We start from the raw sequence: 72,089 nt of genomic DNA on the forward strand, positions 1-72,089 counted from the left end.
TGCCGTGAGTGAAAAAGTCCTGATATTCCGCGATGGCTTTCATATCGCTATCGACTCTACATATGTATTTTTTCGAAACACTGTTTCTGAATTTATAGATTTGTTTTTTTGTTGTCATGACATATATTAAGGGCACTATTTTTTTCGGTGAGCAGTTCAGCTTATCACTAATATCTGTATGCACAACATAGAAGTTGTTCGGGATATTAGTGAATAAACACATCAAGTGGAGAACTATACCAATCGTAATTCGGGTAAAGATTTTTATTACATTACTTAAACCACGTCCATTTACGGTAGACTGGAAGTCTCTCGGTACGTTTGTATATGCAAGCATGCATGCCATTAAACGGAACCAGCACGTTTACCCTGCATATTGCAGAAGAAATACCGATAGCCATTTGGACAGTATACACTTCAGATGCTGAAGTATACGACGTCTCTGTTAATACTGTCGGGGTAAAAGTTACGCCAAACGTTTCAAGTAGTGTTGCCATGTCATCTACTTTATCTGTCAAAGACCTTACGTTTAAAAAAGAAAAAAGCAAACGACATAGTGGGTATTTTCGTGTGTACTAATGTTTGGATTTCGGTCTTTTGAATTCCCATAATTTGGTTCTTGCTGGGAACGCACGGAATATGCGTTCCGTGCGTTCCAAACAACATGTGCGAGATTTTTAGAAACAAAACCGGAAAACGTCTTGTGTTTCGCAACCATGCGTGACTACAAAAAAGAATACTGCTGTGCAATAAATTCACTTATGCATCACCCCGGGCATAATCTACGTCAAAAATTCAAAACCCCAGTAACTACCCTAAATGGCACCGGTAAGTACTTCTACCTTTCACCTGTATTGGTGTGCGGTAACTGTTTTATTAATAGTCACACACAAGATGCGAAGGCCGAGTTTTCGACCTGTGCACCCGCCCGCACCAGGGAAAACGACCTTAGGATACGCACGCCGCGGTGCGGCGGAAAACGGCGAAACAGCCTCTTCGGAATTACGCTCTCTCCGGGCGATTGGAACGGCCGGAGCAACGGCGCACCGCCGGTAGCCGATCGCAGAGGCCACGAGTGAGCTAACTTTTTTACTGGCCGAGAGGATGGCGGTGCTTGTTGTCGTTCGGGAATATGCCGACATCCGGCCGCCAGCTGGGGCTGAGGAGTAGAAGAGTGCGGTGAAGGGGATAGTTTCGACATATGATGCCAAAAGAAATACCGACGAAAACACGAGCCACCCAGTATAAGCTTCGATTGAAAAAGCCGTATTGCCCTTATAATAGCGTCTACGGCACGGAGAAGCTCACCGCAACCACAGTCTCGATTGAACAATGTAGAATCACCTCACGTGTTTGTCGAACCCACTGCCGCGTTTTTGTCTATTGTCGGGTTTAACGCGCCGAGGCAACGCAGGCGATGAGGCGCGCCATAGTGGATGGCTCCAGAATAATTTTGACCACCTAGGTATCTTTAACATGCGCGGAAATCTCGTAGATACGGGCGTTCTTGCTTTGCGCCTCCATCAGAAACGGGACGGCCGCTTTCATTTCAGTTCAGGCTTATGCGGATGTCATTCCCACCCTCGATTATGGTGAAGCTCCATTTTCTGGTGTTACACTCAGCTTACTGCACGTGGTTCAAGTTATCCTTGGGAAAAACTTCCTCCATTCACCTTGCCCGAAAAGTACTTTTATCTTCCAACAACGGCAAGGACCTTATCTAGTTGTCTAGGATCGTCCGCTTCTTTCGGCCTAAACGCGCCGTGTGTATATTATGATCGATGCAGAGAGAAATTGACCAATCGGTGCATTTGCCATTGTCTTTTCTGTGGAACTGGTGAATTTCCTGTGTTTTTTTTTTCAGAAAAAAAACCACGCTGCAGAAAGGATAATTGTCGGGAACTATATTTGAAGTAATTCGGTGCAGTGTACATATACCTTGTTTAATAAGATTGTTTTTGTTTCCCTTTTCTGTGTGTGCGTTCCCAAGTAAGCCACGATTGACCCAACAGCTCGTTTCTGAAGCACGGTTTTGTTTTTAGGTTTTTATTCATTATTCATGCAGAAATTATAATTTTTTGGGAAGTATTAGCAAAACTGGGCATCAAAATCAAATCACGTGAGAACCTCCAACTTTAAAAATAGCTTATCTTCCTTTGTATAACCATTCTCCTCAATGTAGCTTGACTCAAACTTGCCGCCCTCTAAATAAACCTGTTCATTGCTGCCCTTTATCGGCTTAGCGTAATATTTGTTATTCGACACAGCTGCATACGGCTGATGACTAGCGCATTCTTCCTGTTGCGTTTCCGGGTGGATGAGGCACAGCTTCAACGTATTGGAAAATGGCCAATCAAGAAATTCATCATTTCTGCCTTTGCGCAGCTGAAACAACAAGTAAAGGTACACATGACCGTCCTCAGCTTCCATTAAAATTCCCCAAGATATTAAATAGTGCTGTAGATATGCTTTTTCGCCCATTTTCAACGTCCAACCTCCTTCTATTGCTTTTGCTTTGTATCTTGCGTATCCTGTTAGAGTCCACCGGTGTGTTGTCGGATTAATTGCCACCGTTGATAATACTGAGGATAACGTCGTCGTCATTGCTTCTGTTTTTTCATTCAAAAGGGCTTTCACCTCACGTGTCTTACTGTCCACAGATTTTAAAGTGCGCGCGGTGGCTGCTCTCAATTTTTCTTCGAGTGCATCGTTGAAAAGGTTGAGCTGATGGCCAACTTCTACGAGTTTGTTCTTCTGGGAATCAAGCTCCTCTATTAGCTTTGCAAGCTTTACGTCTAGTGCGTCAACCTGGCTTGTAACATTTCTTTCAAACTTTACCAGTTGTTCATTTTTCTTTTCGGCTGGCACGGGTGGTTTTTCTGGCACTGAATCCTCTACAGGCGCCGTACATTTGAGTGTACATTCGTCGCGACATACTACGGTTGCTAAGCATAGAAAGAATTTTGACGGGTGCCGTAGCGGAGAATAATTAGCGGCTTCTTCAGCTGGAAGGATTACTCGACAGCCGCTGGTTTCGTTCCGGCAGGGAATCTGCTGGATAAAAAGAACGCGACAAATGTTAGTATACAAAGAACGTACAGCTCCTGACTGGTTCAAGTACAGGCTGTTTGGCAGGCATTTCATAAATGCGTTTGTGGTCTCTTGGCAGTGCCGGGCAGCGAAAAATAAAAGTTTAATATGTTTCAACGCGAGCTGTTACAAAAAGGTTTTTGCATTATTTTTATGCTGCGGAGGTGGGGGCTGGAATGTTGCGGTGCTGGGATCAAGAAAAAATTTACTGCTTGCACTTTACCAAAGCTGAAGCTTCGTCAAGTTTGTAGAATCCAAAAAAGAAGCGGAAAACCCATGACGCACAAGACAGAACAAAACAAGTGCTCACTTGCAACTCAATTATTAAACCGAAGGCAACGCTTTTTATTCGCTACCAATTACCGATAAGCAAAGCAAAGAAAAGAAAGACCGAAGGGTGATTACAAAATAATTCAGAAGAAGAGCACGTGGGTGGCTTGTCCTTCAGAAATAAAAAAAACCACAAAACAAGGCATGGAAGAGTACACCGGATAATTGAGATAGCCCACAAAGCAAGAGAACACACTACGCATTTTACGTTAGTCGGCAGTGTCCAGGTGCCGGAAATGTGAGTCTTTTCCCTAATTTTCTATGTGCGAGGAACTTTACAGGGCCGCCTGAACCTGCTAGCTCGCTGGTAACCGCGTAACCAAACGGATCAAGGCATCATGATGTCACGAATTCGAACAGATAAACCCGTCAGCTCGTCTGGATAGAACGTCGGTGGCTCGGCTCTCGAAGCTAAATCCTATCTCATTGCACCGGAGAGGTACAGGGTGCGATTTCCACACTGTTGGGGGTGATCTTTTCACTGTAGGCATCCCTTGGAAATCCGCAAACAAGAAGAAAATTATAATAATCATGAATCCATCTTGAATAAACTCATAATTAGCCATTAGTATTGAAAACGCCCTCTATTGTTTTTTTGTTGGACTTCCCAGTGGCTGCGGCGTGACCTCTTGACTACTGTCAAATTCAACGCTAAACGGATACTGAAACTAATTAAGACAGGGCGCCACAGGTGCTCTAGAGAATCACTGCTCCACACTTGAGAGCTTTTACGTTGAGGTCAGTATTGTTCAGCTGCTTTTGATATGTCGGTGTAAAGGCTCCCTGATAGAAAATAAGCAATTGTCATGTGCGTACGTGGTGTGCGATTACCCGCACCGGTCATTGCAAGCGCGCACAGGGAACAAAATATCAATTTAGCACGCGTACAGGTATCTCGTGATTGCTGCAAAGTTTGATATGATTTAAGACAGATGTCGCGGCGAAAAGTTACGAGCCGCTGGGCAGAGCCAATGTGCAAAGGTACACGGACGGGAGGGGGCGCGAATCAGGAAGAGAGCAAAGGAAAAGAGATGCGGCAGGCGCTGCTAGGACATTATCTGTACCCGAAAATGTTTTCTTCCTGGCAGCAGTGAGCGCTTGACTCTGTCTTGCTCGGTGGTGGAGAACCTATCTAGAGTTAGCGTATCATGTCCAGGTCATGCTTATGGTTACATTTCTAAGTGTCTGCTACTTGTCGTCAGCCCATGAAGACCGTGCCCGGTAAGTCGTGAACGGTATGGTTCACTGTGTTTTAGCCCTTGTGTTTGTCTCGTCTTTGCTATGCCCCGTTCAGTGCACTACCCTCTACTGTGCAACATATGGTTAGGTTGTAGAGCTTCGCGTACAGCATTTTCCAACCCCTTTATTGTGTTTGAAATTTGTGTGCGTGCGACTGCGCGCTAGCCCCACCTCGAACGATTGTGTTACTTTTTGTCGCTCATCGCGTGTTAGCATCCCTGTAAATGACTATAGTAGCGTAAATCTTACGGTAAGTGTTCTCTGGCCTGCCTATGTGTTACATGGCTTATATTAACCCTTTTCTCTTAATCCAAATTTTGAGCATGCGTCAATTCTCTCTCACTCCAGTGACATCGGAACACCTGGTCTCACGTGGGCGGACCAACCTTGCAAAGTACCAAATAAGGCGTTGAGCGCCTCTTGTTTGTGTATGCGAGGTGCAGGATGTGACACTTTCATGTTAGAACTGGCCTCTAGCAAAGTATGTACACACTTTTAATGCGCAGCGCCTAAGCACTTGCTCCTGTAGTTTCACCGCGCGTCTTAAGTCGTTAGGGCCGAGCGAACGAAGGGGACACCGAAGACGAAGGAAATAGTACGAGCGCCAAAGCCAAAGGAGTAAAGAATGTCTATAGTTTGAGGGGGAGGGTGCTATGCCAACACCACGCGAGACATTCTCTCCGGCGGCGTCGCGCCACGAGAAACCGAGAGATCAAAGAGGCCACCGAAGATAGAGCGAACAGAAAAGCTGTGGATCAAAGCGTGGCGAAAGGCACGAGTAATTGCCCCGCCTTGGCGACGAGCTACGAGAGAACGGCAGAATACTGTTATGGTGCAGCCTTCCTTGGCGAAGTGGTGAAGCCGCTGCTATGAAGGGAAATCCCCCTGCAAGACATGAGGCCAATCGTGGAGGACGAGAAAGACGACAATCGGTGTGGCGCCCGGCAGGAGCTAAAATGGTACACAGCTGTGTCTCTGATTTTCCCCGTTTGCAAATACCGTAAATAGCTCTAATTCTAACCGCGTCTACACCGTCTCATCTTGGTGGAGGTGCTACAATGATTCCGTGAGGCGACGAAGCTTCGGAGCGGATGCCAGCTCTCTCAGGACACCACGCCTACCGGTTCTGGGCAGCACTATCAACCAGCCATGCCACCATCTAAGGTGTTTACATACCCCCGCGATACTGGATTTTTCTACGGCACCGGCGACGTCTACGTGGACGACTGGCTCACCATGTATGAGCGTGTAAGTCGCCATAACGACTGGGGTCCATGGATCATGCTGGCAAACGTCGTTCTATATCTCTAGGGGATGGCCGTCACGTGGTATAATACCTATGAACATGAGCTCACTAGCTGGGATATGTGCAAAGACAGGCTAAAGCGGGTGTTTGGGACGCCCCTCGGACGTCAGCTCACTGCCAAGCAAGAGCATTCCACACGTGCTCAGATTTCGAAGGAGCCGTATGTAGCATACATACGAGATGCCATTTTCCTTTGCGCCAAATTTGCGCCAAGGTCGACTCCACAATGTCTGAGTCCGAGAAGAGAGGCCATATATTGAAATGCATTGCCGACGACGCCTTTAAGTTGCTTGTTATCAAGAACTGCTCGACCATGGACGGAGTACTTGCTGAGTGCCGACGCTTCGAGGAGACGAAATGCCGCGGCATTGTATAGAACTTCACTAGGTTCCCCAACACAGCAGCCACGTCGTCCTGCGAGACCTGACCACCTCATCTGCGCGACACTTCTTCGCCCGAAAATGTGGTACGCATTGTGCGCCGGGAACTAGAAGCAATGGATCCGCCAACTTTCATTTCCCAACAAGACCACGTAACGCCCACGCTATCACTGATCCAGACCGTAGTACGCCAAGTACTTGATAATCACGGCCTCGGTTCGTTGTGCTCCCTAAGTTGCCCTTGCACCCGCGATCTTCCGCCCACCAGTGCTCTCCTTACCCAGAACACGCTCCTTCGATACCGCAACCCGGATGAATGGCGTACTCATGACGACAAACCAATGTGCTTCCCCTGTCACCACGTCGGTCATGTTTCTCGCTACTGTACAATCCGATGGCCACCACGACCTTCTTCCGGCTTTTATTGCTACCAAACCCCAATCACGACCCGACCTTTTGTCCCTCGCTAAACCCTGGACGCCGCGGATTCCCGCTCTCCTGTCGAACAACCTATTGGCCACCACAGTCGCTCACCGTCCCCTCGCCGTCGCCTATCGCCGTCGCCCCAGCCCCGCCGTGTCTCTTCTCCCCCCTAACCTCTACGCCCCATTCCGGAAAAATAGACGATGCAGCGCCTAGCGGTGATGCTGTATTGACGACCCGGCACGAAAATCCTCTTTTGACCTTTCTGCCCCGTCCTAACCTTCTAGAGATAACTGTCCATGGTGTATGTATTCAGGCGGTACTGGACACTGGTGCGAAAATTTCTGTAATAAGTTCTGACCTTTGCCGACGGCTCAAAAACGTTCGCACTCCTTCTTCGTCCTGTGTAGTGCGAGTGGCCCAGGGGGGCACGCCAGCCATTCCTGGCACGTGCACCGCTCGTATGACCACCGCAAATCACCAAATCCCTGTATTGTTTCATGTCCTACCACACTGCCCTCCCGATAGCATCCTTGTACTCGACTTCCTTACAGAAACTTCTGCGCTCATTGATTTCTCCACGGGTGAAGTTCGACTTGGACTGCCGATTTCTCATATCACTCATGAAATAGAATGTCGACTTCGGTCATAGACGTTTACCCATTTGCCACCAAAACTGTCACATACGTTAATCTTTTTTCTACTCCTGCCATGCCCGGTGGTTAGTATGTCCTTGCCCCGATCACTTACGTTCTGCTGTTACGTCAGGTGAGCCTTCCTTATTCCCTCGTTACAGTCACCAAATATCACGCCACCCTTCCGCTTTTGAATTTTGGTTCCCCACAAGTCATCTACGAATGAATTTACTTGGCGAGCTTGCGTTCTCTTGACCACTGCCACATTCTGACCTTAACGACTGATGGGCATTCCGATTTCCGGGATGATACGCCGAACCGCGAGGCCACATTTGATGAATTCATTAACATCATTAGCCCTGATCTAACACCACAGTAAAGTGACAACCTTTAAACCCTTTTGAGCTCCTTTTCAGATATTTTAAGTGCGAATGCACTTCTTAAGCGAGCCTGAAGCGTCCGCCGCCGTCCGCATAGCAACAGCTGCGGGTGCGCGCACTCCTCGTCTTCCTTGGCAACGGGGGCAATGGGCGCGCGCTGCCTGGCCGCTGACATGGCACATACCCACGTGGGGGATTGGGCAAGAATTTCCTCGTCTTCCTTGGCAACGGGGGGAGATGGGCGCGCGCTGCCTGGCCGCTGACATGGCACATACCCACGTGGGGGATTGGCCAGGAATCGGGCGTGAGAAGGGCTAATGCACCCGCTTAAAGGAGTACTGACACGAAATTTCAAAGCTGAGATCCGCTCTAGCAATCAAGTACAACGACAACACAAATAGGTGTCTGCGAATAAATGCATCTTTCTTTCTTTGTAGTTGTGTGTGTGTGTGATATCTCTTTCGCGAACATTACCGAACCGCGCAAATTCAACTCGTGCATTCGCACTTTCACATTCTTCCCCTCGGGGAAATGCGGGAAATCTTTTTTGACTTCAACTACCACCCTTTAGGCCAAACCAAGTTGGTGAAACAACGAATCAACACTAGCGACGCCAGCCCCCTTCATCGGGAGCCATGTCGTGTTTCCGCCACTGAACGCCAGGTCATTAAAAAGAAGGTCGATGAGATGCTTCAAAAAGACATCATCGAGCCTTTGTCCAGCCCTTGGTCTTCGCCGGTGGTCCTGGTCAAGAAGAAAGACAACATCTGGAGATTCTGTGTCGACAGTCGTCCCCACAACAACACTATTAAACACGATCACCCATTACCCCGAATATAGGATGCCCTGGACTGTCTCCACGGCGCTAAGTATTCCTCTTCTATTGACCTTCGCTCAGGCTACTGGCAAATCGCCGTCGACAACTTGGAAAGAGAAATTCCCCGCATTTCCCTGAGGGCAAGAATGTGAAAGTGCGAATGCACGAGTTGAATTTGCGCGCTTCGGTAATGTTCGCGAAAGAGAGATCACACACACACACACAACTACAAAGAAAGAAAGATGCATTTATTCACAGACACCTATTCGTGTTGTCGTTGTACTTGATTGCTAGAGCGGATCTCAGCTTTGAAATTTCGTGTCAGTACTCCTTTAAGCGGGTGCATTAGCCCTTCTCACGCCCGATTCCTGGCCAATCCCCCACGTGGGTATGTGCCATGTCAGCGGCCAGGCAGCGCGCGCCCATCTCCCCCGTTGCCAAGGAAGACGAGGAGATTCCTGGCCAATCCCCCACGTGGGTATGTGCCATGTCAGCGGCCAGGCAGCGCGCGCCCATCTCCCCCCCCGTTACCAAGGAAGACGAGGAGTTCGCGCACCCACTGCTGTTGCTATGCGGACGGCGGCGGACGCTTCAGGCTCGCTTAAGAAGTGCATTCGCACTTAAAAAAAACTGCTTTCATTACACCGGACGGACTTTATCAGTTTAAGGTCATGCCGTTCGGCATTTTCAATGCACCAGCGACATTCGAGCGCATGTTGAACTCACTCCTTCACAGCTTCAAGTGGTCCACATGCCTTTGTCACCTTGACAATGCGATCTTTTTCTCCCCTACTTTCCAGACTCATCTTTCTCGTCTAGCGGCCATCCTTGCCGTTTCCCGCAAAGCCGGTCTCCAGCGTAACTCCTCGAAGTGCCACTTGGGTCTCAAAGAAATATAACTACTGCGGGAAGCTGAAGATGATAGTCTGATAATGAATTGCACTGACGAGATGCTTGCCGTATGGTTATAATTGAATTGAATGAACTTAGCAGAGTTATGTTATGCAATTTCAAGAGCATTAATTATATCATCGTGTTAGGGGTCTGGCACTGGAGCAGCATACTGGAGTTTTGACCTGATTAGTGTTTTATAAAGCAAAAGTTTCAATGAGGTTGGGAAGTTCCAGAAGTTTGCGCAGATAACCCAGCATGCGGTTAGCTTTGCTGATGATATGTTCCTGGTGTAGCATTCAATTTAGGTTAGCTGAAATGTGGAAACAAACCCGCCGCGGTGGCTTAGTGGCTAAGGCATTGCACTGCTGAGCACGAGGTCGCGGGTTCAATTCCGGGCCGCGGCGGCCGCTTTTCTGATGGAGGCGAAAAGCAAAAACACCCGTGTGTACGAGATTTCGGCGCACGATAAAGATCCCCAGGTGGTCAAAATTAATCCGGAGCCCTCCACTACGGCGCGCCTCATCGCCTGCGTTTCGTCAGCGCGTTAAAACCCCACAATCAATCAATCAATCGAAATGTGGAAACAGAGGTATTTAAAAGAATGTAGAAGCTCTACGAAACTTTGTTCAAATAGTATAGAAGGGCGCTGTTATTATTCTTCGATATGCGCATAACTGTACGTTTCGAAACGTGTAGTTCTATGAGCCATTCATGACAACCGTTTGTTACCTTGTCAAGATTCGATTGAAGTAGGTTTCCGTCACTTTCAGTGTAATTACACGAAAAATAACACAATCATCAGCAAATAATTGGATGTTCGAAGATGCCAGAGACGAAAGGTTGTTAATATAGAAAAAAAACAGGAAAGGACCAAGAACCGATCTCTGGAGAACTCCAGAACAAACAGGGCACAGAGAAGTATTAAAGTTGTTCACAGTGAGGAATTGTGATTGTTTGAGAAGAAAATAGTTGATCGACTTAATCGCGGTAGGGTGAAGTTTCAGTCGGCTTAGCCCAAAAGTAACAGCCGGCAACATATCTTGTGAAACGCTATGAACCAATAGAAAAATGGATTACGGTTGAGAATATCGGTGTAAAATACCATCGTACTGGACAGTAGACGGTATAAATGACACTCAGACAAGAACGATTTTCGAAACCAATGTTGTGCTGAAGAAAAAATAGCTTAGATTAACGACAATTTTTAAGGTTCGTGAAAATTACGTGTTCCAACAATTTGCAACATGTACTTGTTAACGAAATGGAGCGGTAATTAAATGGGAAAGAACTTTTTCGGCATTTGTTCAGTGGAACCAATTTCCATTTTTTCCATTGAGCATGAAAAGTACATGTATTGAACGATTGCTCAAAGATCTTGGTCAGTATATCAGAATAAATGAAATTGTTTTTTAGAAACTTTCCATCAATACAGTCTTGTCCATTAGATAATTAGTGTTGAAATCTGTCTATCAACGAAGTGACGCCGAGTGCTTATACAAGCGCAGGTAGCATTGCGATGTGATGAAAGCAATCTGCAGCAGGGTACACAATATGAGGGCTAATACCGAATGATTTAACAAGTGAGTGACTTAACACAACTGCGGATTGATGGATTGCAATAGCACTGCCTGATGAATCTTCTAAGTCTATTTTCTCTACAGGGGCGGGGTAGCTATTGTAGAGATTTTTAAAACGTTAGTGTCCAGTGTGGATGGGAGGGTTGTTCGCTGAAATTAGCAGCTTTACAGCTGACACACAAACGTTGGAAACGGTCCTATAGGCAGCCCAACGAGAATTACTAGGGGTCCGTCATGCTGAAGAAAACAGGCTTTTCTTATTACGCACATTGTTCAAATCAGAATTATGCAAGGGTGCCAATGGCTCTAACAAAACAGCGCTAAGAACGGGACAAAGGGAAGACGAAGACTACACAAGCGCTGGGTAGTCTTCGTCTTCCTTTTGTCCCTTGCTTAGCGCTGTTTTGTTAAAGTTATGTACCAATTTGCCCAAATAAAACCCTGGTTTCAATGGATTAGCAGTGATGCCGTGTTGCAGAATATATTTATCCGTTAGTTCATTCACTTTAAAGGAAAGATATCCAAGTTTTCTAACGCAGCATCCGTCAAAATCTCCCAAGTAAGCGTCAAAGAAGGATGATAGCGTTAGGTTAATTGCTCCAAAATTCGGTTTCTTGTAGTCGTGTCCGGTTTTCACTTCTTTTGTAGTTCTACGCAACGAAATCACATTTGAAAAGCTGAGTATTGAGTTATCGCTGATTCCTGGCATGGACGTATTCGGCAAAGGAAAATGGGGATGTTTTGTCAGAATCAACTCAAGAGCGCCGGCACGACTAGGTGATATTCTGGTTGCAATAATTCGTAATTGAGAGAAGAAAAAGGTAGAGCGAAAGTTCCAAAATTCCTGAGCTGGTCCAGGAAAGGTTACAAAGAAACAGGTTTTGGAGTCCAAAGTATTTTGTGAAAATGAAAATCGCCCTGCAAAAATAAAGGATAAGAAAATAATGCTATGCAACAGTATTAACAACGTCGTGAAGTTCATTTACAAATAAGGGGGTTGAAGAATGAAACGTTATTTGCTAGGAAGCGGTCCAACATTGTAAGCAAAGCTAATAAAGACCCTGCGCCGCATCGCACACTAAATACGAATCAGAAGTAACTCTAAATAAGTGTAGCGCTACGCGAGAAACGCCGTGTCCATACCTGGCTAGGAATAAGGATGATGACCCAGGGTGACCTTGGTAGCATGGCTTAAATTCGAATACCTTGACAACCCCTTGGGGCATAGAACAGTTAATCCACTTGCTCCGACCGCCCGAGCAATGGCTAACTACATATTGTCGCAGTATAGAGGAGAGCTCGGTTTATTGGAGATCCTTATTGTTGTTTGCAGGATACAGACCAGAGGCAACTGCCACAGAACCACTTCTTCCTTACGCAAAAGAATATGCCACTAGCTTATGGAGTGGGCTTTATAATTGCCGGCGCATACCTCTGAGTGGTAACTGTCCTTTGTAGTGTAGCACTACCCATTCCCCCTCTACGAAAAGCATCGCCCCGAGGATATGAAGAAAAAAGAAGTAATTCCGACAAACAAAATACACCCTCTTCCCGAAGGGGAACCATGAGTAGTATGCGAAGCAGCCATAGGGTCGACTGAAGTTCCCATTAGTTTTCAGTTCGTCGTTTCCGTTGACGTTCAGCTTCGCGTGCCTTCGTTGTATCAGTAGCGTCTTGGCGTAGTTTGAATGAGTGAAGGATATAAGGGGCGTTCGTAGCACATGCTACCGTCTCGGTTTGAAGCGCAGTGGGAACAGCGCCACGTACCTCCCTTTGCGGCCAGGGAGTCGTGGGATCGAAACCGGGTGCCGCCTAACTATTTCTTTTGATAGTGGACTGCGCTGACGTCAGCCCAAACGCTGACGGGGCTCAAGAGACGCGCACGCGCAGCAAAGTGCGGACAACGGTAGACAAGGAAGGGAGGGACAAAGCCCCGAGCATGAGATGCTCCGCATCTAAAACAAAAAAAAAATCATATTTGTATACAATTCCCAGGCAGAACAGGGAGTGTACTTGCAGCTATCACTGGGGGAGTATATTGGCTTGCAGTAGGGGAGCTTGCGAGGAACGTCTGCGGCCAAAGTAAGTTCTATGACTAACGGAATATAAGTCACCACCATCACTAAAGCCGGATAGTAGGGCTTCATTGTAGCAACATAGACGACTTCGGTAGCAGCTCTTCGGCGAGATTTCACTTTTCTTTCTTAAAGAACCTGGTAGGTAACACTACTCAGTCAACGCACGACTTTGTAAGGACCAAAGTAACGCCGTAAATGTTTTCCTGAGCACCCGTAGAGACGTACAGGTTTTCAAACCCATACTTGGTCACCGGACTGGTATAACATTTCTCTGTAACGTTTGTTATACCGGTTTGCGGCGACAGACTGTTGGTGGCGCATTCGACATCGTGCAAGATGCCGAGCTGTTTCGGCACAGCGAACGAATTCTTTAGTGCCTGGATGGAGCGCATTCGTTTTATTGGGTAAAAGCATGGCATTATTAATAGTCGTGACTTCTACAACGTGAAGTAGACGGCAATGAGAGAAGCCTGTTGCTTCTTGGACCGCCGTGTTGTATGCGAATAAACGTAAACTAATACGTCGTCCTGTTGTGTTTGACGTTTACAAACATGGAAATCGTGTCCGCGTAGGTCGCGTCGAACGCCCCAATCAGCCCATTTGTTTGTGGATGGCAAGCAGTTGTTCTACGGTGGTCGGTGCAGGCAAAATTTATCAATTCTTCGGTAAAGGCCGAGGTACACGCTGCGCCCTGTCAGTGATTACGACGGCCGGGGCACCATGTGGCAGAACAGTTCTATGGATGCAAAATTTCGCAATCTCAACTGATATTCAACTGGCTTGTACGTTTGCTTCACCGTATCGTTTATGATAGTCGTGAGCGACCACAATCCACTTGCTGCCAGTAAATGAAAGAAGATATGGGCCCAGCAAATCCATGCCAACCGATTCTAACGGCAGGCGTGGTAGATCAATCGGTTGCAAGAAGCCGGCTGGCCTAGTAGGTGTTGTTTTTCGACTCTGACAGTCAAGGCACGTGGTGACGCAATGCTTCACTATCGCTGCTAACTTAGCCCAGTAGTACATTCGTACGAGGGTGTGAGGTGACAAGCATATAGGACGTCATCGCGAAGGCATTTTGGCACCACAACAAGGTGGGATCTTGTGTATGTTGTAAGCTCTTTTTGTAGAGCACGCCGTTCTTGCAGCGGGAACGACAAAATAGAGCGTCTAAAAAGTTGCGGAAAAAGCGAGCTACGCCCAGCTTGGTACTCGATGAGTGGCTGGAGCTCGGGGTCGTCTCTGTGTATTTGGACTGGATCTGTGAACTCCAAGGCTCCAGGAACGTTCTATCGTCTTCCGACTCAACAGGATCACGCTCAAGCGGAGCTTGGGACAGACACTCGGCGTCGTTGTGCCGCTTCCCAGATTTTAAAACGATGGTCACTTCAGACTCTTCACTTCAGACTCTTCGAGCTTGACGCTCGAAGAGTCTGATGTGAAGAAGAGTTTCAAGAAGTCGCCCTGAACGATATGTGAGGCTTGCGGGCCAGCACGCGCAGTGGTGATCGCTTCCGACGCGCAATGGTCGGCCGTATAAGTAGGGTCTGAACTTAGCGACCGTCCATATTACCGCCAAGCACTGTTTCTTCGTTGTTGAGTAGTTAGCTTCCCCTCGGGAAAGAGTACGGCTTTCGTACGTCATTATTCGCTCGACTCCATCCTGCCACTGCACCAAAACGGAACTAAGACCGACGTTGCTCGCATTGGGGCGCAGTTCCGGCTCGGCATCTTCGTCGGGGTACCCGAGTACAGGGGTGCACTCTAGGCACATCTTGAGCTCCTCAAAAACCAGGTGCTTCTCCAGTACCGAAGCGAAAGGCACGCCATCCTTACTGAAACGTGTCAAGGGGTCCGCAATTTTGAAAAATTGACACAAAACTTCGATAATAGACGCCCAGGCCGAAAAATTGACGCGCAGCCCGTTGTCCGAAGGCGTCAGGAAGGCGCTCACCGCAGCCGTTTTCTCAGGGTCGGTGCTGATGCCCTCATGGCTCCCTACGTTTTCGAGAAACCAGTTTTTCGAACGCGAAGTGGCATTTCTCGGACTTGAGAGACAGGCCAGCTGCACGTATCCCGTCCAACACAGGCGGAGGTGTTCCGGATGTTTTAAAACGTTTCAGAGAGAAATATGGCGTCATCTAGACATACAAGACAAGAGCGTCATTTCAGTTGCTAGAGAACACTGTTCATTTATTGTTTGTAACGTAATGGTGGCAGAGCAAAGGCAAAAGGCCAGCACTTTAAACTCGTGCAATCCATTTGGTGTAATAAAGGCCGTCTTCTCGCGGTCCCCTGCCTCTACTGCGATCTGCGAATGCCCGCCACCCAAGCCGATTGACGAGAAGTCCCTGTCATTCCATAGTCCATCTAGTGAGTCGTCGATGCGGTGTAGCGGATACCCATCCTTTTCAGTGATCTTGTTTACCTTGCGGTAATCAATGCGAAATCGCAGAGTACCATGTTTTCTTTGCAACAAGGACAACAGGTGATGCCCACGGACTCTTTAATGGCTGTGTCACATCACCGCGTGACATGCTTTGACTTGGCGTTATATTACCTATCGCTCTTTTGAGGAAACTTTCTGCCATTGTTGGCGAAGGGGCATCTCTTTTTCGTCGGTAATGATGCGGTGTTTAACTAACGCAGTCCGTTTGACTTGTGATGAGCAGGCGAAGCAGTCATGAAAGCAGTTAATGAGAACCTTAAGCAGGTGCTTTTGCTCTGAGTTTAAATTGGGGCTCATTTCCGACTGAATGGACGGCTAGGAAGTGGCTGTAGTAGCAGAACCGTATGAGATTTCTAATTGATTACACCTCAGGGGTATGCGCCGGCAAAAATGAAGCCCGGTAGATAACCAAGTGGCAAAATGTATACAATTTTTCGGTGGAAAACACGGAAATAGTGTTATTGCAGCCTTGTCAAGGTCCCAATGAATCCGGATTTGAAAAAGCTTAGGTTTGCGTCACTTTTGTTCATCCCTTCCACAATTTCAACATAGTTTGCGGAACGCACGATAAACAGTTTTCTGGTTAGAACGGTATTAGAAATGTGAGAAAAAACTAATACAAATTCAGCGGCCTTTTTCGCCAGTTGAGCTTCAGGCTAGTCATTTGGTAGCTACACACTTGAGCATGGCAGTGGTTTACCTGTAGATTTCATCAGTTATCCAGCGCCTCCGGTTATTTCGTCAGAACCGCGCGTATAAAAAGCAAAACTGACTAACGCTGGCTCTATATCACCGCAGGCGTGCGCGGCTACGCCCTGCGCGGGAAATGTCTCTTGCTGTCTCGCTATTTTTTGTTTTGCTCTTCCTTACCGACCCATGGATGTATGGAGGGCAGCCTGCTCCGGAAGCAATGATTATCCCCGATAGTAATGGGGCTACACACGAAAGATTGAACCATGTTAGGAAGGCTTTTAGGGACATAAACAGCACTCCCACAGACGAGAAGGATCTGGCCACCATGATGTAGTAGTTTGCGGCTACCTCCCATGAATGACCAACTGAAATTTCCGCCCTCAGCCCGCAGGGGATCAACAGCACCTGTCCGCGGCAGCGGTGAGAATAGGAGAGAGTGCTACGAATCGTTGAGTCCAGACAGGTGCCTTGGGAACTTTACCTTGGCAAAGTTCAACGCATGCACTTGTTTAGTCAGGGAAACTTCGCGTATATTAGACGAGCTCTCGGATATTAGGCGTGGTATAACAGGCTTAAGCGGAGCTTTAATGACAGGAGAAGTATTCATGGAGATCACTAGCAGGAACATTATATGGTACAATGGATCTCAAGGGAAGGAAGAACACGAGGTGGGACTTTTATTCAACCGCAGTAGCAGTCGAGGAGATACACTGGTGAAATTTGCGGATAGAATTAACCTAAGCTTGATGAACACGTCCTTCTACAAACAAAAGACTGAAAATAGGAAAACTGCCGAAGGTACAAAAAACAACCAAGTTGACTGCATTTTGAAAGACAACCCAGACATCGTACAACAGAGAGGTGCTAAGTAAGGTTTCGAACAGCGATCACAGGATGGTTGGATGCAACCTAAACGTTAATCTCAAAAGATAACGAAGGAAACTCGTGACAACTCGCGTAAGGAGTAAGTCAGAGCCAGGTTGCATGAATTTAAAAATACTTATGAAAACAAATTCGCGCTTCTAAGTGAGGTGACTGTAGAAACGCTGCATCATAACCTAAGGTCGGCACTCACTTAATCAGCCGCTTGTGTTGGAGACAACATGAAGAGACCAAACTTGACATCGGATTAGGGAAACGAAGGCACAAATTGCCAAAAGTAAGAACATCAACGTTTCAAGCACGGGGGACCGGATAGAATCAGCCGAGCTGTTGAAATTGATTAACAGAAGTAACATAAACGACATTTGTGCATGCAACATGCCGGTGATCGAGGAAACGGTACAAATCGGGGGAAGCTTAAAAGCAACTAAGAGAAAGCTAGCCATCGGCAAAGACTAGTTGCATGCTACTCAGAGACCAGCAGGGTAGCATTATGCACAACCGGCACGAGATAATTAGGCTGGCACGACAATTCGACACCAGAGTGTATGCCTGGGATGTAAAACCATGGGAAACTACTGAGAGTAAAAGGCCAGCTTTCTATGTTCTACTAGTAACTAAAGAGCTAGTTGGAAGGCTACTCATGGCATAAAAATAGGGAAACTGCAGGTACGCCGGCATAAATGTGGATTCTGTAAAATCGGGATTAGATATTCTGCTGGGAAATCTTGCTGTAATATTTTCAGAATGCTCGAAGACTCAGGTATTGCCGATAGCCTGGAGAAACGCCAGCATTACTTTGATTCATAAGAAGGGGGATCCGAAGGACTTCAAGAAATACTGGCCCATCACCCTACTATCAGTTGTTTCAAAGCCAATTACCAAAGTTATAGTTACCCCCATAGGTGACAGCCTGGATTCCCATCAACCCAACTCAGACTTTAGCTGGGTTATGAAAGGGTGCTCATCCACACATCACATCCATGTCGCCAATCAAGTGATAGAAAGATCCGCAGATTACGCTTAAACCCCTTTACATGCAATTTATAGATTATGAGAAAGCGGTTGATTTCGTATTCACCCCAGCTGGGTCAGAAGAACGGAAAGACCACAGGATAGAGGAAACCTACGTAAGACCTTTTAAAAAAAAAATATATATATATATATATATATATATATATATATATATATATATCTACAGAAAGAAGTGCCGGCAGTCTACACCGCCAAGGAAGGCATAGGGGAACAATTAGACTATTTTTTTACTGTTAGTGCCGTTACATTATTATTTTTCATTATTATTAATTACGTGAGACAGAAAGAAAAACACGCGCCCAGAGTGGGGACCGAACCCACGCCTTTCGATGAGATCTCGAATGCCTTACCAATTCGGCTGTCTGGGCGACTGTGTTCTCCTTCGCTTTCTGGGGTATTTATATTTACTACAACTGTACCTGACGCTTGAGGGTGGTAGCCAGCGCCACTCAGAGTACACGGGGAGAAGGGGACCTTCTTTTCAACCCCCGGGGCGTGACGCGAACGTCTACAGCCTTTCATAAGCGGGTAACTTGGGGGGAAACCCTCTTATGCTACCTTGGCATCAAGGCGGCCAGAACCGAGGCCCTCGCTAAGCTTTCGCGCGATAAATGGGTTTGGAAATGAGGGGCTCGTTAGGAAATACAGAAAGAAATGCCGGCAGTCTACAACGCCAAGGAAGGCATAGGGGAACAATTAGACTATTTTTTTACTGTTAGTGCCGTTACATTATTATTTTTCATTATTATTAATTACGTGAGAAAGAAAGAAAAACACGCGCCCAGAGTGGGGACCGAACCCACGCCTTTCGAAAGGCGTGGGTTTGGTCTCCACTCTGGGCGCGTGTTTTTCTTTCTTTCTCACGTAATAATTAATAATGAAAAATAATATTATAACGGCACTAACAGTAAAAAAATAGTCTAATTGTTCCCCTATGCCTTCCTTGGCGTTGTAGACTGCCGGCATTTCTTTCTGTATTTCCTAACGAGCCCCTCATTTCCAAACCTATATATATATATATATATATATATATATATATATATATATATATATATATATATATATAAGGAATGCGCCGGCAAAACAACCCTCCACTACCACTGCGATAAATTCCCGCTCGGAAAGAGAGTAAGACAGGGGGATTCTATCTCGCCGAAACTATTCACAGCATGTCTGGAGGGGCCATTGAGAAAGCTTCAGTGGGAAAACATAGGAATAAAGATAAACCGGAGTACTTGAGCCATTTTAGGATTGTGGACGACATAGTCTTGCTGAGTGAGACTGCAGAACACCTGCAAACAATGCTTTAGGAACTACAATCGCACAGCACGTCCCTGAGGGTAAATATTAATATGAATAAATTTAAACTAATGAGGAATAAGCATGCTAAAAAGATCCTTCAACTTGGAAAACGCAAGGCTAGAAGTAAAATACTATGACTACCTCGGACAGATAGTTAGTGCTGACCCAAACCACGAGGGAGAGATCTGGTTAAGGACAGGTATGGTTTGGGAAGCACTCGGCAAGCGCTCTCAAATAATAAAAAGTAAGCTACCTTTGTCACCCTAAAGTAAAATCGAGAATCAGTGCATGCTACCTGTGATGACATATGAAGGTGAAAATTGACACCTTACTATACAACTAGAAAACAATGTTAGGTGGACTCAACGGGCCAGGGAACGAATTGTATTAGGACAGAAAACAAGCAAGCTGAATAAACTGGAGTAGAAGATACCATAGTTTGTATAAAGAAAAAGAAATGATCTTAGTCTGGCCACCTAGTCAGACGAACTGACAAACAGTGGCCAATCAGGGTCACACAGTCGACACTAGAGGAAGGCCAATAAGCGTGTGGAATAATGAAATACTGAAATTCAGGGGAAAACTGTGGACTCGAGCACAGCAGGACAGGAGTGGTTGGAGGTCAATGAGTGGCCTTCGTCCTTCGACTTCAGTAGGCTGGCGTAGATGAACAATATCGTTTATGTTGTTCTGGATTACCTTTCAGTTGGTTAACTGCAATTATTACTTGAGGTTTGCAATCACTTTTCCTGGGTTTTTTTCCGCTGCCCGGCGTAATGTTTTTACTCGACGTCTAAGACTGATGACCTAAGAGTCATCCAGGAATCACAGAATTTGAAATTTTAAATTGAAGCCTATCGTATCGTTTTTATCGCATCTGTAGTTCAGCTGCAACGCACTGCAGCAAAACCAACTTTCTTCGACGGGGACGATGATTGTGCCTGAGCTGAAGAAAAATTACGACGCTTCCCATGCTTTGAGGCGAACCTGGGTCTCTCTTGTAATGCATCCGACGTCCACCCAATCGCACCCTTTCCGGCCCGGTCGAGGCAGTTTGTATTTTGAGAGGGGTGATTAGACGTGCAAAGTTAGCCAAAAATGCACCCATCTACATCACTCCCATGTACATTACACCTAAGGTAGGAACCGTGTTATCACCACTATAATCAACATAAAATTACGGATCCACTCGATCCTGGGTTGGTTAGTTCGGTGTTAGTTTAGCAAGCCTCCTGTTGCCCTATCGTTGTAGTTTTGATGGCGAGGTAGTTGATCTTTGTTTTGAAGTCTATAACGGTATATATACATTTAGGTACAGGGACCCTGAACTGGAACTTAAATAATTGACTTATGGGTATACAGGATGAACAATGGCGTACTTGAAGAAAACCCAGTGAATAATGATTGTCGTAGTGGGCAGAAGGGTACACTATTTTTTCGTTAATGAGACCGAAATAATTGTTTGTAATTAATAATATTATTTGAAAAGTACTGCCCCAATCACTAATCTGTCAGTGAGGCACTTTTGGGTACCTACGAGAGGCGTCTAACTGCGGCATTTTCAGCGACGAACTAATTGGGCACTTATTTATATGGACTGATAAAGAAAACCCGCGATATATGAAAAATACCACGTGACAGCGCGTACGCGTGTATCGCAAAGCAATGCCCTCAAACAGGGTGCCTCTTAGATACCAAGAATAAAATAAACAAAAGGAAAGAAGAAAAAATCGCGACCAAGATTGGGCCTTATCTTCCACACGCGCACCGCGAAACTAGATGTTGCTGCCGCTTCCAAGCACACCCTTATCAAGGTAATGCGCTGTCTTCTAGGGCGTGTGGCGGGCAAAGTCACTTTCAGTCAGCTTATTTGAGGGTGCTTGTTTATGAGGCGCGTGGGAGCGCCGTCACGTGGTATTTTTCATATTTGGCTGGTTTTTTTATCAGTTGGAATAAATGATTACACATTTACTTTGTCGCTGAAAATACCGCCGTTAGATGCTCCTTGTGGGTACATACAATTGCCTCATTGCCACTTTAGTGATTAGGAATTTAAGTCTCAAGTAAGCTCATTATTTGCAATGAATTATTTAAATCTCATAACCAAAAAACTACTGTCTATTTCTCCACAGTACTGCAAACATTATGCACTAGGTTTTCTTCGAATAACGTCATTGCTGTTTTTTTTTAATCTTGGGGCATGATAGCTGGGACACCTGTATATCAAAGACTTTACAAATGCTGAAACGCATGCGCAAGGCGTATTTGGATGATGGCAATGGGCTTATGGATATTTATGGTCAGATATTCCATCAATAACTTTTATGTCGATTAGGTAGCTTGGAAAATTGTCACTCAGAAGTACCAGGTCAACAATATTGGCCGTTGTTTTAAATGCAGAGCATTTCAGTAACTCACGATGTCACCCGCGTTGACGTCCGTAGTCCGCACCGCACCCCTCCCTACTGTATAAAAAAAATACTATCCGGCGCCCGGTTTCGATCCCTCGACCCTGCGGGTTGAACGCAAGGTGCATGGTGCTCTACCCACTGGGCCACAAAGCCGACACAGAAAGGGACTCTACGAACGCGCCTTATATCGTTGACTTATTCAAATTACTGCTGACGAGCGCTCTCTCGCCAGCAATTGCCACAAGTGCAACAACATTAACGTAACGCAAACTACTTAACGTCGTGCGCCCCCGGAAATGCTCTGCATTTGATCGTGCCCCTCGCGAGGGCGATGTTTCACTGCATCTTCTCTCGGTCGCGGGACCCGTGGCGCCATCTGGCGGAGGTGCGGAACAACTCGTAGCACTTTCTTTGAAAAAGCGCCTCAAAAGCGCGGCAAATATGAAATAGGGATGACGCGCTTTCGAGGCAATCCGTCGACGCGGCTGCTTTGTGTACAGACTCGGTGGCGAGCGTCCCAGGATTGTGGTGCCGACCAAACCATTTTTTTTCTATGGGTACTGCGTGCGTGCTTTGACTACCCGAGAATCCTGTTTGTCTGGCATTCAATCAGTCGAAACGATAGTCGATGTGCGCAGAGTCGGCAACCGTGGGGGAATGGCACTGGAGTTCCACATCACTGAGGCTGCACCTCTAGTTCAGCGTCGGCGGAGTATTACAACGCAGACGTCGCCGCGTGTCGTGGACTGACAACGCTGACGAATCGCCTTCCGACCGGACCCTTCGGAGCCTACTCAAGGGCTGCGAAGAAGCTCGGCCTGATTCGTTGTAGCTCATTGCACAAAGCGTTCCGTGGCACTCACACAGCCAGGAAAATACTGCCCACCGGTGTCAGTGTTTATTCCATAACCGATCGAGCTTTATCATTATCCTTGCGGGGCAAAATGTTCCACTTTGTAGATGAGCGTGGCGGCTTTACATTGCTAAAGATTCCAATCCGTCTAGGCGAAAAATCCCCACTTAGTACTTTGACATGGGTGTTGCTTTCTGTACGTACCGTATTCGAATAGGTTTTTTGTTTGCCCCAGGCACCATGCCCGTAATAACCATCTTGTGTGTCTTCTAGCCGAGGGTCTTACTCGAGATATTACTCGAGCGTCTTACCCAAGAAAGTGGTGCAGGTCTAAAAACGTTTCCCGTAGCATTCGCCGACACTACATGTGTTGACGTGACAAAGTTTTGAACGCCGAGAGCTCATTGGCGAAGCATCTATATATGTTTTTCCTAAATAAACAGTACAGATGTGGTTTAGTACGTAAAACAAACTTAAATCAAAACTTTCCGCGAGCTGATGTAATCTTCATGGTCAGCCATTATGGTTTCAGCATCGTTTTAAACAAGCCTTGGTGTGCTATTAGCGAAGTCAGTAACCTACCACGGTGAACCCACGAACTTCTGCAAGCAATAAGCCCGGCAGGAAGTAATAAAGAAACAAGATGCTCTGCAGGCGATTGAGCGCCCCCCCCCCCCCCCCCTGAGCTTCTAATCCATTCTGCGCGCGCGGATGGTACTATCGGTACAGCGTGACCGCGCCCGTATCGAACTTTGCTGCCCTTGAAAGGTTAGAGTACTACTGCATTGGCTATCCGACCGATACGAACTTGCGATGTTTCGTTCACCGCGAGCCGGTGTTGATAACTCATCCGTAAATGGTGCATGCCTACCTGTAGCCCTATTATGTTTTGGCATGGCGGAACCGCGGACACGAGGACTAGTCGAGACGGCTGCGGTAAGCGAGTGTGTACTTCACGATAGGTTGGTTGTCGCGCGACAGGAGAGATTATAAGATGAACGTGAGCGCCAGACGACCTGAGATGAAGGCTCTCGATTGAGCGACGCCTAGCTGGGAAGCCACCCTTGCCAGATATTTGTAACTGCGCTGGTCGCTGTTTGGCTCGCGGCCGGTGTCATAGAGTTTGGGTGGCCGGTGTAGGATGTCACACCGACCGCTGGAGCGGTGAAAAGCAGTTCTTGTTGGTAATAAATAATAAAAGTGCAAGCTAGCCTAATCAGTCGAAGAAACGTTTTTGGTGGTCGGCAATGGCGTGGTAAATTAACAGCTACCATTGCCATCCCAAGAGCGCCAAGCGCCTACTGTTTACGCTTTAGACAACACCGGTGCCTCGTTCCTCCGTTGTGACGTGATGTCTACGTCACAAAAAGCAAAAGAGGTGAGGCAGAGAGAAATTCCAACGAGTTTCCTAAAAAATAATGCATTGCTGCGGGTCGAACAATGGATTAGAGTGCTCGGAAACCTATGATCTTTCAGTTAAAACAAAATCCTTTCGGCGTACACTGTCTGTTTAGAGATCTGGTGTCGTCGAACGAGAAGTGTCTGGAGGACGTATCTAGCAAACTCAAACACCTCTACTTTCAGTGAACTACAATAGCCAATTCCTTTCGGAAGCCGATAAGCGTTCTGATCATGTCAGGAATCCCCATGTAGACGTTACTAATGGCAGTGCTGTCTACAAAAATCGTGCAAATAGCTGAGGAACATTGAATCAAAGCAAACATAAGTTTAGTCGTGTTTCCTCAGCAATGTGCAACTTCTACCATAAAATCCTACAACAAATGTTTATCGCGCAAGATTTACGCAAACTGTAAAAAATAAGTATTGTATAATTAAATCGGTGCGTACAAAACTTAGATGTTCTTTCGCTCCGTCTGCTATAGTGCGCTACAGAAGATACCCTTGTATGGATTATATAGCATAATACTAAATCCATGGAATATTTTAATAACAATTCAAACACAAACATCGACCTGGTAGACAAATACCACAAAAAATCGACCAGCAGACTTACGTTCTTGGCCAAGTACCCGTACATGTCGTGAGGCAATGAAATATGATTCAGAAACTTGGCCTTTGGTCGCGGTTCGACCTGGAAAGCATGCGCTTGCCACAACAGTTCGTTGTCCATGTCAACGCCGTCGTACTTTGCAGTCGCCACTTCACTGTACGGTTCGTGGCTCTGCATGCCCGCCTTGTTTTCTGCGGAGATAGAGTCGTGAATAAGGACGACATTGAGCCACTGCCTCAGATGTGTCCCGGTTAGCATTTACGTAAGTCAACAATAGGGTTTATGATTTCCCTTAAAGAATGGTTCTAAAGAGATACAATTTAACCTGAAAAATACACACCAAGTTCTGCATTCTCGAAGTTTTATTCCAAGAACCTAAATTGTGTTTTGTGGAGGCATTTTATGCACGCTTTCCTGGCTCTGTTTACAATGTAACTTGATTTTCAAAACCTACAAGGAGTGCTTAATTGGGGGTTTCGGTTTCATCATCTTGTCAGCCTGGTCATTGCTAGTGTAGGCTTTGCAGCTTACGTTATGAAATATTATATTATTCCTCGATGTAGCAGCTCTACTACAGAATAAGGTTTTGTTGGTAGATTATAGCTATTTCGAAATAGTGAAAGCAAACACCTCAAATTATTTGTTTTATAATTCAGAAAAGGCATGATAGACGCTGCCTTGATCACATAAGCAAAGCTTTTGAGGAATATTGTAATTTTTCGGGTGCCTTTGTAACGAAAGTGATAAATCTTCGAATCAACGTTATTCAACGTTACACAAACAGTTTGCTGCCACACAAAAACTGTTATCTTCATTGAGAAAAAAAGAGAATGTGCGTTCATTACCTTACTCTTGCGTGATAATGGATAATTTAGTTGTATAGTTCATATAGTTTAGTGGTATTCTAGCACATACACAAATTCGCGGTAACATCATTATATTAAAAGGCAGAAACATAAGAAATAGTCAGGCATGATGCACACTTGTATGGATATAGAGGGGGATAGCATTTATATCAGAACCCGCCGAGGTGTTCAGTAGCTAAGGCGTTTTGCGGCTCAGCACGAGGACGCGGGTTCGATTCTCGGACGTAAACAGCCGCTTTTCTGATGGAGGCGAAAAGCAAAAAAAAATACACCATGTTCCCATAGGAAAACCCTGCGTAGGATGCGAAGCAGCATGGGGGTTCACTCAATGTCCTATTTGTGGGTGCCGCTGGTTTCGGGGCTGTTGGTTTCATCCGAACTCATCCTACAGCACCGGAGCAGAACCGGCGCAGGCGGTGCCTTGGAGCAGACTGAACACCGCGCAGCACGAGCACCTCCCTTTATACAGCTGGGGAGAGAAGAATAGAAGAGAGGGGCGCATGCCCAGTGTTATGCAGCTGGAGGAAAGGAAAATGGAGGAGAGACGCGCATGCGCAGTGGAGTGCAGACAGCGCACGCGGGACATAGCTCCTGCCATAAGCTGCTCCGCATCTAAAACGCCCGTGAGTAAGAAATTCAGGCGCACATTGAAGATCGCCAAGTGGTGAAAATTAATCTGGAGCCCTCCACTACGGCTCGCCTCATCCCTTCTTTGAGTCGGTGCATTCAACCTCACAATCAATCAATCAAAAATGAAAGGGGCCGCGAACGCAAAGCTGAGTACAAACTGATTTTTATTGCATTTCCCAGTCATTTTTCTATAACCCTGGACAAAAACAACCAAAAATGGTTTGAAAAAACTTTAATTAATCACTTGATACGTGAGAGATATGAATACCAACCATCAATGGCTTAGTCTTTTTGTTTTTGCGTAAAAGTAATCGACTTTTTTAACAAGAAATGCCATGCGTACCGGGAATATTCAATTTTAACTAGCGCAAGAGCTTACGAACAGTGACGCGCCTGGCTGCGAGACGCCCACCGCGGCATGCCTTAGCAATCTTTAATTAACGGTGTGGGTAGCTGCACCAAGAAGCGACTCCCCTTTTCTGAGAGGGCAATAAATGGGTGCTTAAGCATCATGTATCTTTTAATTTTGGTGGAATCTATGATTTTCTCCACAATTTGGTTGCCTTGTTTTCATATCACAGCTCTGTGGCATAGGATGATGTCAAAACATTGGTATGGTCTTTCCCCAATGCTTCATAGAAACATTGACCAGTTTGGCCGGCGTAATGCTTCGCTCACAGTAAGTGGACACAATACAGAACTCTTTCTGCGCAGGCAACAAATAATTATGGTGTTTTATTGTGCACTTGATTCACTTCACTGAGCTCGAGTTGACTTTTCGACCCATTTGGGACAGCTTTAGGGTGTTGTGTCATTCTTTTCCTTTTTTTGTTGTTGTTTCCTAGGTATGTAACAAAAACGACTGGAAAACGCAATCACAAATCAATTGTTTGTAAGTACCGTGTTTCGGCCTGTTCTTTTGCCATGGTGTCACTAAGCATAATGTACCAACTCGCGCAGTGGTTCGTTTTGGCTTGATGCTGACCATTTCGCCATGGCACAGCACAAGAAATGTTTCCTTGAATATGACGTGAGGTCCCCCATACCTCTATCCCAAACCTGGGTAGGATCACGTCTAAGTGCTTGTCATGGCAGAGCTGCAAGGGGTGAGCGGTATGTTATACGGAAGATGTGTACGATGTCCAGAAGTTATTTCGTTCTTGGCATCACTTACTTGGCGTTGTATACCATAAATCTCCGAGTAGCAAGCGAGAAAGTTTTCCGAGCACTCTGCCATGCGCGTAGGCCACCTGAGTTGCACGAGCCATCAAGTTGAAGAGTAGCGCTTACTGTGTCTGCTCTTCAGCGAATTTTGTGACTATGAGAGTCGGGAACGCGCGATGTGGCTGGCAAAGTAGGCGCATCAGATGACATATCTTGCATATCCATCAAGTGGTACAGTTTTCTCGCTTGATGTGGACAATGTTGTGGAGGTGAATGTTGGCAGTGTCAATGTTGCCTCTCGACAAGAAGAAAAAGCAGAGAGGTGTTCGTTCACCAATATTATGACCATGTTAATGAACACTAGTTTACATAAAACAAAACAACTACCTACCCACAATAGGCGTGAGAAGCGTGCCTTTGGAGGATTTCAGTCCAATCACGATTAAGCCACTGCGCCAAGCATTTACATTAGGGATGGCTGGAAGAAGTAAACTTCTGCTTCGCCGCCTAGAATAGGAGGACGTCCTGAACCACTCACTACACGAAGTACGTTTTTCCGCCAATATAAAGGAGGAGAGAAGTACTGCCATGAGTTATTACGTCGTAAGAATAAAATAACTGACATCGGTAGCCCAACTGTTCGGAAAGGCCCCGGCGATTACTTCTCGTCTGCCGCATTCAATGGGCACAGCTCTCGAAACTATTTCGTGTGGCAAGTGAGGTAAGATGCCGAAGACATCTCAGTCGACGAGGAAGAACGGTGCGACCTTATATCGGGGGGCAGAAGAATTCTGGTGGGTAAAATCGTTGACATATTTCTTTGTCGCATGCGGACCGCAACGCCGAATGGAGCGGTAATGCCACGGCAAGAAGTGGCGTCGCATGTAGCCGATGTCTGGAAAACCATTGCAGGGCCATCCGTTTAAAGATCATGAAGCTGCTCCTGGGTATTCAGACAAAAGTGCTTGGTAACGACGAAGACCACCTGCGGACCATCGTGGAGGGTGTTCTGAAAATCAACAACACGACCTTCGATTTGTAATGCACTCACTTAACCACCGGATGGTGAGGTGCTTATACTGTCAATTATTCGTCGTAGGAAGACGTCTTGGTGCTTGTCCTCCCCGAACTGAATAAAGCAATGCAGAATAAGGGCGCAACAGCGTCCTAACGTGTAGGCTTGTGAGATTCGACGGGGATCGTGCGAGACAGTATGCGTCGTCATGCTGGCGACCGCATTTTAACCTGATAGCCTTATTAGGCAAATCCAGAGACTTGTAGTTCAGGCTTTGGAGCTTCGCCTCTGCAAATTTTATGTACCTCTCTCTCTCTTTCCGCACGCAGACGCAGCACGCCGTCTTCTCTGCCTGTCGGACTGCTTTTGGGCGCGACCCTTGCCTCCCACCAACAGAACCCAAGTGTCTCATGTTTCAATGACCTTACCCTGATTCTTAGAACGGGTGTGAATGGGCAGATGTTCGGACTTTGTGTGCATGGGCATATCTTGTTTGGACCTTCGTTCCGCGTGACTAATTTTTTTGCCCTTGTCAAACACATGCATGGGCATATCTTGTGTTGACCCCTCTTTCAACCCTGTTGCCACCGGGAAGGGGGGAATTACCTTGTTAATTTTTCGCTCCGGTTCTTCTCTCTTTCTTTCCCATGTTCGTACCGCCTGACTGTGTGTTGTTATTATCCTTTTTATATATTTTTTTATTTTTTTACCGCTCGCTCTTCATTCTTTTGCTACCCACCAACAATGATACATTTGTACAAACTCTCCCTTCTCTTACCTTGCCCTCGCCCTTGCTACATTTTCTGTATATATATATATAACTCTGAAACGAACTCATACTGTACTCTGAAGAAAGGAAGCACTCTCCCTCAAACGTCAGTAAACTTATTTCTATTTTCTGCGTCTTTCTCGTGGGTCGCTGTCTCTACTAACCTTATTTTTTCGCGCTCTGTGTGTTTTTATCTTTCCTGACTATATATATATATATAACACAGAATTAAGGATTGGCAGTCAAGAAAACCTCGGAAAGCAAAGGGGAGGTTGTTGTAGGTCATTGAAACAGATAAAGAATTTGGAAAAAAAAAGAACGAGAACGGAGAATATATATTGTTACGAGGCGAGGATGTGGAAGAGAAGAATGTATTTAAAGTATTTACACTATTTACAGGAAGAAAGGCTGGGCTGCCGCTAACATTCAGAACGACCCACAAGAGACCTCGTCGTCTTCCTCTATCTACAACCGTCGCTGGACGAATTGTTTATGCTTGTGGATCAATCCCTCAGAACTACATAGTTCGTCGTCTGCTAGTTTGCGCCGTGGCATTACCCCCCGGCGGAACCAGCGCCGTCGCGGCGCTACGGCGAATCCATGAGAGGCGGTTGGTACGGCTTCAGCCGGACTACGTGGACAATGTCCGTAGAAGGTGCACGAGTCGACAAGGGTGGAGAAACTGGGGAGATCTCATACGTGACATCGGTCACTTGACGTAGCACACGATACGGGCCACAGTACCGCGGCAGCAGTTTTTCAGAAAGCCCGACTTTGCGGGTAAGTGTCCAGAGAAGAACAAGGTATCCCGGTGTGAAGTGGACCACGCGGTGTTTGCGGTCATAAATCGTCTTCTGGCCAGCTTGCGAGGAATAAAGTCGGTGGCGGGCTATCTGCCGCGCATGATGAGCGTGAGCAATGGCTTCACTGGCGTACTCCGACCGCCGTAGCGGTAGGGTCCCGACGTCGGGAGGAGTGTGTCCAATGGTAGAGTAGGATCACGGCCATATAGAAGGTAGAATGGTGAATATCCTGCGGTATTATGCCGGGATGAATTATAAGCGAAGGTCACATAAGGCAGCATGACGTCCTAGTCGGGATGGTCTGCAGTAATGTAGCAAGAGAGCATATCTGTCAGTGTTCGATTGAGGCGTTCCGGGAGGCCGTTAGTGTGGGGACGATATGCTGTAGATAGCTTGTGCTTAGCAGAGCATGAGCGACGAATATCGTGAATTACTTGGGAGAGGATGTAATGTCCGCGGTCAGTGAGCAACTGTCGAGGTGCGCCATGCAGGAGAATTATATCGGCTACATTTGTAGCACAGCTGGCCCGGAATGCATGCGTGATGGCGTAGCGCGTGGCGTAATCGGTCGCGACAGGCTGCAACCCACTTTTTTCCCGATGAAGACAAGGGAAAGGGGCCAAGCAGGTCTAGACCGACACCGAAGAAAGGTTCTGCCTGGATGTCAAGAGGCTGGAGCTGGCCCGCTGGAAGCGACGTTGGTGCTTTTCTGCGTTGGCACTAGTCGCAAGCCCTGACGTAGCGGCGTACGGAACGGTATAGGCCAGGTCAGAAGAAACGACGCCGGACTCGATCATATGTGTGAGAGATGCCGAGGTGCCCAGCAGTCGGCATGTCGTGAAGCTGCTGCAGCACAGGGGAGTGTAGGTACTGGGGAACAACGAGCAACAGCTCAGGACCATCGGGACGAAGATTACGACGGTATAGGATGTTGTCACGGAGCAGAAACATTGCCGTGTAAGTGTCCGGGAGGCCGAGTTAAGGTTGTCTATAATAGATCGTAGTGCCGGGTCATGACGCTGCTTTTCCTTAACGCGAAGAAGGCCAGATATAGTGCACAGAAAAGCTGCACCGTCATCTTCATTGTCGTCGGGTGGGTCGTCAGGGTGGCGGGACAGGCAATCAGCGTCTTGATGCAAACGTCCAAATTTGTATTTTACATCAAATGTATACTCCTGGAGACGCAATGCCCACTGACCTAGCCGCCCTACGGGGTCCTTTAGCGAAGAGAGCCAGCACAGCGCGTGATGCTCTGTCACGACCGTAAACGGGCGGCCGTGCATGTAAGGACGGAACTTGGTCACTGGCCCCTCAAGAGCGAGACATTCTCTTTCAGTGATTGAATAGTTGCGCTCTGGGGTGGAAAGAAGGCGGCTGGCATAGGCGATAACACGCTCCAGTCCACCTTGTCGTTGCGCCAAGACCGCCCCGATACCGTAACTACTGGCATCCGCGCGGACTTCTGTGGGCGCATGAGGATCAAAATGAGCCAGAAGTGGTGCATTGGTGAGCACGGAAACTAGGGTCGTAAAAGCGGCCATTTGATTGGAGCCCCAGGAAAACAGAACGTTTTTCTTCAGCATGCCGGTAAGGGGTCGGGCAATGTGCGAAAAGTCCTTGATAAACCGGCGGAAGTAGGAGCACAGTCCCAGAAAGCTTCTGACGTCTTTTGTTGAGCGCGGTGCCGGGAAGTTCTGGACTGCGCGAACTTTATCCGGGTCGGGTTGAACATCTTGTGGTAAAGGTGCTGGCCTTCTGCGAAGACGGAGCTGCGTAGCGGACGCCACGTCCGGCACACTTCCTTTCGCAAAGAGCACTAGGGGACAACCCTCACCATGACCGCGCCTAGCCAGGCCGCTACAGGCCAGGCCATCATCGTCACCCAGCACCTTACCAGAAAATGTTATGAGGTGAGGATGCGGAAGAGAAGAATGTATTTAAAGTATTTACACAATTTACAGGAAGAAAGTCTGGGCTGCCGTTAACGTACAGAACGACCCACAAGAGACCTCGTCGGCTTCCTCTACCAACAACCGTCGCTGGACGCGTTGTTCTTGCTTGTGAAGTACATGGTTCGTCGGCTGCTAGTTTAGCGCCGTGGCAATATATCTATATATATATGTGTGTATATATATATATATATATATATATATATATATATATATATATATATATATATATATATATATATATACATATATATCGATGCAGAAAAACTATATCTTTGGGCATTCTAACTGCCTCACATTACTTCGGGACATCAGGATCGCTGCTTAAATTCAGAGAGGCGTATTCTGAACGAACGGTGTTCCAGGTTGCTTCATCTACATCTAGCAAGTTGCACATTTTATGCCTTTGCGGATCCGTCACTCTTCCACTCTCCCCATCTCTATCTTTATTGTTTTGATACCCCCAGCAACGTACGCATTTTTTGTGGTAATGCTTTACATTACATTACAAGCATTAGCAGCAAAACACGTTGTTCGGTTGTAGTTCTCTCTTACCAACATCCAGTGGTGTGCCTTGCACGGGGCGCTGAGGATCTCGTTCTGATTTCAACGCGGATCCAACCACTACTGCCAGCATCGAGCTTAGCAGCAGTGCCGAATACCTGCATGGATAAAGGACAAAAAGTTACCAGTGAACTATGCAATGGTTTTTGTTCGGATTTCTAGGTGTATCTGCCACATGGAACGAATGCATAAGAATCTCCAGTTCAGACATGGTCCGCCATATGTCGCGTCATCGCCCATAAATGGGTGTGTCACATCGCAATGCTCTAAATGCCATATCAAGCAAATTCTCTTTTTGAGTGCACCTCATGACACCTGTATCATACATCCGGGTCTTGGGCACACCATCGGAAGACATGGGGAATTATCACCACATGAAGAGGATACCATTCAAATTGTTGTTTATTTACAAGGCACGCATTAATAAATGCCGCGTTAATTTTTTTTGCTGTTAAGCTATCCTAAATAAACGAAAAATATTTACCGTTACGTCTTGTGCAGCGTAATCGCTATAAAACAATGAAGTGTAGGTTCGAGCTAGTTGTACAAATTCATTGTGTAAATTTCAACCGCAAAAATGTAGATAGAAGACGAACAGGAATAGCACTTGTCTATGTCCGGTTCGTCTTCTGTGTGAATTTTTGTGCGTGAAATTCCTGCAAAAACAGCTGATCTCCAACATTTTTCTTGTGCACTTTTAAACCAATCCAGGTAGCTTACATTTAACGCAGTAGTTTAGGGCTGATTACGTTTTTCAGTTTAAATATCTGCTTTTAAAAGGCGGTATTCGCTTCTTTCGGTGTGACCAGGACTGCGCTTGCTTACGTTTAATATAAATTATTACACAACTTCCAAAAGTGAAATCACAAATATTACTGAAGAACAAAGAAATGTGGTTTTAAAATTCGGGCTTATTGTGGTGAACTTACGCTATACAACGAAGACATGAGCAAAAAAGCGACCACGAACCAGGCAATCAAGCGAAATCTGAAATGAGCGTTTGGAGAATCAAATTTTGTAGCTCTTTTTTCTGTCTGAAAAAACAGAAACAAGGCCGATGAACCCAGAACAGCTGAGAGATAAGGAGCGTTGAGGGGCACTGCTGTGTTCGTGCTCCCCAGCGGAAGCGGAGTTCTGTGTCGGTGCCTGCCAACAGCGCACAAATTAGTGTCCCTCACGAAGGGGCCGTTTCCCCAACCGACGCCGCGTCCGAATCCCAGGGAAGATCAACAATGCACGGGGAGACGCTTTGGGACCTTGCTTTTTAGTCCAGGTGAAAAAGCGGTGCTCTTCTTGGCTGAATAAATTGTATTTTCAAGTGGGCCCGTGCGTCAGCTTGTCACTGACTGCGCGGACATAACAGTGGCGACGAAAAAGTCTTTGTGCGACCTACGTTGAACAGCAGAGTTCTACGCAATGGCTACGCAGGCATCAGGGCAAAAACCTGAATTTAACGGCACCCCCTGGGGTTCATGGTTTGACGCCCGTCAATTCTACTTCGAGTCCAACAACATCGGTGACCCCAGCAAGAAGAAGGCAAACCTGCTCGCGCTGTGTGAGGACGACACGTACGACACCGTCTGCTCCATGGTTCAGCACAGCACCCAAGCTGCAGTGGACTACGAAGACATCGTTGCGGCAATGGAGAAGCACTATGACCCGAGGCCATCTGGAGTGTATAGTGGGGCCCGTTTACAACGAAGACACCAGAAGGAATAACAAGCGGTAAGCGCCTACGTTGCGGCGTTGAATAAATAGGACGCCGATTGCAACTTCGGAACGCTGCCCACCACAACGGTAGCTACCGAACACCCAGTCGCCACACCACCTGCGAACCCTACCACGCTACCACTGGACAGTATGCTCCGTGACCGATTTTTGTGCGGGCAGCGGGATCACTTCCTCCAACAGCGCCAGTTTGCTGAGACCGAGTTGACGTTCGCAAAGGCTTACGACATCGCCATCCGAGCGGAGAGTGCCTGCAAGCAGCAGCGTAACATCCGGAACCAACCGAGCCGGCATACCTTACAAATCACCAGCGCCAGCCCCACAATCCAAGTGGCAAAAAGCCACCTAAAGCGCAGCGCTGTTGGCGGTCTGACGAGCAGCACAGCCTGCAGTCATGCAAGCTTCAAGGCGCAACGTTGCATTTTTGAAAGAAACGTGGTCACATTGAGAAGGCATGCATAACAAAGAGGAAGCAGCCGAGGGCACACCCTGGACGGCACAAGCGCGTGAACGCCTCAGGGGTCATACCACAGGAGGATAGGCACGGTAGTCTACCAGCATCACCCGTGCTGTACGACCTAAACACTGTTCTCAATGTATACACATAACCGAAGACCATGATGGACGCCACAGTGCATAACCAATCGGTTCACTTCAAAGTGGATTCCGTTAGAAGCATGTACGCTGATTAGTGAAATAAATGCTGATTAGTGCCACCAGACCTGGCGCAAGCATGAACCCATCTTGCTTAACGACCACAAGCACCGGAAAACGCGGTCAGGGCAGGCCTTGCCACTACTTGGCAGTGCAAACGCAGACGTTTGCTTCATCTGCACAACCTGCCAGCTACCACTACTTATTGTGCGAGAGGCCGGATCTAGACTCTTCGGCCGAAATTTGACGCTCTGGGGATAATGATCTGAGGTGTCAACCCGGCTGACGAGGAGAATATTCCCGAGCGAAAGGATTTGGTGGAGCGACTTAAACAGAAGTACGAAGCGGTCTTCGCTACGGATATTGCCAGACACAACCGACTTCTTATCAACCTGGAGCTCCAGCAGGGCGCCAGCACCATATTTTTAAAAGCCATTTGCCATGCAGTCTGCGTACGACGAAGAGCGTCGCAAGCTCGAGCAGCAGGATGTCATTGAGGCGACGCAGCACTCAGACTTGGCCACAGCACTTGTCGGAGTCGGGAAAAAAGACGGAACTGTACGTCTTTAGGGAGACCACAGGAGCACCGTAAACCTGGTACCGAATTCTTCTGCTTACCCACTACCAACACCACAGGATGTTTTGTGCACACTCCTTAAATGCGGAATTTTCAGCATGCTGGACCTGACCCAGGCGTACAACCACCTGCAGCTGAGCGAACAAACATCTGAATGGCTAACTATAAACACTACAAGGGGCCTCCACAGGGTTAAAAGACTTCTGTTTAGAGTGAAAGCAGCCCCAGAAATTTATTAGAAGTACATGGAGTCCACGCTTGTACGAATTCCAGGAGTGTGCGTTTACCTGGATGATGTGATCATTAGTGGCACATCAATCGAAGAACACCCAGAACGTCTAGAGCTTGCACTTGACAGGCTAGCCAGCGCCAACTGGCGTTACGCATAGATAAATGCTGTTTTGCAGTGCCCGACGTTATGTTCTTGGCGCACCCGAACAATACTCAAGGTATTCATTCCACTGATGTCAAGGTGCGTGCTGTCAGTAAGGCACCACCACCAACTAACAAGTAGGAACTGCAGTCCTTTCTTGGGCTCATTACAATCTACTATTGATTCCTAGAGCAGCGAGCAACTGTACCTAATGACCTGTAACACCTGTTACAAACTGATGACCAATAGAGCTGGTAGCTACGCCACCACAAGGCATTCGATGCGCTTAAGAACCTCCTCTGGCGGCGCGTAGTAATGAGGCACTACGATGAAACGAAGCCCCTCCTTCCAGCCTGCGATGCATCGCCCTACGGTGTTGGCGCAGTGCTCTCACAAGCCGACGATCAAGGCAGGGAAGCACCGTTTGCTTTATATTCCCGCCCCTTTCAGCGGCAGAGCGCAGTTACTCACAACTGGGTCGAAAAGGACTCGCAATCGTGTATGGAGCTATACGCATTCACCAGTACATTGCTAGCAGACACGCGATCATTATTACAGATCAACGACCTCTGTTGGGTATTTTGGGCCCCCAGAAATAAATATCCTATACGCCGTCTCACCGTATGACACGGTGGAGCATAAAAATGTCAGCGTACGACTAAGAGCTCGTGCACCGCTCAGGAAAAATATACATGAACGCCGATGCATTGAATCATCTGCCGCTCGGCGAAACAATTCAGGATCCCACACAAGTGGGCTGCGTGCTGATGTATGAAGTCAAGCCAAAATCTCGCGCTATTGGCAGAGACGGTCGCCGTAACGACGCAAGAGGACTCGACGTTCTCGCAACTGAGCGAGGCACTGCACCAAGGCCCAGTGCAGAAACTGACCAGAGAAAACTTCTACGACTTAAAAAAAAGAGCAAGGGCGTTGAGTCTCCGGCGCGGCTGCGTGACACGCGCTAACGAGTCGTTATCCCGCACGCACTACGGGAGCAAGCCTTGGCCCTCATTCATGCTGGACATCTACGAGTAGTCGCCATGTAAAGGTGCGCTCGCAGATACATGTGGTGGCCAGGAATTGAAATCTATTTCGAAACAGCTGCGCAAACGTTTCAAGCTTGCCAGGGCAACCAACAAGCCCCGCCTAGAGCCCCCATTTCTGAATGGGAGAAGCCAACAACTTCATGGCACACCCTGCACTTTGGCTTTGCAGGCCCAATCGAAGCAACATTTCTAGTTGTGGTGGATACTAACACGAAATTGCTGCAATGTATACAAACGAGTAGGCCAACATCCGCGGCAGTCATCCACGGCCTGCGTGCGTTGTTTGCAACGTTCGGACTACCTCAAAAATAGTAGTGGACAGTGGCACGGCGTTTGTGTCGGCAGAGATCAGCGGTTCTACAAACACAACAGCATCACAGCTGTGACATCCGCCCCGTACAACGCAGCAACAAACGGCCAAGCGAACGCTACGTGGCCGAACTTAAGGGGGCACATTGCATGTATGAGACAGGGTCAATAAAGCGAGCTTGGCTCGCTTCTTTTTCAAACAGCACACAGCAGTACAAATACCACAAGCCACAACCCTGCGAGGCTTTATTTTCACGGGAAAGGAGAATGTCTCTCAGGGCCGTTCAACCAGGGCCATCTTCAAAGGCGGCACAGGATGCCCGCGACCCACTGCGCAGCCGGGGGATAAAAAAGGGAGAACGCGTGCTCGCCCACCAGTTTCAATCCAAACCAGTATGGGTCCCAGCGACAGTGAAAAAGCGGATTGGCCTGCGGTCGTGGCTCTTCGAGATTTCCAGGACAACAACTCGGTGGCACTTCAATCAGAACCGCTAGCTGAGGCCGTCTTCAAGTAAACTAGTCCCTTCTGAAAGAAGGTGTCCATTACCACCCGTCAACATGGCCTGGGATCTCACTTCGGAAAGCGCCGCTGCGACACCAACAACCACATGTGCAGACGGCCAGCTCCAGTCTTGGTTGCACCGCCAACCCGTCGACCAACGCCAATCCACATGGCAGCGATACTTCCCTGACCGCTACCAGGCGCTCTTCTAAGGGGGAAAGAAATATTGTGTTCGTGCTACCCAGCAGAAGCGCAGTTTTGTGTCGGCGCCTCACGACAGCGCGCCCATGAAGGGGCCCTTTCCCTCACCGACGACACCCCCGACTCCGAGGGGAGATGGACAATGCACGGGGAGATGCTTTGGGACCTTGCTTCAGTGCAGTCGAAAAAGCCGTGCATTTCTTGGCTGAATAAACCGTAGTTTCATGTGTGCCCATGCGTCAGCTTGCCACTCACTGCGCTGACATAACAGGCACACTACCCCGCATACCTCATACTTTTTAGGCAATACCCCAAGTACGTGTACCCAACAAAGGAGAAACAACAACAAGAAAGCGTTTTTTTCATGGCAATGTGCGAAGAAAGCAAACTAGGTAGAGCACTACACTACTACTCCAAAGACCTGAGTTCAATTCTCATCAGATGACGCGCGTTGTTACTTCCTCCAGAATGTGGCGGCCATGCTCTTCACTAGAACCTGCAACAGCAACGGTCGAGATTTGGGCAGTTGAGAGCATACTGAAGTAACTCATAAGCATTGTGGGATTACTTGCGTAAATTGTAGTCTGGAGTTTCTATTGTATATTTCGCCCTGTGCAGCTGCGTTTACTCGTACTAAAGGCTCTGTGCCCCAGCTATCATGCACCAACATTTTAAAAAAGAGCAATGGTGTTACTCGAACGAAACGTTGCGTTTAATGTTTCTAGTGCAGTGAAGTAGTTTCCAGTAATTTTTGTTAAGATTTGTGTACTTAAAATAATTTTCTATGTCGGAAATTACTTGCCTAATCACTGAAGTGTCAAGAATACACTTCAAAGTACCCAGGTAAGAATCTAACTGCGGTATTTTCAGCGATGAACTAATTTCGTATTCATTTATTCACGCTGCTAAAGAAACCCCGCAAAATATGAAAATATAAAGTGACGGCACTCCTACGCCCTGATGTACTATTTCTTATATTCTGGTAACACAACTCACGCTCCTCCCATTTCACGCAGAACGAGAAACAAATGGTACGGAAAACGACCCTAACTGGTCTAGGAGAAGCTTCGCGAGCACTGCGGAGGTAGGAAAATTCAATTGCGTTGAACAAAAGCGGAGAATGGCCCCACACCCCCTGTCCCGAATAACTACTCCCAAATTGTCAGCTTTCACATTGAGGGGAGGTGTTTTTATTTTTTACAAGTTTCGTCACCTTCTAATGTCTTCATCTAGCCCTCTACACTTCGTAAAGCGCGCAGACCAAAATATCCCTGACGCGACGGGGTTTGACATGAACGCGGCGCTCGTGCACCGCCTACTGGAGTTTCGTAAGCCGCGGCGTATGTCAGCTGCACCCTACCGGCCGAAGTATCAAGCGTACCCCTGGGAAAGAATACTTCGTACAACTTTTAACCTTACTTTTATGGCCACCCATTATTTGTCGGGACAGGACATCGCACCCCTTACATATACAAGTGGTCGCTTTTAGCGCTTCACCGTTAAGTTGCAGCAATGCGTTAGCTCTGTGATCTACAGTTGTGGTCCGAAGAATGCCTACGCTGGTGGACTCTTCCTCTCACCGGCGGTCGTCCCTAAGGCCTCTCTGGCCTCCCACGGCAGTTTATTGCATGCCTTACATTGTCTGGCATGATAGCTGAGCCGCGCAAAAAACCTCCCGCATTCATTCGGCATCAACATCTATTTCAAACTTGTCGACGGTTTAGGAAGCCCCAGCCCTTCGAGATCCCGCCTGCAAGTCCCCTATTTGTGATAACTACAGCTTACACCGTAGCTACATCTCCAAAGACCGGCAGTGGCTCCTAGTAATTTGTTGTCTTTTGTGCCTTAATACCTCCGATTTTATTCATGCGGTCGGATGGTGTTCTCAAGACGTTAAGATCAAGACGTTCCAAACCAAACGGCTGTGGTACGACTTAGAGAGAATTTAGGAGCTCCGATGCAAGGGTTCTCGTCCAATCTTTAATTCCAGGACAGAAAGTTGGGACTTGACCTAAAAGCAGGCGCTGGGCAGCTGTTGGAATGACTCGCGAACAATTGGACTTTTAACGTAACTTGTTAAGATAACTTTTTTCGACGGCTGGGGGTAAAATGATAATCTTATTTGCTGTTGATAACTCCACCAACACCTCGAAACCTCACGTTAAGCATTGGGCACAGCACAAGAAATCAATTCCTTCCTTTTGCGTCATTTCGTTCTCCTTTGTGTTGCAGCGCGATGATTGTTTAACAGCCGAGGTCATGTTTTACTATTAGTTTAACGAAGGCGTCCTCGCTGTGTGCAGCGGCACAATACACCCTAAATCCAGCACTATACACTCTAAATGTGGCACCTGAAATCTAGGAGTGTACACCCTGCGAACCAGAATTTGGGGTATTACCGAGCGCCTGAACCATACGTTCAGCGGTATAATGGCCACATAAATTATCCTACAATTTTAAGTGCAATGCACTTCTTAAGCGACCCTGAACCTGCGTCCACCGGCGATGTCCGCGCACGTGGAGATGGGCGCGCGCAGCCTGGCCGCTGACATGGCACATACCCACGAGGGGGATTGGCCAGGAATCTCCTCGTCTTCCTTGGCAACGGGGGGAGATGGGCGCGCGCTGCGTGGCCGCTGATATGGCACATACCCAAGTGGGGGATTGGCCAAGAATCGGGCGTGAGAAGGGCTAATGCACCTGCTTAAAGGAGTACTGACACGAAATTTCAAAGCTGAGATCCGCTCTAGCAATCAAGTACAACGACAACACAAATAGGTGTCTGTGAATAAATGCATCTTTCTTTCTTTGTAGTTGTGTGTGTGTGTGTGATCTCTCTTTCGCGAACATTACCGAACCGCGCAAATTCAACTCGTGCATTTGCACGTTCACATTCTTCCCCTCGGGGAAATGCGGGGAATTTTTAAACGGGGTCCTCTCAAGTGGGTGAAACCCGCCCATGTGAAAAACACAGGGATTTTTTCTTACTTTCTTTATCCTCGCAAACATTGACGCTTGAGGGACACAATGCGACAGTATAGATCTCACTCCTCAGAACACACGCTTTTTTATGCCTGCACGTATAACGCCGAAAATTACGGCAACTTTTGCCCATACCTACAACGAAGGATTAATCGGTAGAACAGCTTGTTCGGGCTGAGTGTAACAAAAGTACTGAATGTTTTCTCACTCTCTTGCTTGAGTCTGCGTATCCTTTCCTGCAATCGACAATCCCGGAAAGTCTATTTTGAAGTGCCATATTCCATGCCCATCCATACAGCATGCCGGAAGCACCTCTCCCGTCCGCTATGTCGTGAAGGCGCTGACGCCATCGGAGGATCGTTGCCTGGCTGCGGAAAATAGTCTTTAGGCAGTGCCTCAAGCCGAACAATCAGTAGATTATTCTCTCTTCCTGAAATATTCCGGATGGAACTCTTTTAGCCTCCGTGGGACATTGTAGCAAATATGAGTAATCACTGTTATATGTAAAGCCATTGGCGCAGTCGGTAGCCTAGAAATGGAACGAACTGGCTGTAGTGCTCACTGGCGTCTCGACAAGCGCGTCATGGTCACTTCGAGATTCAGGATCACTATTTTCTTGACAATAAGTTTGATTTAGAGAGGAGCCCCTTTTTCATGGGGGTGAGTCTGACATTGAAGGGAATTGGAACTGGACATGCGCAGTGACCTGCAACGATGCTTCACTGCCATTCTTTTTGGCCATAGAGGACGAGTCACTCGCTAATGTCGTAGGCCAATGCTACTGCCGGTGGGAGAAGCAGAAGTGGCTGATTCAGCATGTTAAGGCCTAGCTGCGCTTTGAGGAAGAGGGCTCATAGGGTGTGCTGGGGGGTCGATCAGGCAGCCAGCAGCGGTGAAAACAGCTAACGCGGGACAAAGTGGTGGCACGAATGCATTCCGTAAGCAAAACGCGCGCTGTCACTGCGCTGCCCTAGGTGCGGGCACTCGGCACGTTCCAGCACAACTTCTTGTTCCAAATTGAGCATTAAGATTTTCTTTAGCTGCCAATTTGCACAACGTTATAAAACACTGACGCTTCGTTCAAAGTAATCATGAAAGTTGCCGCTAATTGCTCATTTTAGCTGGCTTGTATGTTATCCATTGTCACTGAGTCCTTGTTAAAGATGCCTATGTAGAAAAAAATTAGTGCGATAGCTCAAATAATTGCAATTGCTGAGTTAAACTTAATGCTAATAGAAACAATACAATTGGCAGAATCTTTAAAAGCTGCAGACCATTACTTTAATTATTTTGGGGTTTCCGAAGATTGTAGCTCGCTTGCTCCCCCATACAGCATGTGTTGAAAAATCGGGAAATATGGGAAGCAGCAGAAAAAAAATACTGTAACTGGGACAAACTTACGAAATATAATCACTTGGTAGTGTACGATTTATCTACCGAGAAGCTTAATGATATTTAGAATAAGTCAAAAGGAAATAAAGCTCCAATGCAGAAACTAAGCTATTCCTTGTGCGCAAAACAAGATGATAAAACTGCACTATCTAAACGGTGTCATGTTTAAAATTGCTCCAGCAACACAGATGATATCACAATGGAAGGGCGATCTAAACAAAAGAAGAAAAAGGATTCTACAAACATAGGACTACTAGGAAAACATACTACATGATCCAGTTGTTAGCTTTCCAGAATAAGGTCAAACGAACTTCGAACATACCAACTTGGGTAGAACTGCCGCGAGACATATCGACACCGCCTTAAGCGAGGCGTTTGCAAATCTGCTCAAGAGAGGATTATAAATAACTTGCAACCCATAGAAATTCTTTACTGAATAACGTGCATAACGGAAAAATTGTTTATAAGAACTTGATGTTTTTTATGAAATATAACTTGGGTATTTAAAACTGAACAATTTCCTTCATTAAGGGGCTCTGGTAATTGAAACTAGAGTAATAAACAACTACAAAATAAATCGTGTGCAGTTTGATTAATGGACTGCAACAGCACTAGAAGACTAGCGGTTCTACACTGAACACTATATATCTATATTATTGTTTCGTTGTTTGTAGTCTTACAATGGGCGTTTCAAAGCACTTACCAGCAATAATTATCAATCAGTTATATTAGATACAGAGGCCCTTTTGTTAGGTTTTTTTTGTTGTTTCCGTGACTGCGTAGAGGGGGTCAAACTAGAAATTTTTTATCGAAAACGGGGTGCTCCACTTGGCTGTTCTGCAAGGGTGGTTGCTAGAAAATATTTAGTTTTGCATTTGTGTTAACTAAAATGGAAAGACAAAAAGCTTACATGCATGCTGCATGCATGTAAAAGCTTACATGCATGCTTACTGAGTTAGTCGTAAAAAAGTCCTGGGAATGATTCTACGAGATATATGCTATTTTGCCGAATAAGTATTGTTGCCAAAAAGTATGATAATTACGAATACAAGCTTCAATTGCTTTCATTTTAAACGTAAACGTCTCATAGCATGAAAGACTGATTGTTACGGGACAGCGATAGCTTGAGGCGTCTCTGGGAATTCTTGTCACTTCAAATATGCAGAAGTGGTTAAAGCCCCGTGGGCTAGCTGAGAATGCCACGCTTATGAGACTTTATCTTTGGATGCACACTTCGAAAAAGTAGCAAAGTGTTTACAGGTAGTGGGCAGTTACATTTGTTTCGCACAATTTAAATTCCACGTTTACAAAAATGGTACACAAATCTTTGGAAGGATCAACATTAAAGTATGGTAGAACCATTCGTGACCAAGCTTCTCAATAGCGACCAAACATCTGAAGCCGCAACATAAGAATATCTCGCAGTCACCGAGAGGGCAGACTTAATCCTAAATCAACGTAAAATTTTGCCTGTCAAAAATCAGTTGATACTGAATGCACTTCGCAGAGAACATTTTTAAAGTGCCTTTAGACTTGACATAAAACGCACACGTCTTGGACGTTTTAACGAAGTCATTATGTGCGTTTAAATCAAGTAGTTGAGAGGAACATGCAACACGCTCCTATTATGTGCTTTCTCGTTTTAACAAACTTGAGATAGGCTCTGCCTTTCCTAGCTTTACAAAAACAAGTTGTTTCCCATCATGGTTAACCCTAAATCCTTGATCATTCAGAAGCGCTGCTGCCCAGATCATACTAAGTTCTTCAAAAGCTCTGCATTTAAAATTTATTTTCACTCCCACTATATCGTATTCGCATGCAGTGTATTTTGTTTCCGGTAATAATTTGTCAGTGATAAGTATGGTTGCAGTAGTAGTTTTTAAGTTATAGAGATTTCTTACTCCTTCTTATCTTCGTATATTTTGCAAATAGAATAAACCTTGTCCCCGTGCACGAACTTGGTTGCCCAGACTGCCCTAAATAATAGTTCCTTAACTGGGATCAATAATTATAGAATTTCATGGTATTCGGAGAGTTGAGTTTACTGTATATTCCTCTCATGGTTTTTTGGGCCACGCTGAAATTAGCTGTAATTCGCCATACATATGCACTTTTCCATGTAAATGAAGAATATCATAATTTTCCGACATCACTTACTTTGGAGTACACGGTGTCCTCGTCATGTTTGTCAGCACGTCAGGCCCACACGTTAACACTGCAGTGTTCACGGAAAAAAACACACGTTTACAGAAGCACAGGCACATACCTGCATGTATTACAGAGTACACAGCGTACAACAATAAACTCCGCTCTTCTCGCAGGCGGCCAAACAGTACAAAACCATCATCATCAACGTGGGCGAGCGGAGAACGCCAGCAAATTGCAGTGACTGAGTCATCTGTGCCCCTTACTTCTTAGTAAGAATACAATGCCAACGGTAAACTTTTCCGCCTAGCAGATTGTTCTATATGTGTAAATATGAGTTTTTACAATACACCTGCGCTTTCAGACTCCATCGCGGCAGAAAAAACTTCGCTATCTGACAGACCAACGCAAGCCACCCCCCCCCCCCCCCCGAGACATACCTTTTAATGTAAAAATGGAGGAAGCTTAATCTTACGAGTAAGACTTGAAGGTAGCGAAGCTGTACGCAACCTTCACAAGCGTCACACACGTTTAGGTTCAGGATTGCAGCTGATGTGCTTCTTCTTCGCGGCCGCAACGACCTTTACTCTATCATTGTTGCTGTAAGTGTGAGCTTCTTTCATTTTGTTTTAAGTCATGATCATTGGACACGGCCTGGGAATAGCGTACGCTATGACGTGTCTTGGAGCAGCGCTTTGACGGGACGTGCAGCAGCGTACGGTATGACAGGCTACGTACCGTACCATTTCCCCGGCGACCTGTGAATTCTTTGGTACACCACATCTCCTGTTGCACACGGTATAAGAGAACTACCAACCAAAGTAGACCTGGTGCGCACAGCAAAGAAAGACTGGTAGAACGTTCTCAGAACAATCTAATTTATTGCAGTCTATAGAAATCTTGCGTCAAAAATCAGCCGGTTGGTAATTATATGCTCCTGTCCAGAGCATCGCAATTGTTTCTCCTCGCATACCGGAAACGGCTGTTTCCCACCAGACTAAAAAACCTCGCTATGTTGACCCCGCATTGAACCCTTTCGCTGTCATTCTGCTTAGATGTGTTTGCATGCGGCCAGGAAAGACGGGTGGCAATTTCTGGACACATACGAATTCATTGGAATATATTTAAGTTTTGCTTCCGGACTTGTCAGTGCATGTGTGCTCATCAAACCTGTAACGCCTGGCTTTCTTCCATTCCTTCTACGCCCCAGCTGATGGAATGACGCAAAAAAACTGCATCGTTATCAAAGTATGTTTTCACTAACGAAGCGCAAACAGGTAGATAGCAAACGCGTTTTAGAAGGCCTTGCAGGCTCGCAGAATGCCACAGGGAATGTCTGGCGCACATGCAGCTCTACCATTGCTCCCGCACCCACGCTTTTCGCTTGATCACCCTCAAAAACATCATAACAAGATCTGTCGGCGAAATTATCTAGTGTAAGAAGAAGTTTGATAAAACTGCTTGGGCCAATTCGCTTTGTTCCCCGAGAACACCATCGACCATGCCTTATTGGCCCACGCTCACTGCTATTCACGCAAGGGCACCGCTTAAAATCTTAAATAATTAGCGCAATGACAATTTTTGTCACCGCTTGCGATTTCAAGAGAGCGATTAGGAGCAGATGTATTGCAAATATATACGCATTCCGCTATCTTTTGAGGCATGTAGTGACAGCGAAAGAACTGCCCTGTGGACATTAATCTATCGAAGGCCGCACTAGTATACGCATACCCCTCTGCTTGTCAGCGGCGAAACATAAGTGAGCACCGTCGCCAACTGCGGCTCCATATTCTTTTCTCGTCCCTTTTCATTTTGGTGTTCAACTGCTCTCAATTCCATTGCGCGGATGGCGTAAATATATTCTAAGCGTGCTTGCGGCGTGTCGCTTTAAATTTGTGGTCCGCGGCTTGTTTAACACCGTACTGACCCAGTTTTTGACGCAAACCCAATTAGCGCCTGCAAGATTTCTTCCTTTCCGACCATCCCAATGAGAGGTCGACAAGCTTCAAATGCGACATTGTAAATTTTTTTGTAGGAGCCTGCGTTTCGCTTAAAAAAGAGGGAGAAAGGCACACCGATTGCGGGTTAGGGGATGCTTGTCTTTTGTGCAATTGCGGTGTGTGCACGTCTTTCTTTTTTATTTTTCTGTCGTTTTGCTCTTTTTTCTCCTTGCTTTTCTTTTATTATCTCGTTCTTTTTCCTCTTCGTTCTTTCGTTCATCTTCAACTCCAAGAGCACAACCCCTTCGGGTGTGTAATGCTGCCTACTCCGGGAGAAACCAGCATGCCGACCCCTGTGACGCTACACTAGACGGAAGCAACCACTTAGGGACACAAATGGCATTCCCTCACTGAACAAGGATATGGCCACGTTGGTGTAGTATTTGGCCCACACTTCCCATAACTGACTAATGCAAATGTCTGCCCTCAGTCAACAGCAGCTGTAGAGCGCCGGACCGCGGCGCCGATCAGGCCAGCACTATAGCAGATGGTGCTAACAATCTCTGGGTCCACACAGGCCACCTGTGGACCTCGACCCTGGAATCTTTCAACGCACGAATCCTGTATAGTAAGAGAATCTTAGCTGTAGTATTAGAGGAGTTCTATTGACATTGACAGGGATGTAATAGGGCTAAGTGAGGTTACAAGAACCAATAAAGTCTTCATGGAGCTAACTTGCGGATATATTCAGTGCTATCGAGGGCATCAAGAAAAGAAAGGGTACAGCTCGAGTTTCTTAATCCACACAGAAATAGCATGCGAAGTTGGGGGATTCTTCAGCAATAACAAAAGAGCAGCAGTCATTGCGATCAAGCTAAAAAAATTCCCCGCATTTCCCCGAGGGGAAGAATGTGAAAGTGCGAATGCACGAGTTGAATTTGCGCGGTTCGGTAATGTTCGCGAATAAGAGATCACACACACACACACAACTACAAAGAAAGAAAGATGCATTTATTCACAGACACCTATTTGTGTTGTCGTTGTACTTGATTGCTAGAGCGGATCTCAGCTTTGAAATTTCGTGTCAGTACTCCTTTAAGCGGGTGCATTAGCCCTTCTCACGCCCGATTCCTGGCCAATCCCCCACAAGGGTATGTGCCATGTCACCGGCCAGGCAGCGCGCGCCCATCTCCCCCCGTTGCCAAGGAACACGAGGAGATTCCTGGCCAATCCCCCACGTGGGTTTGTGCCATGTCAGCGGCCAGGCAGCGCGCGCCCATCTCCCCCGTTGCCAAGGAAGACGAGGAGATTCCTGGCCAATCCCCCACGTGGGTATGTGCCATGTCAGCGGCCAGGCAGCGCGCGCCCATCTCCCCCCCCGTTGCCAAGGAAGACGAGGAGCGCGCGCACCCGCACCTGTTGCTATGCGGACGGCGGCGGACGATTCGGGCTCGCTTATGAAGTGCATTCGCACTTAAAAGCGATGCAGGCTAAGAATGTACACGCCCATTCGCCAAAAGTTCACTCCGATGGTGATGCCGTGAAAAGGTTCCTGGAGGACGTTAAATTAGCTATGAAGGAGAGTACAACACACTTCATGATTACAATGGGAGACTTTAACGAAAACGTATGCAAGAAGGGTACAAGGAAAATGTCAGTTGGAAAGTTTGGAATCTTCACTCGCAACAGTAGAGGAGATGCGTTGGCAGCATTTGCGGAGACGAAACATCAGAGGATTATAAACATATTCCTCAGCGAAAAAAAGCAAAAAATGGGCATAGAAAATACCGAATTGTTCGAAAAATTGAATTGGCTCATTTGTAGTGACCAATCAAGAATTGCGCCTGAAGTAGAGGAGCTAGGCCAGATTCGCATCAGAGGGCATATGATTGTTAGAAACAAAAGAGGATAGAGTTTCAAAAGAGAAAGAAGGAAGATCAAACAAGTTAGCATCTCAGCATAAAGAGGTAGAGAAAGGGCGCAAGAATTAAAAACAACCCTTTACAAAAAAATTGACCTTAGAAGGTAAAATTTCTTTTGAGAAAGTGGAAGAAGAGAAAGGAGATAGGGTAGACAGACTAAGTGACAACTTAACAACTGCACTAACATAATCTGCAGCAGCTGTAGATGAAGCAACATACAGAAAAAAAACTGAAAATCTAATTCGGCAAATGAAGGAACTAATTCGAAACGTAAGATAGTGAAAGCGTTGAGTAAACATGACCTGACGGATTTACCGGAGCTCTCAAATTTGTCCAACCGATACGTAAAACGAACAACATTCCTACATAAAACGTGGCAGGGATCGGGGAAATTCTGGAAATTGGAGGACGGCGAAAAGTATCTGACAGAATGCTGATATCGGAAGACAGACTGTACGCATTTAAAGTCGAAAAAGGTAACATAACGAACAGCATGCGACCCAATAAAAGTAGCAGGTCTCCTTCTACACCACGTTCTACACCTGCTACGCTACACTACGGGCAACAACAAGCTCAGCCCGCGAAGTCCCATAATACCCAAAGCCCAAGTTCAAAAGCCTCTCAAATGCATAAAAGGAAACGCTGCACGCGACAACGGCATATTCTTATATCTAATAAAGGCGAGATGGGATATTGCTATGAAAAAGCTTGCTTGCTATCCTCGGAATACTTGAGGACTTTAAATGTGCCTATAGCCTGGATAAACACAAACATAATCCTTAATCAGGAAAAGGGAGGTGCCAAAGACCTTAACAATTAAAGGCCAATTAGCTTACACTCAGATGTACACTGGCTGTTTGCCAAGATATTGGCTAACCGCATTAGCGACAACCTAGATTCCCAAAAACACAGGGAGCAAGCTGTGTTTAGGAAAGGAAACTCCACAATATATCAGATTCATGACATCAAACAAGTAATAAAAACGTTTCCAAAGTACGCCTTAAGATTTTGTGTCATTTATAGAGTATTGAAAACCGTTATTCAAAACACATACAAGGAAATATAATATCTGATGCAGCCGCCAGCGCTGGCCACTCTCTGCGTAACACGACACAGCTTCCTTTCTCTCGAGAGGATGGTTGTGCCCTTATCTATCGAACTGGTTGGAGAGAGCAAATGTTGAAGTGGCAGCACCCTCGCAGCGGATATCCACCTCTACATGGAATTGACCCTTTCTGTAAATTCCGTGTTCCACCCGACCTAAGCAAAGCGTCTGAAGGTGTACTGCATCGTTTGCGTCTCAACGTGGCTTACACCCGAAGCTTCAAGTTCAGAATAGGGTGGGAGGATTCACCACTGTGCCCCACGTGCGCTGTGCGCGAGACTACCGAGCACTTGTTGTGTATATGCCCGCGATTTTCCGCTGCGCGAGTTACAGCGGCGAGCTGCCTGTCTCGTGTTCGGCGCGGAGCAAGCCTTCAGTTGTGTCACTTCCTTGGACCCTGGGACAACAACAATGACTCATATTTAGGGACGAAGATTCTTCTGCGTTTTCTGCGAGATTCAGGACTAGACAAAACTTTGTAATAATTTTTCCATTGTGCGCATGGCTACGTCTGTACGCGTTTGCGTCGTTGTGTACGCTTTGATTCCTTTTCCTTGTTAGGCGCTCTGCGTTCCTGGGCTCCATTCGCTCAATTTTTCTTGTCTTTTGCTTAACTTTATTTCGAGTTTTTTCCTTGCACTACATTGCGTGCCATTTTTATTCAACTTTTGTTTTCTCTCTATTGCTGCTTTCCCGATTTCTCACATTCACTTCACTGCATTGTAATCATCCCCATCTGGCGTAGCAAGCACTGCCGCTAGCAGAGCTGACCTCTCCAGCCCACATTAAAGAGCTCTCTCTCTCTCTCTCTCTCACAGCAGGTCTTGAAGCATTACAGCACCAGGGTATAGGGGAGACCAACATAAGACACTAGAAGACATGTATCAATTGTGTACAGGGAGGATATTTCTTCACACGCAAAGCGACAAATTTCAGATCTAAAAGAGCTTTAGATAGGCCGATACCATTTCTCGAATAGCTTCACAGCATGTCTGGGAGGGATGGCGGGGGGGTATTCAGGAACTTGACTGCGAAGACATACCTGAAAAAATGCTTGAGGAACTTCAATCAGAATGCAATGCCCTGGGACTAAAGATAACTATGAATAAATATGAAGTCATGATGATTAAACATGCCGAAAGTGCCCTCTTCAACCTCTGTAACTAAAGGATAGAACAAGTAGAAGAGTGCATCTGTCTCGGACATATCATCAGAGCTGACCCCAATGAGGAGAGAGGAATTTATCGCGGGATAGCCGTGGGCTGGAGCGTTTTCGTCAAAACACACCAAATAGTAAAAGTAAGCTACATCTAGCACTCAAATAGAGAAAATGCAGCCAATGCATCCTGCTCGTGATTTCGTATGGTTCGAGAAATTGGCGCCTTACGAAACAGTTCGAGAACAAACTTAGGTAGGCTGAATGAGCGACGGAACGTGTAATCATCGTGGTAAACTCGAGTAGATTATATCCGAGTCAAAATTTTAAAAAAAGTATTTGGTCAGGTAATATGAGGCGAAATGATAACCGGCGTACCGCCTGGACAACGAACAAGATACCCAGAGACCGATCTAGAAGTATGAGAAAGTTAAAAATTTGATGCATTGACGGAACAAAAAACCTTCGCGTGCCAAGACAGGCTGAAGCAGAACGGAACCTCAGCGCGTGATGGTCAATTTACAATGAAAGATGTTTTAATCACACCCAATGTTCAAGCGCACTGACGTCGGGTGTTCGACATCATCGGCGCAAACCAAATGTGCTTCACGGGCAGAGCAAGCCAAGCTTACACTTTTGTCGGAGATTTTCCGCTCCATTCACGTCACCTCCTGAGTGTTTTTGTACAGCGCATTTAGATGCATGCCCGTTATCAATTATCTTTTGTGCGTCATGAATCACAGATTTGCTTTTCGACGGGTTCATTCTTGCACTTCCGGCAAATAAAACGGTCGTCTGACGAGCGTCGGCGTGCAGCAGCGCTGCGTTTGGTTATTTAGCGCTTCATAAAGGACGCTTAAATGCTATATATTGTTACGGGGAAGAGTCTATATTTGGAGGCTTGGTAAAGCGGGATGCAATTACCGCGCAAGACGAACAAGGCTGAGCGCGTGAGAGAGCCGTGATGATAATGACAGGGTCAAATGATGATGATCGCAGTTAGTCGCGTAGATTGTCCACCTTGTATCATGGGTCCTGCTCGCCAACAACATAACCATGACTTGTAACAAGACTCCCCGCTGGAAAAGCATCGTCCCGACGCTAACTTGTAGTCGATGAAGGCGCACAGTATGGCTTGAGGCGGGACACATGCACAATGCTAGTAGGCGGGGTTCTCTCGGAAGGTGAAGGAAGGACGGGGGTGATCTCATAAGTTACGTCCGTAACCGAGCGGAGAACATGGTAAGGACCACTATAATGTGCAAGCACTTTTTCTGAAAGTCCCACGCGACGGAATGGTGTCCACAGAAGGACCAATGATCCCGGAGGGAAGTGTACTTTCCGGTGGCGCTGGTCATATCTGTTCTTCTGAGAGGCTTGTAATGCGTGAAGACGGTCGCGGGCGATCTGCTTTGCAAAAGTAGCTCGAGTGATCGCATCCTGAGCGTATTCGGTGGACAAGGGGGCCGAAGCGGGCAGTAAGGTGTCCAGGGGCAAAGCAGGCTCACGGCCGTAAAGAAGGTAGAAAGGGGAAAATCCAATGGTGTCGTGACGCGAAGAATTCTAGGCGAATGTAATGTAGGGAAGGGCGATGTCCCAATCGCGATGGTCCGCTGAGACGTAGGCAAACAGCATGTCCGTAAGGGTCCGGTTGAGTCGTTCGGTGAGTCCGTTTGTTTGCGGATGATATGCTGTGGAAAATTTGTGCTGAGTAGAGCATGACTGCAGACGGTCGTCAACAACTTTGGATAAAAAGTATCGGCCACGATCGGCGAGCAATTGATGGGAGCTCCGTGGTGCAGAATCACGTCGGCAAAAAGAAAATCCGCAACATCGGTCGCGCAACACGAAGGCAGGGCACGGGTGATGGCAAAATGTGTTGCATAGTTCGTCGCAACGGCCACCCACTTGTTTCCGTACTTGGATAGAGGAAACGGGCCCAGTACGTCCAAACCTACACGGAAAAATGGCTCATAGGGAATTTCAATCGGTTTAAGCTTCGGTTTAAGCTGACCGGTGGGGAGCATGGTCGGTGTTTTCCGCCGTTGGCAGAGGTCGCAGGCGGTGACGTATCGTCGCACGGATTTGTACAGGTCGGGCCAAAAGAAGCGACGTCGCACATGGTCGTACGTGCGGGTTATCCCGAGATGGCCAGCCGTGGGGACATCGTGAAGCTGGTGCAAGATGGCCGCACGCAAGTGCTGAGGTATAACAAGGAACAATTCGGGACCATCGACGCGGAAGTTGCGATGATACAGGGGGCCATCACGAATTGCATAGGCACGTAGAGAAGGGTCAGGTGTTGCGCATTCGAGACCGTCAAAGATTAGGTGTAATGATGCATCACGGCGCGGTACTTGAGCAATGTTCAGGTGGTCGGGGATGGCAAAAAGGGAGTCATCAGAACTTGCTCCGCTGAGGTCTGGACGGTCCACAGGATTCCGTGACAGGCTGTCGGCGTCCTGATGGAGGCGACGAGATTTGTAGAGCACAGAGAAAGTATACTCTTGAAGGCGGAGAGCCCATTGACCAAGCCTGCCCGTGGGGTCTTTCAAAGACAAAATCCAGCAGAGAGCGTGGTGGTCTGTAATAACAATAAATGGCCTACCGTAAAGGTATGGGCGGAATTTGGCGACGGCCCAGACAAGCGCAAGACACTCCCGTTCGGTGATGGAGTAATTGCGTTCGGCTGGAGACAGGAGGCGGCTGGCGTAGGCGATGACGCGGTTCTGGCCGGCCTGTTGTTGTGCCGAAACCGCCCCTATACAATGGCCGCTTGCGTTGGTGCGGAATTGGGTTGGTGCCGATGGATCGAAGTGGCCCAGAACGGGTGACGACGTTAAGAGAGCGATAAGCGCAGTGAAGGCTTCATCCTGTTTGGGGCCCCATGCGTAGGTGACATTCTTTTTAAGAAGGTTTGTGAGAGGACGGACAATGTCGGCGAAATTCGCAGTGAAGCGACGAAAGTAGGAACAGAGGCCTACGAAGCTCCGGACATCTTTTGATATCTGTGGTTTTGGGAAGTTCTGCACAGCGTGAACTTTATCGGGGCCGGGTTGAATGCCGTTGGCGTCGACAAGGTGTCCAAGAAGCTTAATTTGGCGGTGACCAAAGTGACATTTTTTCGAGTTTAGCTGAAGGCCTGCACGTCAGAACACTTCCAAGATAGCCGAAAGCCTTTTGAGGTGAGTGTCGAATGTAGGGGAAATACAATCACGTCATCGAGGTAGCATAGGCACGTCGACCACTTGAACCCATGGAGTAGCGAGTGCATCATCCCCTCAAAGGTAGCAGGGGCGTTGCATAGGCCAAACGGCATTACCTTAAACTGGCAGAGGCCGTCGGGTGTAAGAAATGCCGTTTTTTGCGGTCGCATTCGTCAACAGAAATTTGCCAATATCCAGACCTGAGGTCTATAGATGAAAAATATTTGGCGCCATGCAGGCAGTCCAGTGCGTCATCAATGCGGGGCAAGGGATAAACGTCTTGGTGATCTGGTTAACGCGTCGGTAGTCTACGCAGAACCGCCAGCTGCCATCTTTTTTTTTGACTAAGACGACAGGCGAAGCCCAGGGGCTCGACGAAGGTTCGATGATGTCCTTACGGAGCATGCTTTCGACTTCCTGCTGAATGACCAGTCGTTCAGCATGGGACACACGGTATGGCCGTCTGTAGGCAGGGCTGGCATCACCGGTGTTGATAGGATGTTGAACAGCAGTAGTCTGACCCAAAGGACGATTATCGAAGTCGAAAATGTCTCGGTAGGTGCCCAAAGATGGCGTAGAGCGGCAGCTTGGTCTTCGGGAAGGTCGGAGGCGATCATGTTGGCGAAATCCTCAACAGAAGGAATTGAAGTGGTTTGGGTATCGGAATTTTGGGGTGGGTCCACGCACAAAGCTAAAACTTGGTGGTCACCTATCGGCCGCACTGTACCCAGAGATATACTTTTCGGTAAAAGTTGAGGGGATGATCCAAAGTTGAGGACCGGTACGTGAACGCTGCTGTCCACAACTGTCACACCAGTGTGTGGCACGGCCACTTCACGCGATAGCAACACTTCTAGAACAGGCGAAAGCACGTAGTCACCGTTAGGAACCGGAGGGCTTGACAACAACGTAATGGAGGTTGCTGCTTGTGGCCGTAAGCGAACATCATGCGTGGAGACAATGTGGCATAAAGGTTCTTCGGCATTGACCACATCTGAAGGCATCTGGATGGGTTCTTTAGGGGACGAATTGGGAGAAGGCAAGTGAAGGCGGAGGACACCGGTGGAGCAATCAATAAGATCTCAATGCTCCGAAAGGAAATCATGGCCTAGTATAAGGTCATGAGGGCATCGCTCCAATACGGCAAATAGAACGACAGTGTCGTGGCCCCCAATGTGAATTCGGGAAGCACACATTCTGGCGACGGCAGACGTCCCTCCATCGGCGACCTGTACGACACTGGGCACCGCCGGAGTGAGAACTTTGCGCAGGCGGCGGCGGAGGTCTGAGCTCATAACTGAAATATGGGCGCCGGTGTCAATGAGAGCACCTAATAGAATACCATCGACAGTAACGTCTAGTAAATTTCGTCTGGTGGGCAAGGTTAGCAGAGGATTTGGTGGCCGGGCCATAGATGCAGCGTCACCTCCGGGAGCTGCACTGCCTAGTTTTCCAGAGAGGAGCGGCCATACGGGGTCGGCGACAGGAATCGGCGGGGCTGCCGTGAACGGACTGGCGGAGGTGCGGTGACGGCGAGCGATTGTTGCGGCATGGTCGGGCGTCGTCGTCTCGGGAAGGCGTCTGAGGACGGGGACAGAAGTGAGCAGGGCCTTCTTCCGGATTGTTATAGGCAGGAAATCGGGTCAGGGAGGCATAAATCGACGCCTCTGGCAGTATCGCGCCACGTGGCCAACACGATGACAGTAGAAGCATATGGGTCGGATGTCAGGCGTTCTCCAATAGGCAGGGTTTCTGATCGGGTACTTGAATGTACGAGTATAGGGCGCTCGCCCATCACTGGTAGGTGGAAAGCGGCTAGATGGGAAGTCAGCGCGGCTAATGGCGCAGACGGATTGAACGCCTAGCTTAGCAAGTTCTTCGCGCACGACAGCTTGAATTAACGGGACGGGAGGCCTGCTGTCTTCAGCAACGTATTGGGGAAGAGCGGCGGGGGCCATGACCTCGAGCTCTCTACGTACTATTCTTGTCAAACCGTCAGGTGGGTAGTGGCCGTGGTCACGCCAGATGAGATTGGAGGCGAACGGGTCTGTGGTGGAATGTCTTGGCAAGATGATGTGGCGGCATTGTTTGGGACCCGGGTGAACTGCGACGTAATTCGGCGGCTCTTCGCCTGCTCGAACCGGCGGCACTCGGTGATGATAGCCTCGACCGTAGCACAGTCTTTGCAGATGAGCAGGTGGAAAGCGTCATCTGCACTCCCTTTGAGTACATGTCCCACCTTGTCGGACTCAGGCATCTCAGCGTCAGCTTTTTTAGAAAGGGACAGGACGTCCTGAATGTAGGCCACGTATGATTCAGTGGAGGTCTGTGCGCGTGTGGCTAGCGCGTTCTTGGCTGCAAGTTGGCCACCAGCTGGGTTGCCGAACAATTTGCGCAGCCTTTCATTGCAGACGCCCCAGCTTGTTACCTCCGCCTCGTAAGTTCGGAACCAGGTCCTGGCCGGTTCATCCAGACTGTAATCGACGTTGGCCAGCATGATGGTTGGGTCCCACCGATTATAGGCACTGACCCGCTCGAACGAGTCGATCCGGTCCTCAACGTCGAAGTCGTCGGCTCCGGTGAACTTACGAGTTTCACGGGGTTGTTGAGAGACCACGATAAGTGGGGTGATTGAGCCGTTGGCCCCATTGTTGGCCATGATCTTTGGTGGTTGAGTAAGATGACGTCCGCTGCGAAGCTCCGTTGTGCGTAAAGCGTTACTCCGCACTTCACCAAAATGTTACGGGAAAGAGGCTATATTTGGAGGCTTGGTACAGCGGGATGCAAGCACCGGGCAAGACGAACAAGGCTGAGCGCGACAGAGAGCCGTGATGATAATGACAGGGTCAAATTGATGATCGCAGTAGTCGCGTAGATTGTCCACCTTGTATCATGGGTCCTGCTTGCCAACAACATAACCATGACTTGTAACAATATTTTTAAACAAAAGTTTTCTACTTTCGTCCGGCCATGTCGTGGAGGATGCGCAAATGGCCTTTCGACCGGAGACACACCCCCGCGACGCACCCCTCCAAGCGCATCGCTTCATTCGCCGGGCCCGTATGTGCGCCTGCGGTCGCCGACAGCGGTCGCCACCGCCGCCGCGGCCGAGGCAGCCAACCACCCCCGCAGCCTCCCATGCATGCGACGCTGGACCGTTTCGGGACAGCACCTCATGCAAGGGAGGCGGTAAAGTATGCATGAGAGGGAGTAGACAGTACGCGTGGCCCCTTAGTTGTACTGCTTAAAACAGGGCACGGGCAGCAACCTTGCTGCACACGGTTCATAGAGCAGCTGGCGCACGTCGGCCTTTAAAAAAGTCGCCATTCGAAGGTGATTTCGAGAGCAACGTACGCGAGAGATATTCGAAGCCTTACTCACAAACCAAAAGGGAAAGGATTGCATCGGCGGTACTTCGTTAGATTTAAGGGACATGGAGAATGTTGTCACACTTCATATAAACTAGTACTGCCATATCTATTGTTTTCTATGTGTTCTTCCAGAAAAGTCTCTTTAAAAACCCCCTTCCTTTTCAATAAACATTAGTCAGCAGTCAGCGGTGTGTGTGTCTATTCTACCCTTTGTCCTGTCTTTAGCGCTAGCGGTTTTTTGTTTTAAGCCTTATGCGCCTACTGGCCCGCATTACCACTCTTTTACAGGATTTGACAGGAGGACAGCATTTTCGAATTGATTTTTCTACTTAATAAAGTAGCCTAGACGCCGCGAGAGTGGCCCAAGCCTGGCCGAAGGACTCCAGACTGCAATTTCCGCTGGTAACCCCGCAATCTTTGCAAATCACTTCAGTGTCTCTTAAAACAAAAAATAAACAGACATTGGTTCGGAAGGTATGTACGAGCTCATTCCATCAAAATTTAAAGCGTCTCCTTAGTAATTTTTTCATTAATTTTAGACTCCATACATGTACGTCATCGCCGTGTCGGTGCCAGGACAGGTTCAGAGTCGTTTCCTTTGGTAGCGATCTTTCAGAGTGGTGTGAAAGCGTAAAAATCATCCATATCTCTTCCGTCAGTTTTTTAAGCGTGAGCGGGCCGGCAAGATTGTGAGCTACTCAGTAAGCCTGCATGCTTTACATGCCTCTTTTGGCAGTTCTTCGTTTCAGTTTTTCAATCACCGAAAATAAATACCAGGAAAACGGAAACCTCCCTAAGGCCTATGACGTTATACAAGGGTCAGCAGCAATATATGTCGGCAACATTTAGCAAAAAATTCTGGGTATTAGTGGATGGATACAATACAGAAAGAAATTTATTTAAATATCATTTTAACAGGTACAAAATCTACAACAAGAACATAAATCCAGAGCACAAACGGGAGAACTTACAGCAGAATCGTCGTAAACAATAAATTAAGAGCAACGCGCTCTAAATAAAGTAACAGATTAAATTAGGGCATGAAAAAAATGGCATCCCTGTTGATTTACGGGAACAATGTAGTGATGGAATGCGTAGAATCAAGAATTTATGCAGCAATATTCTTGTGTACAGAGACAGATTTTTGTTGATTTTTGTGCTGGTATCTCTGTCAGACCACAACGCACCCTGCCATCAAATGAGCAGCTGTAAGTGCATGTTAGAGGTGATCCTCCTCTGGATAATTATTGAAGGCAAGAAGATAAACGGGTCAGCTTGAATAAAACAAAAGTTAAAATCATAGCCCAGGTCTTTGGCAGTTGCTAAAACTAGGGGAAGCATATAAATGCTCGCCTCTTTGGCGTGGAAGAGTTGAAGCTCGAGCCGGTGCGTAAATAACTGAGAATAAGGGGCAGCGCATAGAACGGGACGAACGGAAGACAAAACAAACACAAGCACTTGTGGAACAGAGTAGTGATAGAACCGCTTGTGCTTTTTCTTGTCTTCACTTCTTCCCATTCATTGTGCTACCCCCTTCTCTCAAACTCCCTAGCGCGCTCGTCCTGCATAGTTCTGCAATACAACAACAGCCATTAGATCTAGTACGATTCGCCCTGTTTTATAAATAGTCTCCGTAGCACCAACGCTTTTCTTGAACTTGTAGAATAAGAAAATCAGTGATAACAAGCATCCGGTAGCGCAACGTGAAAATTGAATCGTTTTTTTTTCTGCGTGTTTACTTACACAACCCAGCGAGCCGAATTGAAATTTCGGTGCGCAGGTTATTTAATAGGTAATTTTTCTGATGAAAGTGTCCAGTAGTGTTATTTTGAGCAGCCGGGATACCAAAACGGCATTTCTCTACAGCTCGTAGCAATGCTGCTGAAAAAAAAACGAAATAAACACGCAACAAATAATGCAGTAACTTAATGGCAAACTTGAACTGCGGGCACAATGGCACCTGGGAGAGCCTGCATGAAGTCCAGTTGTCACGCCTGTGAAGGCGCACATTTTTTAAAAGAAGCGCTTTAAATCAATGAAGTGGGTGAGGGGGCGCTTAGCCAACAAGAGGAGTGTGCCCCCTACCATTAACTATTGACTACTCTCAGCAGGAAACCCGCACTTGTATCGTCAGAACGATGCCAAACGACCAGCTGGGTTGAAAATTCAGTTTAAAAAATTCGACAACATTACCTTTATAAAGGGGCTGTTAAAACAACAGGCATCCTGTTTAACTCTAGAACAACTAGCCCTTGGTAACCAACTCAGCTTCATTTCAGCCAATAAATAAGCTTTTTATCCTTGGAAAGACCAGAATAATTGAAAAGTTATAAACTTTGCTACCGAGTGACGTAATATTAGCCCCCAATAAAACATAATTATCATTGCATTAATCGCACGTTAGCATAATTCTCATACCTAAAACAGTACTAGAGGGCCCATAGCGATCGCCCACATGGATTCTTCGATTGTGCTTTGACCTGGCTGGCGGAAGACAATCAGGCCTACAATTTTCTGACACTTCATGTATAAACCCCCCGAAAGTTGCTGAAGAGTTTCCGTTACTCCACCGGTTTTCCTCTGGTATCTCGGAGTGTTCTTGGGACCTTTGGCTCAAGATTGACGTCCGCTTCTCCGAGCAAGGCAAACAATTTTGTAAACCCAACTTGAACTTTTTATGTCCGCTTTTAGTATCTGGTTGTTAAAATTATATTTAGAGGAAAATTCATGATAACATTTGTTAAACTTCAAGGCTGTAAAAGTATATTGGCAGCACTTTCGAGCCAACCCAAAAGCCATTACTTTTGCAAGGGCGATAAAATCGGAATTTGTTTTTTTAACAGCCATTCTTAGCGCATTAAAACAAAATTTTAGATAACGTTTGTCCGGATCTTATCAGACCACTGCCAAAAGAACTTACACTTTAAATGTGCATGAGCATCACATATTTATCGGTTTTTGATTGAAGTTCTCTCTACGTGAACTGAACAAATTGAGGTCGTCTTCGAAAAACGGAGGCCAGAGACCCAACGTCGCCACTTTACAACCACAGGAAAAGGTTCGCAAGTTTAGTACAACATCGCTGCGGTACCAATTTACAGGTATGATCCAGAAATTCGCAACAAGGAACGCTTTTTTGAAGAAAAATTCATTTTTTGTACAAACCTGCAAGAGCAGAACTTGTGTCTTCTCCCGTCACCCTTGCTGCTGGTTTTGCGGGATGGCAGATGTGGTCCCGCCGTATGTATATAAAGAGGGCGTTCCTCAAAAGCAAAAGCAACCGTTTTACAAGTCCGTGATACAGGGCGCTCATATCGCTTAGGGATGCTGTTTTTTACTCATTATGGTCACTCTTTCAGGAAAACCACTCAAGCCATTATTTCGCAGCTGAAATAAAGGGCAGATAGCCAGCGTTGTCAGAACAAAGGGTTCCTCTTACTGTAGAGGGTGCAATATCTGCTAGAAACGTCATTCCCTTGACAGAAAGGGAATGAACTTCTGTCTGGTATAGCTTTAGAGGATCGACCAGATACTGAAAGAAATTAGAGAAATCACAAAATATTGTTGAGTTCTAGAAATTATCAAGAAAAGTCCCGTACTATAACAATTAAAAAAACAGTATTAATTTTAATGGCAAGAAAGTGGGAGATTGCAAGTTGGAATTGTCATTGGGCAAAATGTTGTGGAAACGTAAATAATTGGCTGAAAAACAGGCTTTGCGGAGCAAATCCGCCGAGAAATGTTCACTTATTCGCGTTAGAGCGACTTATGCGGCCGTTAGGTATTAAAAGCCAAGCAGCGAGATAATACCATTTGCAGCGCATCCCATCCATAGGGCGCTGGGTGAACAATTGTTGCTATAATAGTCATTTTTATATTCAATTCGAGTTTATTTTTCCAGAAACTCGTGTGGTTTCCAGGGTATAGGCTGCCTTAGCAGCTTGACAAAGCTCTGGAAACCACATACAAGGTTATAGCAGCAAGCAGAGGAAAGTGTAAGAAAATTCTGGTTACTTAATCACGTAGAGTAACAAAAGAAGCATCTCATACAAACTGTAGGAAAGTACCACGGACAATGGAGCATAAGCTATGTAAGTTAACAAGATGTGCAAAGGTAACAGTGCATCTACATTCTTCCTACAGGTACAGTATAAGAAGTAACAAATACTAGTAACACTTTACACCAGTCACAAAGAAAAAATGAAATCTGAATATAAACATTATGAGCAAACACACAAGACATACCAAAATACCATGTGACAATTACAAGTACAGGATAGCAAGAACATAAATAGCACGAGAAAACAACCATGTACTTAAAATATCAATCCACCTGAGTGAAAAAGCTCCGTAATTCTTTTTTGTAAGCTATCTTTGTATTTGGATATTTATTGAGGAATATTGGGAGATTATGAGATGACTGCCACTTATAATCTGTTCGAAAATGAGGTATATGCCGTAAAGCCGGATTATGTTTGTGTATTATGATGGTGTGCTGTGTCAGTCCTGCTAGTGATGTTAAGAAGGAAATCGAGGATGTTGATGCAACCAGCATTTTCTGTAGTAGACAGAAACCATAAAGACGGTCAATTAAGATAATATTGTATATTGCGAAAAGATGCTGTTTTCTCTGGCTACGTTCATTATTTTCGATATAACGCATCATCTTCTATTGAAGAACGAGAAGCCTGTTTATGTTACTGTGCGTCGTGGTCAAATAAACTAAGCTGCAATAACTTATCTGTGAAAAGAAAAGGGCGTAATATATTTGTAGCTTAGCCTTCAGCGGAAGAAGACCTCTACAGCGAGAGACCACGCCAGTAACCGCGGAAAGTTTGTTAGTTGGATGGTCGATATGTGTATCCCAAGTCAAATAAGAGGACAAAAATACGCCCAGCACCTTGTGGTCACTAACAATTTCTATTGGTTGATTATCAAGGAAGAGATGTTGGATTAGGTTATATGTTTTATTCCTTGCTGAAATTAGAATTGCTTTAATTTTTGCACGATTATTTTATTTCTGTTAATATTTGACCAATCAGAGATATCATTCGGTACATTGTTGCATTTGTCGATCATGTCATTGATATCCCCTCCGGAGAAAAGAAGTGTGATATCGTCAGCATTTATAACGTAGCGAGCATCCGATCCAACGGACCCAATGTCACTGATGTAGGAACCAACTAATAAAGGCCCCAAGATACTGCCTTGAGGTACACCTCAAGTTATTGGTAAAAGAGAGGAAATATGGTAGTTAATGTACACACACTGGTATCTTTCGGTCAGGTAGGATTGAAGTAATGTTAATTGAAGACCTCGAATTCCATAACCTGATTGCTTTTTAAAGAGAATACTGTGATTTAGAGAATCAAAGGCTTTTGTAAAATCAATAAAAACACCAAGCTGGTATAGTCGGCGTGTTGAAAGCCATGTCGTGAGAGGTGTATGTTCAACAAGCAGGGCTGCTGGGTTGCCGGTTCTCGTTTTGCCGAGGGTCACGGATGGTGCGTTCAGGACACCTAGTGGTGAGCAGTGTCATAGTTAAATGGTGGATTGTAAACACGTGAGTGATAAACAGTGACCTGATCAGTGCCTTTATAAACTACATAGCCGGAGTCATTGTGCCCAAGTTTTCTTGGTGAAACCCACAGCTGTGTCCTCGTTGGCTACTCCTGGGCCTGCAGAATTCCTCTGCGGTGTCCTCAAGGCACAGGCTGTTTTCTAAAACAATGTCAATGCATCATTAACGGTACGGTCCAGCAAGAATAGTACTTCTCATGAGAAAATTATTTTAGCGCGCTGTGATATACGAGAACACATTTGAGAAAGCCTGTCCAGAAAATCTCATATCACCGAAGGCAGATTTGGGCCTAATATACAAGTCGTCGTACCTTGAAGAAAAAAGTTGTGAGAAGTAATAGGAAATAATTCTTGTAATTAAACAAAATACATACTGCTAAACCATTTCAATGATCCACGTACTGTGCGAAAAGACGGTATTATGTACTTTCCAGCATGCTTAAGAAACTTATTGTTACAGGTAATAAACCTAATCAGACGTTGTGCAAATGATTTCATTAAAAAACGGAACCTCAAGAATCACTACACTCCATTTAAAACCTTTTTTGACCCTGCACTGGGCACCTTCAGTAATCTTTGGGACAGTATTGGCGACACCGCGGACCCCAATGCCCCAACATAAGCTGGAACCAACCGTGGCGTTGTTGTTTTAGTGTGAAGGGTAGAAACCTCAAACGGTGGTCGTCGGAGCCCAGTTCAAGCTCCGGCGGATCGGCTCCCTGTCTGTTTACCACACAGGGAGCTCCGGGACCTCTTTAGCTATCAGGGAAACGCTGACAAAGAAAGTAAATCTGTCCCCTGCTTTTATATATGCTGTATGGTTTTTATAAATTTCCCAAACCCAATGATCAGCCTCTAAAAGGGGCTGCACCAATATATACTTTCCACCCCTTCCGACCAAGACAATCCGAAAACCTGATAACTACCCCCCCTTCTTGGTAATTGCATCTCTTGAACAAGCCAGGCCTATTTTTTTGCAGCCCGTGTTGTTGATTTCGAAGTTTCTGGAAAGTATTGTTGGTCATTCTATTAAAGCTAAGAAACAAAGAACTGGGGAAATCTTGGTCTGGGTACACAGTGAGCACCAGGCCACAAAACACTTAACGTAGACCCGTATTGCCGATCTTAAAATAAAGATCACGCCACACCGCCGCTTCAACAGCTCGCAGGGCGTGATCTCGAAGTCAGATCCCGCAAACGAAACAGAGGCCGATCTTCTTGAAGGCCTGAGAAGTCAAGGTGGGACGGTAGTCAAGCGGATCACCATAAGAAGAGACGATAAGTTAGTACCGACTTGACATATCATCTTGAAATTTGACCGTTCCGTTCTTCCTGCCCACATCCGGTGCTCCGTCCGAGTATACATCCCGAACCGGCGGCGCTGTTTCAAGTGCCAGGGGTCGGGCATGGTACTAACTCGCGTCGGGGCCAAATAACCTGTGCCATGTGCGCCCAAAATTACCATCCCACACATAACTGTAGCTTACAACAACTCCAAAGCATTAACGTTCAGGGCCGCAACACGGCGTACTAAAAAAATGCGAGAAGTTTCAACTTGAAAAAATATAAACATAAAGGTCACAAATAACATCCCCTCTCCAGAGGAGCAAAAGAGGTCCGCCTCTTTTCCCCTAGGGAGGTACGCGGACGCAGCTCGCCGACGGGCGGAGTGGCATCTGGTTTCGGCGGGGACGCAGTACCACGAGTCGGACTTGGTTCCGCCTCAGCTCCCCCCCCCCCCCCCCTAGGATTGCCCCGGGCAGCCCAACCCGCCTCTGCACCACTTGCTCAGCCAGCAGCGGCTGTGGTGGCAACCACACCCGTTGGGGGTGCCGCTGCATCCTCTGCTTCTTCTCCACCAGCCCAAAGGACATGCGACGGCACGGAGGACATGAAGACGGAGGCACCCGCGGACGTCCCCACCCCCGCTGCACTGCCTGAGCCACTCGAGCCGCTCATGACGCCCTCGGCGGTCGCATGACGCCCTTGGGGGTCTGGTACCTAGGGTGCCCTTTCCAAATCTGTTGGTGACATGGATGTGGGACCTTTCCTGTCTGCTTCGCAGCGGAAGGAGCGGGTCCCTCTAACGAAACTTCCAGAGAAGGTAAAATAGCGCTTCCCAATAGTGCAATCCCCGTAAGACCTAACGTAAATATTCAGACTCCAGTTGCTCTAACATATCATAATGGGAAGAGAAAATATTATCCATTGGAACTGCAGAGGCCTTCTTAATAATCTTGACGATGTTTACGAGATCCTGCATGCTAATAAGCGAAGTGTAATGTGTGTAGAGGAAACATTTTTAAATTCAATTCGACAAATTTTTTGAATAGTTAAACGGTGTTCAGAAAGGACAGCGATGGTGGCACACACTCTTCTGGCGGTGTGGCCATAATTGTCTGGAAATTTTTAGCATGCCACCCTGTCACTCTGAACACTGTCCTTGAGGCTGTAGCAATTCGAGCAATGCTATTTATTTAGTTGATAACGGTATGCTCCATACACATTCCTCAAGATCTTGCACTTTCGAGATCTGATTTCGAGATGCTCGTTAACCAGCTGCCTGAACCATGCAACCTAAGAGACGAAATTAATGCACACAATTCTTTTTGCGGCTATTCTCGCACGTATGGCCGTGTACACCTAATAGAGATGTTTTTAACATCCCCTGGAGCATGCCGGTTAAACAAGAAACAGCCAACACACCATAAACATAGGACACAACAAATAATCATATCTTGACTTGGCTATTGGATCCGCAGTTCTGTTTTATCTTCTCGAGTGGGGAGTGGGAACGGACCCGTAAGAGTGTGACCACTTCCCCACCTCACTAACATGCATAGGTAAAGGCCCATGCAGTCATACTTACCAAAAGATGTTCGATGAAGCGAGAACTAGCTGGAATACATTTACAGAGACATCCTAACTACAGCACACATCAATTGGACATTTACACATTGAAGAAGCTACCCAACTCCTCACGGCACACATTTTCGACGCCGCCGAAAAGTCATATCCCTACGCCTGTAGTGGCCCCCGCAACCAGAGGAGGCCATGGTGGAATGAGGACTGTAGACGAGCGCGAGAGGCCCAGAACAAGGCGTGGGGTATCCTTCGTCGGTACCCCACGTCGGGTAACCTTTGTTGTTCAAACATTCCAAGGCGTTAGGAAAATGTGCGCGCCATGAGGCCAAATGAGACCGTTGGCGTTCCTTCACAAAATCAATAACCTCCTACACAGACACACGGAAAATATGGACACGAATACGCAAACTCAAGGGACAACAAACAGACAGCCTGCCTCTCGTCAGCACAACAGGAGACGCACACGAGTACGGGCTCACACACTCGCACAATACGTCCAACACGTGCCCAGTTCAGCACACTACACAAACACTTTCATAAAACACAAACAATCGGCTGAAAAGATGCCTATACTTGATAACAATACGTAAAGATCTTCTTATAACACAGAGTTCTCACTGCATGAGCTGAGGGCCGCTCAGAGCACTTGTAAACCCTCAGCTCGAGGCCCGGATAACATCACATATACAATCATACAACACTTACACGCAGACACACTTGAAACACTTCTACATCTATATAATAAAATATGGCTTTCAGGGCACATTACACACTCTTGGAGGGAGGCAATAGTAGTGACTTTCTTGAAGGAGGGAAAGGACCCGTCGTCCCCCTTAAGTTACCGTCGTGAAGCCCTGACGAGCTGCCTGTGCAAGCTCTTCGGGAAGATGATCAATTGCAGGCTCACGTACTTGCTTGAGTACAACTGTCTTCTCGAGAGCTGCCAGGCCGGCTTCAGGGTGGGGCGATCGACGAACGATCAACAAGTAGCACTTGAATCGTACATCAAGGAAACCTTCGTGCACAAACATTATTGTGTGACTGTGTTTTTCGAACTCGAGAAGGCCTATGCCACCGCTTGGCGTTATGAGATGCCTAGTGAACTTAAGTCATTCGGTATTTCGGGTAACATGGTAAACACCGTTGTTAGTTACTTGTCAAAGAGAACGTTTCAATATAGAGTTGGGTTGCACTCTCAAAATTTCACGTGCACGAAAATGGCATGCCACAAGGTGGCATGTTGAGCTGTAATCTCTTCATAGTAAAGATGAACTCTCTTGGAAAGGCACTGTCACCTACAATCTCATTTCATGTATGTAGACGACGGGCAGATATCTTTTAAATCATTAGCGAACGTAAAGTTCAGGTTGTTGTCAAGAAACTTGGTGGCTGGGCAGACAGGAACGGCTTTAAACTAAATCCTGCAAAAAGCTTTTCCATCGTGTTCTCCAAGAAGCGTGGGGTCCATTCGGACGCGGACATTACTCTCAATGGCGCGTCGCTTCCTGTAAACAAGGAGCACAAGTTTTTAGGTGTTGTGTTCGACCGCAAACTCGCATTCATTTGAAACATCAAGGAACATAAGCATAAATGTCTGAAAACAATTATTATCCTTCAAGTTCTCTCCCGCCTATCCTATGGGGCTGACAAAGAACTCCTGCGGCGCTTGTATACTACTTTAGTTGGGTCCCGTTTGGACTATGGCAGTGTCGTGTATGGGTAGGTGAGAAAAGAGCGTTTCGAATGCTTGACCCAGTGCCACACTTAGGGCTACTACTTGCGTCGGGTGCTTTTCGCACTAGCCCGGTCCAAAATTTCTATGTCGAGTGCAACAATTGGTAAATTGAGTACCAACGGGCGTACATGGACTCGCTTTATGCTTTTACAATTTTATCGCTAAACAACCTTCCTTTTTATCCTGTCTTGATCAACACATCCACAATTCTGCTCTTTGTAAATCGCCCATCCGTTCCTCTGCACTTTTCGCTAAGAGTGAGAGAGCGAGCCGCGATTCTCAGCGCTTCGTTTTTATATTGTAGAGATCATTCTTTTCAGACATTTACCGCATTTGGAAGTTCCTCCTGTGTACAGCGACCTTTCTTTTATAAAACCTGACAAAAATCGGGTTGGGCGAGCTGCAATACTATAGCACGTTCTCTCTTTGCAGTTTAAATACCCTTGTGCAGAATTTTACAGTGACGCTTTTAAAACCAGAAACTATGGTGTTCTGTGCTGCTCATGGTCCGAATTTTAACGCAGCCAGAATCATGAGCGCGCACACCACACTTTTTTTACCAGAAGCGTATGAAACGTTACTCATTGTACGACACATTCTTCAAAATCAAATTCCCAATTTCATCATGTATACAGATTACTTGAGTGTTTTTCGCGCACTATCATCGCACAAGCCCCACAAAAATCACACAGATAATCTTGTATTCAACAATCTCATGTCTGTGTATCCGCAAAAGCATGAGCTGCTCCTCCGTTGCGTCCTAGGACACGTAAGGATCGCTAGGAACAAGTTGGCAGACGAGAGGGTCGCTACTGCTGCACTCAGGAACACTGTAGACATAACGACCGTACCATATACAGACCTCAAGCCACACATAAGGCAACACTTGCGTAGAACATGGCAAACACACTGTAGTGAACAGACAGATATACAGATAAGAAGTTACACGTTATAAAACCACTTTTCGGGCGATACTCCGCTGACACACGCAACAGACACAAGGAAGTCGCCTTGGCTAGGCTACGGATAGGGCACACCCATGCAATGCACTCGTATCTGCTCACAGGATCTTCAAGACCCGAGTGCAGCGAATGCGGAGATGCCCTCTCCGTAGTTGACATAGTCATTCAATGCACAGCACTTTACACAACGCGACGCAAACACTTTCCACAATTATACAGACTACACGTCCCACTACACACACCGTTTTTTGTGTGACGATCCCATGATTTCTGTAACGTGTGTTTTTAAATATTTAAAAGAAGTTAAATTTTAGATCTCATTTTATACCACGCATTATCACTCGCTGGCCCTATACACCAGCCATACTCAATGTCGTTTTCTGATTCTAATTGCGTTTTTCTGACTTATCTTAGTGCTTACGGTTTCACATCTCATATATAATCATTGTTTTAGCACTCTTTTACCCAGTTGGTTTTGCGCCATTGACATCCAACCATCATCATCATCAAAACCTTTTTTTGAACCAGCCTGCTGAAGATTATGCAGATCAAAAACTTTTTGCTCCTACCCCGGGAGGACCAAAAGAACGTGTAAAACCGGGATGTGGGACACAGCGTCAAGCAAAACACTTGCGGACTCAAGAAAGGCTCATATCTTCGACTTTGATTTCCTTGACAAGCAAATTAATTTAACCGCTCCTGTTGCCTGTTGGAGTGGCAGCGTGACGAGCGACCGGCAGCTCAGTGTAAGTCTGTTGACTTTATTTTTTGTCTGTGAGCACAAGAACTTCTGTACGTTACGATAATGAAAACTAATCAAATGGTCCATATAGGGCCCACTTGCTTGAACAACCATGCTTATTGAGAGTCTTATCCACAGTCTAGTTTCATTCACGCACTTCAATAGGTCCGCGCGTAAGATTCTGAGTAGTGCGCTTTTTCGACAGCCCACAGGCTAGGTTAGAGACAGGTAAAATGAAGTCAATAGAGACAGAGAGTACCTAGACGCGCCCGGGTGGGATCTCTAGGGAAAAGCGGGGGATACGCAGCAAAACTGCTTGGTTCCACCGCCGTCTCCAGACAAACGTTCATTTCCAGCCATGAGCTCATAAATTCAAGAAACGTTCGTCATCGGGTGGCGTATTTGGGCCCCGTCTCTAACGCATACAAATGACCCACAATCCTTGGTAGGCCACCTTACGCGGCCGGGCCGCCAGGCTTCCTTGGCCCAGCCATGTAAACGAAGTCACAAACAGATATCATTCGCTACAAAACGTGAGCCATAGAAACCTAGTGGGCTGACGTGAAAAGAACCGGTATTGTCTGACGTTGTCGCAACACGAGTCGTGTTTTCCGTCTGGCCGTGTGTTAGGCCGTTGCAAATTGGCTTCGGGTTCTTAGTCGTAGACCCGAATAAGACGAGCAGTCCTATTGCTGATGCCTCCAGGAACGTCGACACGATCTCAATACCCCCTGAATAGCCGGTAGCTGGTTTAAAACGAGAGCTGCAGCTGCAAGCAATCGCGCTGTGCAATATAGCCGAATGTTCATACCATGCATGCTTTCACGCGCAAAACATCCCAATTACTGCAGCAGAATGCGCAATCAAAGTAACCACCACTTTTGGAACCACCACTTTGTAATGGACTGATGGAAAAGCGCGAAGTGTGCACACCCTCTATTTGATAACGCGATTTTATTGAACGCTCACGCGCAGCTGTATGGCAGTCTGTTAACGTTTTGCTTTTGCGTATGTTTTCTCCCGTTTCCCGTTGCACTACCAGTATGAACGTCTTTTTTTGCCTATGAGTGATTGGTTATGATTTTATAAAAAAACTACAACATCCTTGGTCATTTCCGTGCCCCATTTTTGTGGCAACTGCGCCGCCGACCGACATAGCAGAGGATCACACATTCAAACCACGGGCTCGGTGGCTCGATGCCCGCTCGGGGCAAATATCGGGTCGGAGACAATCATTCTTGCCCATCTTTGTTTGACGTGAGCGAGAAAAAAAGGCGTACGACCCTGGAAAATCGACCACACGCCCATAGCGCAGGGTGAAAGTTGAAAACGGCGGCTGGCTGCAGCCGTCACTGCCGCATCAAAGTTCGTAATCCTTGCGGCCTTCGGCGCCAGCGGTGTCCGGCACTTTCCACCCTTTCCTCCGACGGTCTTTTTAATGCCGTCAATCTCTGATGAACAGGCATTTATTTGTTCGAAGCCCACGGTCGGGCGACCACCTCTGGGCATCTCTCGCCACTTCACCGGCTTCTTCAATTGTTTGTCACGGTATGGAGGTCAATCTTTATGACCGCCCTCGTCAGCATATGTCTGCGAGTAAGACTGGTCGGAGCCGGCATATTCGCAGTCTTAGTGCGATCTTAGAGACTCAATCGCTGTCGTATAAGTTTCAAGTTTACGGAAAGCATCTTATAACATAGGGAACGTCAGACCCCACATAAGACTGCCAATAGGGATAGACAGCAAATAGGTCTGTCTTTTTTGGCTTCTAGCAAGCGGACCCATATTTTTGTCCTTTAGCCGTGACCAACGACTGTTACCGCCATTTGACACGTTTAACAGGTTGGAATATTTGAATGCAGGTTTGGTAATATTTCATTTCTGGCAACATAGCTTAGAAAATTGGTATTACCCTTTGCTTGGGTAATGTCTAGATGGTGTATTCAATAAGACTCAATGGCTTCAGAACTAGTATTATGATAGGCGTGCTCACGCAGCTGCCATCTGGATAAAATATATACTGCTTCAACACGTCATGTCTCGTGTTTAGAGAATTCAGCGACGGGTGCACCCCCATGTAGTCAATGAGTGATGGCATTTTTACAGTGCACTGTAATGTCCTCCGCAGCTTGTAACTTTTGTGGCGCTAGGTGGTATTGCGGTCACACATTAAAGAGTCAGAGCATTTGCCTCTTACATTTGCCTCTTACATAGAAGCAGGGCGTCTGGTTGCCTATTTTCGTAGAAGCGCGTATTGCGGTTTTCTTGCAATTATGTTTTTCTGTTCGAACTCATTTCATTTCTGTCCCCAGTTGGACAAAGCCCTCTTCCTCACACCTACCGCACCCAACACATCATTTGCAACCGAATTCTCCCGTCACCTGTGACCAGGTTAACTGTAATTCACAACTTCTGCCTCTTTCTAGCAATGTTTGGTAATGATGGTTTATCTGCTCACCGTTTTTGGCTATCCAGTCATGGCCTAAATCACCGCTTCATAAGCTACACACCCTCACCAGAAAAGCATCTGACCCCCCTGATGTAGTAGTTGGCCTACGCCTCTGTGCCTCATCATCATCAACAGCCTATTTGGATCCACTGCCGGAAGAAGGCCTCACCCATTGATCTCCGCCCATTTCTGTTCTGAGCTGCTCATGTCTATTCCTTGCCTCCGAATTTTCTTATTTCATTTCTCCATCGAGTAAGGGCATTCCTCTTCCTCTAGTCTCATCTCGCGGTGTCCTTGTGGTCCACCTGCTGTACGTTCGTCGTACTACATGGCCAGCCCAATTCCTTTCTATTTCTTAACCTGTACTATGATACCATCTACCTGAGTTTGCTCTCTAATCCAGGTAGCTAGTTTTCTGTCCCTAAGTGTTATTCCTAACAGTATTCTCTCCGTCGCACGTTGGGCGGACCTAATTTTAAATGTTTAGTCAGTCGCCAAGTTTCCGCTACAAATTTCATCAGCGGTAGTATGCATTGGTTGAATACCTTTCTTTTTAGGGCTAGAGACATCTTACTTTTCATTATTTGCGAGTGCTGGCCAAA

General features: G+C 46.7%; 1 long non-coding RNA gene across 1 annotated transcript; it reads right to left on the bottom strand.

The window, feature by feature from the left end:
- Positions 1-1,902: 1,902 nt before the first annotated feature.
- Positions 1,903-60,451, bottom strand: LOC144167024 (uncharacterized). Its single transcript, XR_013321821.1, has 5 exons — positions 60,320-60,451; positions 44,467-44,524; positions 32,537-32,643; positions 24,789-24,976; positions 1,903-3,051 (listed from the first exon to the last, which is right to left on the bottom strand). It is a non-coding gene; the product is annotated as an uncharacterized LOC144167024 (long non-coding RNA).
- Positions 60,452-72,089: the final 11,638 nt, after the last annotated feature.

The sequence above is a fragment of the Haemaphysalis longicornis genome, unplaced genomic scaffold, assembly GCF_048455015.1.
Source record: "Haemaphysalis longicornis isolate Haplotype H1 unplaced genomic scaffold, Haemaphysalis longicornis Haplotype H1 scaffold_2, whole genome shotgun sequence".
NCBI classification, from domain to species: Eukaryota; Metazoa; Arthropoda; class Arachnida; order Ixodida; family Ixodidae; genus Haemaphysalis; species Haemaphysalis longicornis.